This window comes from Pseudophryne corroboree, chromosome 4 (genome assembly GCF_028390025.1).
Source record: "Pseudophryne corroboree isolate aPseCor3 chromosome 4, aPseCor3.hap2, whole genome shotgun sequence".
NCBI classification, from domain to species: domain Eukaryota; kingdom Metazoa; phylum Chordata; class Amphibia; order Anura; family Myobatrachidae; genus Pseudophryne; species Pseudophryne corroboree.
The window spans coordinates 222,008,039-222,080,127 of NC_086447.1; positions in this window are offsets into that span (position 1 = coordinate 222,008,039).

Here is a 72,089-nt window from a genome sequence, read left to right on the forward strand (position 1 = left end):
GGAACAGGGCAGACTAAGGAATATATGACTGTAACAACCCACTGGGTAAATGTATGGCCTTCCGCAGCGGCGCCAGTAGCAGCATCTTGCAAACGCCAACTCGTTCCTAGGCAGGCTATGCTATGTATCACCGCTTTCCATAAGAGGCACACAGCTGACAACCTCTTACGGAAACTGAAGAACATCATCACAGAATGGCTTACCCCAGTTGGACTCTCCTGGGGATTTGTGATATCGGACAACGCCACCAATATTGTGTGTGCATTACAACTGGGCAAATTCCAGCATGTCCCATGTTTTGCACATACAATTAATTTGGTGGTGCAGAATTTTTTAAAAAATGACAGGGGTGTGCAGGAGATGCTGTTGGTGGGCCGAAAAATTTTGGGCCACTTTCGGCATTCTGCCACTGCGTGCCGAAGACTGGAGTGCCAGCAAATGCTCCTGAACCTGCCCCACCATCAACTGAAGCAAGAGGTGGTAACGAGGTGGAATTCAACACTCTATATGCTTCAGAGGATGGAGGAGCAGCAAAAGGCAATTCAAGCCTATACATTCACCTCGATATAGGCAAAGGAGGGGTAATGCACATGACTCAAGCGCAGTGGAGAATTATTTCTGTCTTGTGCAAGGTTCTCCAACCCTTCGAACTTGCCACACGTGAAGTCAGTTCAGACACTGCCAGCTTGAGTCAGGTCATTCCCCTCATCAGGCTTTTGCAGAAGCAGCTGGATAAATTGAAGGATTAGCTAATACGGAGCGATTCCACAAAGCATGTGGGACTTATGGATGGAGCCCTTCATTCGCTTTGCCAGGATTCAAGGGTGGTCAATCTGTTGAAATCAGAGCACTACATTTTGGCCACCGTGCTCGATCCTAGGTTTAAAGCCTACGTTGTATCTCTCTTTCCAGCAGACACAAGTGTGCAGAGGTGCAAAGACCTGCTGGTTAGTAAATTGTCAACTCAAGCGGAACGTGACCGATCAACAGCTCCTCCTTCAATTTCTCCCGCCACTGGGGCTGCAATGAAAAGGATAAGATTTCCTAGCCCACCCGCTGGCAGTGACGCAGGGCAGTCAGGAGTGAAAGCTGACATCTGGTCTGGACTGAAGGACCTGCCAACGATTACTGACATATCTACTGTCACTGCATATGATTCTATCACCATTGAAAGAATAGTGGAGGATTATATGAGTGACAGCATCCAAGTAGGCATGTCAGACAGTCCGTACGTATACTGGCAGGAAAAAGAGGCAATTTGGAGGCCCTTGCACAAACTGGCTTAATTTTACCTAAGTTGCACCCCCTCCAGTGTGTATTCCGAAAGAGTGTTTAGTGCAGCCGGTCACCTTGTCAGCGATCGGCATAGGAGGTTACTTCCACTAAATGTGGAGAAGATGATGTTCATCAAAATTAATTATAAAGTCCTCCGGGAACACCTTTACCAGCAATTGACTCCAGAAAGTACACAGGATCCTGTGACGGTGGATTCCAGTGGGGACTAATTAATACTCAGTGAGGAGGATGTACACGGTGAAAGAGGTGAGGAATCGGAGGATGATGATGAGGTGGACATCTTGCCTCTGTATATCCAGTCTGTGCAAGGAGAGATTGATTGCTTCTTTTTTGGTGGGGGCCCAAACAAACCAGTCATTTCAGCCACGGTCGTGTGGCAGACCCTGTCGCTGAAATGATTGGTTTGTTAAAGTGTGCATGTCCTGTTTATACAACATAAGGGTGGGTGGAAGGGCCCAAGGACAATTCCATCTTGCACCTCTTTTTCTTTTTTTGCATCATGTGATGTTTGGGGACTATTTTTTTAAGTGCCACCCTGTCTGTAACTGCAGTGCCACTCCTAGATGGGCCAGGTGTTTGTTACGCACACTTGTGTTGCTTAGCTTGGCCATCCAGCTACCTCACTGCACCTCTTTTTCTTCTTTGCATCATGTGCTGTTTGAGGCCTATTTTTTAAATCTGCCATCCTGTCTGCCACTGCAGTGCCACTCCTAGATGGGCCAGGTGTTTGTGCCGCACACTTGTGTCGCTTAGCTTAGTCATACAGCTACCTCATTGCACCTCTTTTCTTCTTAGCATCATGTGCTGTTTGGGGCCTAGTTTTTAAATCTGACATCCTATCTGTAACTGCAGTTCCACTCCTAGATGGGCCAGGTGTTTGTGCAGCACACTTGTGTCGCTTAGCTTGGCCATCCAGCTACCTAATTGCACCTCTTTTTCTTCTTTGCATCATGTGCTGTTTGGGGACTAGTTTTTGAATAGTGCCATCTTGTCTGCAACTGCAGTGCCACTCTTAGATGGGCCAGTTGTTTGTGCCGCACACTTGTGTCGCTTACCTTAGTCATACAGCCACCTCGGTGCAACTTTTAGGCCTAAAAACATTATTGTGAGGTGTGAGGTGTTCAGAATAGACTGGAAATGAGTGGAAATGATTGCTATTGAGGTTAATAATACTGTAAGAGCAAAATTACCCCCAAATTCTGTGATTTTAGCTGTTTATGTTTTTTTCCCAAAAATCACCCAAAACCAAAACCAAAACACGAAAGGGTGGTTTTGGCAAAACCAAGCCAAAACCAAAACATGAAAATGGAATTAGAACCAAAACACAAAACACGAAAAGTGCCCGCCGCACATCTCTACCAAAAACTACAGCCATCCTACTTGCCATTGGATGCCAAGCCGCCCAAAAATTAGAAGAGTGGCCAACAAGCTACACGTGCTCCATTGTGTTGATAGCAGCTGCAAAAGAAAAGATCCCTATCTTTGACTGAAATAGACAATAAAAACACACAATAAACAGTACTAGAAAAAACCCAAGTGAAGGAGAAAACTCAAAAAACCTCCTGTGGACCTTTGATATGCCAAGTGTAATTAGGCCCCCTTGAAGGAAAATTTAAAAATACACTTCACACCCTCAATTCCTGAACGCTATCCATTCAAAAACTGACAGGTAAACATAGTTTTTGGGTTCGCGCAACAGGCGCAACTAAACCTTATCTAAAAGTACAGAAGACCTATACAGCGCAGATTCCCAGTGGCCCAGCACCTGAATCGCTGCCGCTGAAGAACTTGCCACCACAGCATGTGTAGCTGTCCCAATCCACAAGGAATGGGTACCATAGTCTTCCCACTGCAAACCCACGGCAACCACACATTGCTGCAACACTGCAGAAAACCAAAACTTGGTAACAGAGGACCCCTGATGGCATGCAAAAGAAAATGGCCACCCCCTAACGGCCACACTTGAAACGCCCCCATGCCAAGTGCAATGGGCAACAAGCCATATTCACCCGCGCTCTAAGGGACAACCAATGACCCCGGCCAGCCAGACCCATTTTAGAAGGTGCAATGTTGCACATCAACTGGTCTTCCTGCCACAAAACATCACAGAAAAGCATGCCAGGGCCTGAGGATGACCTGCTACTGGCTACCAACCCACTGACCCTGAACGCCCCAAAGAAAGCCAGCACAAAATCTATCCTGAACAGTGCAACCTCAGAACCAGACACCGCCACATTGGGCAGGACACCGAACAAGTCCATCAATAGCTTCAAATCGATGGGCCTACTCTAAACCACCGTCGCAGAGTGCTACTCCGCCCCCCATTAAGGACCGTGGATAACACAAAAGACTAGGTGGGGTCCGCCTGCTGTAGCAGTTTGGAGTGAAAGGAAATGCCCGCAAGGGCAGACGACATGTCTGCCCGAGACCTTCCTTCCCGAGAAAGGCCCCAGACAGAGGCCATCAAACATTCCTAAGGGAACCTACCAGAGAGACCATACCTACTCAAGAAAGCCATCCAATCACGCCAAGCCGAGTCATTGCCCTGAGTGTGAAAGGAACCTGCGCTCTCCTATCCAATGCAGCTAGACTAGCTCGACAATCTGCTAGAGGCAAGTCAGGCACGGTAAACCATCATCAGCCACCCCCGGCACCAGCACACGGAATGTAGCAAATTTAAAGCGTGAAAACTCATCCGCCACCCTATCGTCTATGCCTGGGACGTGTTGAAACAAAGCGGCAATGACCACAATACGGCAAGGTTGAAAGAATTAAAAAATGAATACCAGACCCGTAAATCATCTCTTATCTCGCGTGAGAGGTGGATGATGTGATGCCACCCGACCGTCCCAACCGTAGTCCTTCAAGTTTCCAGCAAAAACACCCCCCACATGGGGATGATCCTGCACGCAAAATTGAAAGAGCCCAGAAAGTACTCCACCTGTAGGAGCTGCCCATGTGCTTACCCAAGCATTCACCAATAAGCCCTAGCCAACTCTGGACCTTGTCCTTGGGAAGGCGACAACCACCAGTGGCCAATAGAAAGGTACAGATGGATTAGAACCAGTGAACCAACCTTCATTACCAGTACACAGAGCAGCTACCAGCCCACTGAGCTACACAGGATATACAGATATCTCGATCCCTAAATAACTAAGGAAGCACTCCAGGCCCTGAGTTTTATCTGAAGCGACGGAAACCCTTAGAACCTAAAACAAAGACTAGCTGCATCTAAAATGTCACCACAAACCGAGCTATCTCCCGGGCCTACAAAAAGAAAGTCACCGAGGGAGTGAGCAACCTTAGGGTGGTCAGGAGCGGCCTGCACGCACCAATGCAAAAAAGGTCAGAATTTCTCAAAATAGGCACAGGAGACAGAACAGCCCATGGGCAAGCACCTATCTATGTAAAAATCCTTACCCAACCGGAAAACCCGAACAACAACGACTCCAGGAGCAAGGGGAGAAGGCGAAAAATGGACACAACATCCAGCTTGGCCAGAAGGGCACCTGGACCGCAATTCCAAACCAAAACGCATGGCTGCATCAAAAGACTAATAACGCACCTTGCAGAACGCTGCCGGAATGGCATGATTAACCGATCACCCATGCGGGTGAGACAAATGAAGTATAAGGCGAAACATAGTCTGGACCCTCCTGAGCACCACCCCGACAGGGGAGAACAGCAAGCCCAGTAGGGGGGGGGGGGGGTGAGTGGCGAAAGGGCCACACACGCGCCCCAAACATATCTCAGCCTCAACCATTTGTCTCACCACCTGAAAGAATTAACAAGCCGATTTCAAATTCCGGCATGCCAGCAAGTGCACAGAATCCGAAATGGGGGGGCGAAAACGAAAGTAACTGTGTGGTACAAAGGAAGCCAGCTACTAAGTTAACCAACACAAACCGGGGAATAGGCCATACTTGTCACCACCACTAGCCTCCACTGGATTGGAAGGGTGTCCATTTGCAACAGAGGTGCAGTCCTTGTCTTGGGGACCGGCCCCGCACACCTTGCAGGAGTAGCAGAAACGACAGTTAACGTCCCTGCTGCCCTTGCAGTATCACAAGGAAAAAACACTTCCCCGTAGCCCTTGGGCGGGAACCTGACCTTGAGACCCATAGGCAAATGGAATTGCCGTCCTGTTTCAAAATGACCAATACTATAAACACAGGTCGAACCCGGGATCCGAACCAGTGATCCTGACAGCATTGCCTGCAAGGTACATCACTGTGGGTAGGACACTTAACCAGTAGGCTACGGAGCCTACCCCTCATTCCAGGCATACCCAGTGGACTGCAAATACATCTCGTGCACCAAGAACAAGAACGCCACCCCGTGAGGATAGTCAGCTGGCCTAGATTCAGCATAACAGCAGAAAAAACGAAAAGGCCCCGCCACCACTGATGGAAATTGTGGAAGGCGGCCTCACCTACCACCATTTTAGCCTTATCAAACTGTGAAGCATGTCATCTGTAAGGGCGACATGTCCACATATTTACCCCTCCAAATCCGTCCCACACACCCTTCCTGACCACTGAAGCAACATCCGAATTGGCGCAAGGAACCAATTTAAAAAACATATATATGTGGGATTTCATCCTATGACAGGCTTACTTTGATAGTGTGAAAACCGCACCCTACCAACTGAGATAACCAGTCTGCACACACAAAAGGTGGTGGATCAGACGGAACTGCTGCCACTGGCACCCTGACTGTCCTACTTACTTTAACTATGTGATGCGCAAGGAGCTGAGCTAACTTATGTGTGCGCCTGGGGGACCCAGAGGGACACTACTAGAAGAAGAAGTGCTAGAGGAACAAGGAGAAATAACGGCATGCTCACCTGTACATGAAGGGCCCAGAACCCTGTCTGCTGCCCCGGCCGACGCCGATCCTGCCCCAATGCCTTCTGACTCCGGAACTGCAGACTCAGGGGGAACAACAACCAGGGTTACAGCATGCGTAACAATGCTACCAACAGCAGGCAAAGGTAGAAGGGGGGCACCACCTCACTGGAAACCGATGGTAACCAGGGGGCAGAGGCAGGGGGGGTAACAGAGATTATGCGGGTGGAACAGCGGTGGCGGGGGCAGCCCTGCCCGCATGGACATTCGCCATGCTATAGGCCAGCAGCCAGGGAGCCTGGTATCCAAAATTGGGTGCCCAGGGGAAGTGATGAGAACCTGGCACAACCTGTCGGGGAACTAGAGGAGACAGCCAATATGACGACTGCTGGGTCAGACTACTCGGGGGAAACTGATAAGACCCCGCAAAAGCATACAGGTGCAATGAAGTTTGAGAAGGGCTGCGCTATAGAATCAATAGTATATAAAGGAATGCTGGTGGATTAATTAAATAACATTTATTTTCCACATATATATCAATCAATAAAAAAGTTTAGATTTAAAAACAATATTAGAAACAAATATCAGTGAAATAAAGAAACATGTAATTGTTCTTTTCAAATAGATCAATCTGTTACTATTAGCTGAAGACCTCATAAAAATACACTTTTGATGTAAATAGACTGCTTCACTCTGTATCTCTGCTAATAAGTCAATTGCAGGCTGCACAGTTCAATAAATTGTATAAAGTTCAAAACCGCACAGTAGGTTAGATTGCTGCTGGGCGCTATTACTCACTATATCCCTGCTGTCCGGGACCCTTTGATGGATGTGAGAAAGGTAATTCCCGAGCGTCCTCGGGAAATTACCTGTGAGAGGTAGCCGTGTATGAATGGCAGCAGTGAACTCCGGCCGATTCGCGGTCACAATAGTGCAGGCGGTGATCTCCGTCTATGAGCGGCAGCCGTGTGCGGTTGACAGCGGTGGGCTCCTAGCCGATTCACGGCTGCACAAGGGGGCGAGCAGTGATATCCGCCTGTGAGCGGTAGCCGGGTATGAATGGCAGCAGTGGACTCCGGCCAATTCGCAGCCACAAACGGAGCGGACGGTGATCTCCGTCTATAAGCGGCAGCCGTGTGCGTTTGACAGCGGTGAGCTCCTAGCCGATTCACGGCTACAGAAGGAGCGGGTAGTGGTATCCGTCTGAAAGAACCAAATACAGAGGCTGTAACACAGTTGGTGTAAGGTCTTAGCTAATGGTTATAGTGTCCAGTTATCCAGCTGACACATGGAGTCCTAGACGCGTTTCGTCACTTCCTGTGACTTTCTCGATAGGCAGTTAAATCCCTGCTCCAGGTAATCCCTTTTTATACGATATATTATGCACAGCTGTAATTGATCTTATATCAAGCACCCAATTTCAACATAAATAGTGCATTAACACATATACAGCTTACATTTATTAAAAAATATAAACTCACTATAACAAAGGGAATAGTTATAAAACACCGGCACTACACATCCAAAATGACTCATATATGTATATATATAAAACATTGGGCCAAAAATATGATTTCTTTAATTAATCAATTAATTAGGCTCAAAAAGGATCATATGGCTGACTTAATAATACACATACCAAGAGAATAGCTCCATATTTAATACTGTACACATTCTAAATGATTGCAAATATTCATATTTAATTCTACTCAAACTAATATATACCAAAAGAGGAGGCTATATATATATGACTATTTTAATCTCAGATAGTCATAAATATTGATCTTAAATAAACAATCTGACATCATTTAAAAATAAAATTACGAATAAAAATTAAAAATAAAAATAAAACCATCCTCTTAATATAGAAAGAAGGAAAGGGCTACATAAACTATAACCGGATTGAGAGAACTCTAAATGAATAAATTAGCTAGGGATCGATCTCAATATATTCATTTAGGCCCTCAGGCACGAGAGTTCTTAATCTGTGGATTCAATAATTTTCTCGTAAACATAATTTTCTATATCTGTCTCCACCTCTTGCCGTCGGATTCACCCATTCTATACCAGTAAGGGTGAGACCATTAAGATCACCAGCATGATATTCAGCAAAATGTTTTGATATTCCATTCACACAGGATTTTTTGAGAATATTCCTCCTGTGTTCAAGGAAACGGACTTTTAAACTCCTTGTCGTTCTACCGACATAGATGAGTCCACAATTGCACCGTAAAGCATAAATTACAAAAGTAGTTTTGCAATTAATATATGCTTTAATCTCAAATTGTTCCTCAACATTTAGAGAACTAAAATGTTGTACATTATTACTAATAAATGAACAAGTGATGCACGATTTAGACCCACAGTTGTAGCAACCCTTAATCCTACAGGGTAGCCAATTGGAAGGCGCATCATTTTGAACTTCATTTTTTGTTGTTGTTCTTTTATCCGAAAAAAAACTTGGAGTTAACCAATGTTTAAGATTTTCCGATCTTTTAAATACTATCATGGGTTCACTGGGTATATTAGTATTGAGGAGGGGGTCAGTTTGCAGAATTGGATAATTGTTCTTAATAATCTTCTTAATTTCCCTAGATGAAGTATTACATTTGGAAATAAAGGGAAATAGTTCCAAATTATCCTTTGTCTTTCTTTCCCTTTTTTCCTTGTACACTAGGAGGTCACATCTATTGAGTTGTTTAGTTTTCATTAGAGCTGATGTTAATAAATCTTCAGGATAATCTTTATTCCTCAATGCTGTAAGCATCTCAGCTGCTTGTTCATCAAAAGTGATGGAATTAGAGCAATTCCTCCGAAGCCGTCTTAATTGACCTCTGGGAATATTGTGTACCCAGGGTCGATAATGGGAACTACTAAAATGCAAAAAGTTATAATCATCAACTTCCTTCCAATATGTTCGTGTGATAATTTGATTCTCTTCTATTAAGAGAGATACATTCAGAAAGGAGACCTGGCTCCTCTCCATATTACAAGTGAAGGACAAGTTAAATTCATTAGTGTTTAAAAGAGTGCGAAAATGGGGTAAAAAAGAGTAAACATCACCATCACCATCAAAAATAAATATTAAATCATCTATATAACGGCCATAGAAGACAAGGTCCGCACCCAAGTCCCGCCACCATATGTGCGCATTCTCGAACACGCCCATATATATATTAGCAAAACTAGGGGCGAACCTCGTCCCCATGGCCATCCCAAGTGTCTGTAAATAATATACGTGATCAAATAAAAAATAATTATGTGATAAAATAAAAGAAATTGAATCAATAATAAACCCACGCAGGTTCACAGGCATGGTATCCGTATTGTTCAGGCACTTCTCTATTGCCATCACCCCCTTATCATGGGGGATGTTTGAATAGAGCGCCTGAACATCACATGTAACAAACCAATATGATTCCTTCCATTTAATTTTAGAAATTTCACTCAGAAATGTAGTGGTATCTTTGATATGCGAGCGTTGAGAAGCTGCATAGGGTTGTAAAAAGAAATCAACAAAATGTGAAAGATTAGCTGTAAGAGAACCAACACCAGAAATAATAGGTCTCCCAGGAGGTGCAGTAAGTGATTTATGGATCTTGGGGAGGTGATAATAAGTGGGTGTGATGGGATGTGAAGGTATAAGATAAGCAGACTCCTCTCTGGATAATATACCCTCCTTTTGGGCTTTCCCCACAAGTATCCTTAACTCATGTGTGTAAATTCTGGTAGGATTACTATCTAGTTTATAATATACTGTGGTATCCATTAATTGTCGATATGCCTCTTTCAAGTTATCATCTGTATTCTGCAGAACAATCCCCCCCCCCTTATAAGCAGGCTTAATGACCACAGTGTGGTCATCAGCCAGAAGTTTAAGGTCTAGCCTTTCCTGCAAGGAAAGGTTATTCTTATACCTAAACTTTTTATTTTCCTTTGTACATAACCGGTTAAACTGATCTAAAGTTTTCTTATAAAATATGTCAATGGGAGCACTCCTAAAATTAGTGGGGGAAAAATTGGACTTATTTTTAAAGAGGCGTCTTTTACCTTCTGATCTCTCTACATTGAATAGTTGGACAGGACCTGATGTCAGGTCACTTTCTATAGCGAGGGATTCTAAAATATCTATTCCCCGTCTATTAGTATCATCCAACACAATAGGCTGGTCAATTTCATCATTCTTTTTAAGGGATTTAGAAACAAAATATCTCTTTCTGGCCAGACCTCTAGTAAATCTATTCAACTCAACAAAAAGATTGAAAAAGTCAGGCGGCTTTGCAGGTGAAACTTTAAGCCCTTTATCTAAAAAACTAATTTCATCCTGGCTTAGGGCTCTTGAGGAGAGGTTGTGAATGTTCCGTCCCTTTAATTCTTTATATAAGGCCTTTTTCTGTATTCTATGTCCTCCCCTACACCCTCTATGCTTGGTTCTCGTCCTCTTTTTGGGGTTTGTATTCTCAATACCTCGTATCTGTTCTTTCTGTTCTGATACGGGTGTGTCTGTATATGTTGATCCTCTTCTAAAAAAGAGGATGACCTATTCCTATTTCTCCCCATATAAACATGCTGGGATCCAGTTTTCGGTCTAACAGACCGGTCCATATTTGTAGCCTTAGTCCTCAAATCCTCCCTACTAGGATTTCCATAGTGTGATTCTTGTGAATTATGTTGTCTGGGAGATGGGTTAGTCTTGGACGCTTGTATATTGCTTCTACTAAATTGTCGTCCAACTGTCTTATTGTTTGAATGACTCCTATACTGTGTATTACATGATCTGTCCCTCGGGTTACCCCTATTGCGGTATGTTCTTACTTTATTATGCTGATAGTCATCCAAATCCCTGTAAAATTTCTTGTTTTTTCCCTCTATAATCTCCCTCTCAAATGCTTCAATCTTTTGATTGAGTCCAGTATCTTTCTGTTTATATAGAGGATAATTACAAAATTCACTTAGGGCCTTTTGAGTAGTTTCAATATCTCTCCCTATTTGATTTATCTTGTCATTCCTATATGAAATTAATAGTTCCATGAGTGCGAAGGAGCACTTACCTAGCAGTTTTTCCCAATTTTCTTTTAGTATCTCATCATCCACAAAGGACAAAGCTTTGAAAATCTTTAACCCTCGGGATATTCTTTTGTTTTTAATATATTTCTGTAATGTTATCATATCCCACCAATGGCGGGTCTCTGCTTTAATAAGATCTTCTAATCTAAAAAAAGGGTCTCAAATTCTCTCTCTTTATCATTCACTTCTATAGGGATAGTGAAAGAATTAGTTTCATCATTCAAATCTGCTACATATTTTTGTCTCTTTCTCACTCTTTGGGTAAAACAAGTTAAGGGGGTCATTCCGAGTTGTTAGCTCGTTATTTTTTTATCGCAACGGAGCGATTAGTCGCGAATGCGCATGCACAATGTCCGCAGTGCGACTGCGCCAAGTAAATTTGCTATGCAGTTAGTTTTTTTACTCACGGCATTACAAGGTTTTTTCTTCGTTCTGGTGATCGTAATGTGATTGACAGGAAGTGGGTGTTTCTGGTCGGAAACTGGCCGTTTTATGGGAGTGTGTGAAAAAACGCAACCGTTTCTGGGAAAAAAGCGGGAGTGGCTGGAGAAACGGAGGAGTGTCTGGGCGAACGCTGGGTGTGTTTGTGACGTCAAACCAGGAACGACAAGCACTGAACTGATCGCACTGGCAGAGTAAGTCTCGAGCTACTCAGAAACTGCACAGAGAAGTATTTTCGCAATATTGCGAATCTTTCGTTCGCAATTTTGATAAGCTAAGATTCACTCCCAGTAGGCGGCGGCTTAGCGTGTGCAAAGCTGCTAAAAGCATCTTGCGAGCGAACAACTCGGCATGACCCCCTAAGTCAGCCATATTAATATCCAAAAATTAATAGATTAGTATAAAATTAATATAAAGAAAATAAAAAATTGAGATATGAATTAATTTATATATATATATACCTCTATACATATACCAATTCAAAGCAGCCCAGGGAAACAGAAAATAGATACAACCACAATACAAATACCTATGGCGCGAACGAGCAGTGGTATATACGTAAAGAAGAGGAATTTTAATAATAATATTGATTCAATTGCAGCAGCCCGAAAGACCTATCTGGACAAGTCTTAATGTATGGCATGTGATATAAACGAAGAGAAGGGCTTCGCTATAGAATCAATAGTATATAAAGGAATGCCGGTGGATTAATTAAATAACATTTATTTTCCACATATATATCAATCAATAAAAAAGTTTAGATTTAAAAACAATATTAGAAACCAATATCAGTGAATAAATTGTTGCAACGATAACTGGATATTTAGTAACATCGAATAAAGAAACATGTATTTGTTCCTTTCAAATAGATCAATCTGTTACTATTAGCTGAAGACCTCATAAAAATACACTTTTGATGTAAATAGACTGCTTCACTCTGTATCTCTGCTAATAAGTCAATTGCAGGCTGCACAGTTCGATAAATTGTATAAAGTTCAAAACTGCACAGTAGGTTAGATTGCTGCTGGGCGCTATTACTTACTATATCGCTGCTGTCCGGGACCCTTTGATGGATGTGAGAAAGGTAATTCCCGAGCGTCCTCGGGAAATTACCTGTGAGAGGTAGCCGTGTATGAATGGCAGCAGTGAACTCCGGCCGATTCGCGGTCACAAAAGTGCAGGCGGTGATCTCCGTCTATGAGCGGCAGCCGTGTGCGGTTGACAGCGGTGGGCTCCTAGCTGATTCACGGCTGCACAAGGAGCGAGCAGTGATATCCGCCTGTGAGCGGTAGCCGGGTATGAATGGCAGCAGTGGACTCCGGCCAATTCGCGGCCACAAACGGAGCGGACGGTGATCTCCGTCTATAAGCGACAGCCGTGTGCATTTGACAGCGGTGAGCTCCTAGCCGTTTCACGGCTACAGAAGGAGCGGGTAGTGGTATCCGTCTGAAAGAACCAATTACTTTTGTAATTTATGCTTTACGGTGCAATTGTGGACTCATCTATGTCGGTAGAACGACAAGGAGTTTAAAAGTCCGTTTCCTTGAACACAGGAGGAATATTCTCAAAAAATCCTGCGTGAATGGAATATCAAAACATTTTGCTGAATATCATGCTGGTGATCTTAATGGTCTCACCATTACTGGTATAGAATGGGTGAATCCGATGGCAAGAGGTGGAGATAGATATAGAAAATTATGTTTACGAGAAAATTATTGGATCCACAGATTAAGAACTCTCGTGCCTGAGGGCCTAAATGAATATATTGAGATCGATCCCTAGCTAATTTATTCATTTAGAGTTCTCTCAATCCGGTTATAGTTTATGTAGCCCTTTCCTTCTTTCTATATTAAGAGGATGGTTTTATTTTTATTTTTTATTTTTATTCGTAATTTTATTTTTAAATGATGTCAGTTGTTTATTTAAGATCAATATTTATGACTATCTGAGATAAAAAATAGTCATATATATATAGCCTCCTCTTTTGGTATATATTAGTTTGAGTAGAATTAAATATGAATATTTGCAATCATTTAGAATGTGTATAGTATTAAATATTGAGCTATTCTCTTGGTATGTTTATTATTAAGTCAGCCATATGATCCTTTTTGAGCCTAATTAATTGATTAATTAAAGAAATCATATTGTTGGCCCAATGTTTTATATATATACATATATGAGTCATTTTGGATGTGTAGTGCCGGTGTTTTATAACTATTCCCTTTGTTATAATGAGTTTATATTTTTTAATAAATGTAAGCTGTATATGTGTTAATGCACTATTTATGTTGAAATTGGGTGCTTGATATAAGATCAATTACAGCTGTGCATAATATATCGTATAAAAAGGGATTACCTGGAGCAGGGAGTTAACTGCCTATCGAGAAAGTCACAGGAAGTGACGAAACGCGTCTAGGACTCCCTGTGTCAGCTGGATAACTGGACACTATAACCATTAGCTGAGACCTTACACCAACTGTGTTACAGCCTCTGTATTTGGTTCTTTCAGACGGATACCACAACCCGCTCCTGCTGTAGCCGTGAATCGGCTAGGAGCTCACCGCTGTCAAACGCACACGGCTGCCGCTTATAGACGGAGATCACCGTCTGCTCCGTTTGTGGCCGCAAATTGGCCGGAGTCCACTGTTGCCATTCATACCCGGCTACCGCTCACAGGCGGATATCACTGCTCGCTCCTTGTGCAGCCGTGAATCGGCTAGGAGCCCACCGCTGTCAACTGCACACGGCTGCCGCTCATAGACGGAGATCACCGCCTGCACTTTTGTGACCGCGAATCGGCCGGAGTTCACTGCTGCCATTCATACACGGCTACCTCTCACAGGTAATTTCCCGAGGACACTCGGGAATTACCTTTCTCACATCCATCAAAGGGTCCCGGACAGCAGGGATATAGTGAGTAATAGCGCCCAGCAGCAATCTAACCTACTGTGCGGTTTTGAACTTTATACAATTTATTGAACTGTGCAGCCTGCAATTGACTTATTAGCAGAGATACAGAGTGAAGCAGTCTATTTACATCAAAAGTGTATTTTTATGAGGTCTTCAGCTAATAGTAACAGATTGATCTATTTGAAAGGAACAAATACATGTTTCTTTATTCGATGTTACTAAATATCCAGTTATCGTTGCAACAATTTATTCACTGATATTTGTTTCTAATATTGTTTTTAAATCTAAACTTTTTTACTGATTGATATATATGTGGAAAATAAATGTTATTTAATTAATCCACCGGCATTCCTTTATATACTATTGATTCTATAGCGCGCCCTTCTCTTCGTTTATATCACATGCCATACATTAAGACTTGTGCAGATAGGTGTTTCGGGCTGCTGCAATTGAATCAATATTATTATTAAAATTCCTCTTCTTTACGTATATACCACTGCTCGTTCGCGCCATAGGTATTTGTATTGTGGTTGTATCTATTTTCTGTTTCCCTGGGCTGCGTTGAATTGGTATATGTATAGAGGTATATATATATATAAATTAATTCATATCTCAATTTTTTATTTTCTTTATATTAATTTTATACTAATCTATTGATTTTTGGATATTAATATGGCTGACTTAACTTGTTTTACGGAAAGAGTGAGAAGGAGACAAAAATATGTAGCAGATTTGAATGATGAAACTAATTCTTTCACTATCCCTATAGAAGTGAATGATAAAGAGAGAGAATTTGAGACCCTTTTTTTAGATTAGAAGATCTTATTAAAGCAGAGACCCGCCATTGGTGGGATATGATAAAATTACAGAAATATATTAAAAACAAAAGAATACCCCGAGGGTTAAAGATTTTCAAAGCTTTGTCCTTTGTGGATGATGAGATACTAAAAGAAAATTGGGAAAAACTGCTAGATAAGTGCTCCTTCGCACTCATGGAACTATTAATTTCATATAGGAATGACAAGATAAATCAAATAGGGAGAGATATTGAAACTACTCAAAAGGCCCTAAGTGAATTTTGTAATCATCCTCTATATAAACAGAAAGATACTGGACTCAATCAAAAGATTGAAGCATTTGAGAGGGAGATTATAGAGGGAAAAAACAAGAAATTTTACAGGGATTTGGATGACTATCAGCATAATAAAGTAAGAACATACCGCAATAGGGGTAACCCGAGGGACAGATCATGTAATACACAGTATAGGAGTCATTCAAACAATAAGACAGTTGGACGACAATTTAGTAGAAGCAATATACAAGCGTCCAAGACTAACCCATCTCCCAGACAACATAATTCACAAGAATCACACTATGGAAATCCTAGTAGGGAGGATTTGAGGAATAAGGCTACAAATATGGACTGGTCTGTTAGACCGAAAACTGGATCCCAGCATGTTTATGTGGGGAGAAATAGGAATAGGTCATCCTCTTTTTTAGAAGAGGATCAACATATACAGACACACCCGTATCAGAACAGAAAGAACAGATACGAGGTATTGAGAATACAAACCCCAAAAAGAGGACGAGAACCAAGCATAGAGGGTGTAGGGGAGGACATAGAATACAGAAAAAGGCCTTATATAAAGAATTAAAGGGACGGAACATTCACAACCTCTCCTCAAGAGCCCTAAGCCAGGATGAAATTAGTTTTTTAGATAAAGGGCTTAAAGTTTCACCTGCAAAGCCGCCTGACTTTTTCAATCTTTTTGTTGAGTTGAATAGATTTACTAGAGGTCTGGCCAGAAAGAGATATTTTGTTTCTAAATCCCTTAAAAAGAATGATGAAATTGACCAGCCTATTGTGTTGGATGATACTGATAGACGGGGAATAGATATTTTAGAATCCCTCGCTATAGAAAGTGACCTGACATCAGGTCCTGTCCAACTATTCAATGTAGAGAGATCAGAAGGTAAAAGACGCCTCTTTAAAAATAAGTCCAATTTTTCCCCCACTAATTTTAGGAGTGCTCCCATTGACATATTTTATAAGAAAACTTTAGATCAGTTTAACCGGTTATGTACAAAGGAAAATAAAAAGTTTAGGTATAAGAATAACCTTTCCTTGCAGGAAAGGCTAGACCTTAAACTTCTGGCTGATGACCACACTGTGGTCATTAAGCCTGCTTATAAGGGGGGGGGGGATTGTTCTGCAGAATACAGATGATAACTTGAAAGAGGCATATCGACAATCAATGGATACCACAGTATATTGTAAACTAGATAGTAATCCTACCAGAATTTACACACATGAGTTAAGGATACTTGTGGGGAAAGCCCAAAAGGAGGGTATATTATCCAGAGAGGAGTCTGCTTATCTTATACCTTCACATCCCATCACACCCACTTATTATCACCTCGCCAAGATCCATAAATCACTTACTGCACCTCCTGGGAGACCTATTATTTCTGGTGTTGGTTCTCTTACAGCTAATCTTTCACATTTTGTTGATTTCTTTTTACAACCCTATGCAGCTTCTCAACGCTCGCATATCAAAGATACCACTACATTTCTGAGTGAAATTTCTAAAATTAAATGGAAGGAATCATATTGGTTTGTTACATGTGATGTTCAGGCGCTCTATTCAAACATCCCCCATGATAAGGGGGTGATGGCAATAGAGAAGTGCCTGAACAATACGGATACCATGCCTGTGAACCTGCGTGGGTTTATTATTGATTCAATTTCTTTTATTTTATCACATAATTATTTTTTATTTGATCACGTATATTATTTACAGACACTTGGGATGGCCATGGGGACGAGGTTCGCCCCTAGTTTCGCTAATATATATATGGGCGTGTTCGAGAATGCGCACATATGGTGGCGGGACTTGGGTGCGGACCTCGTCTTCTATGGCCGTTATATAGATGATTTAATATTTATTTTTGATGGTGATGGTGATGTTTACTCTTTTTTACCCCATTTTCGCACTCTTTTAAACACTAATGAATTTAACTTGTCCTTCACTTGTAATATGGAGAGGAGCCAGGTCTCCTTTCTGAATGTATCTCTCTTAATAGAAGAGAATCAAATTATCACACGAACATATAGGAAGGAAGTTGATGATTATAACTTTTTGCATTTTAGTAGTTCCCATTATCGACCCTGGGTACACAATATTCCCAGAGGTCAATTAAGACGGCTTCGGAGGAATTGCTCTAATTCCATCACTTTTGATGAACAAGCAGCTGAGATGCTTACAGCATTGAGGAATAAAGATTATCCTGAAGATTTATTAACATCAGCTCTAATGAAAACTAAACAACTCAATTGATGTGACCTCCTAGTGTACAAGGAAAAAAGGGAAAGAAAGACAAAGGATAATTTGGAACTATTTCCCTTTATTTCCAAATGTAATACTTCATCTAGGGAAATTAAGAAGATAATTAAGAACAATTATCCAATTCTGCAAACTGACCCCCTCCTCAATACTAATATACCCAGTGAACCCATGATAGTATTTAAAAGATCGGAAAATCTTAAACATTGGTTAACTCCAAGTTTTTTTTCGGATAAAAGAACAACAACAAAAAATGAAGTTCAAAATGATGCGCCTTCCAATTGGCTACCCTGTAGGATTAAGGGTTGCTACAACTGTGGGTCTAAATCGTGCATCACTTGTTCATTTATTAGTAATAATGTACAACATTTTAGTTCTCTAAATGTTGAGGAACAATTTGAGATTAAAGCATATATTAATTGCAAAACTACTTTTGTAATTTATGCTTTACGGTGCAATTGTGGACTCATCTATGTCGGTAGAACGACAAGGAGTTTAAAAGTCCGTTTCCTTGAACACAGGAGGAATATTCTCAAAAAATCCTGTGTGAATGGAATATCAAAACATTTTGCTGAATATCATGCTGGTGATCTTAATGGTCTCACCCTTACTGGTATAGAATGGGTGAATCCGACGGCAAGAGGTGGAGACATATATAGAAAATTATGTTTACGAGAAAATTATTGGATCCACAGATTAAGAACTCTCGTGCCTGAGGGCCTAAATGAATATATTGAGATCGATCCCTAGCTAATTTATTCATTTAGAGTTCTCTCAATCCGGTTATAGTTTATGTAGCCCTTTCCTTCTTTCTATATTAAGAGGATGGTTTTATTTTTATTTTTAATTTTTATTCGTAATTTTATTTTTAAATGATGTCAGATTGTTTATTTAAGATCAATATTTATGACTATCTGAGATAAAAATAGTCATATATATATATAGCCTCCTCTTTTGGTATATATTAGTTTGCGTAGAATTAAATATGAATATTTGCAATCATTTAGAATGTGTATAGTATTAAATATGGAGCTATTCTCTTGGTATGTGTATTATTAAGTCAGCCATATGATCCTTTTTGAGCCTAATTAATTGATTAATTAAAGAAATCATATTTTTGGCCCAATGTTTTATATATATATACATATATGAGTCATTTTGGATGTGTAGTGCCGGTGTTTTATAACTATTCCCTTTGTTATAGTGAGTTTATATTTTTTAATAAATGTAAGCTGTATATGTGTTAATGCACAATTTATGTTGAAATTTTGTGCTTGATATAAGATCAATTACAGCTGTGCATAATATATCGTATAAAAAGGGATTACCTGGAGCAGGGAGTTAACTGCCTATCGAGAAAGTCACAGGAAGTGACGAAATGCATCTAGGACTCCCTGTGTCAGCTGGATAACAGGACACTATAACCATTAGCTGAGACCTTACACCAACTGTGTTACAGCCTCTGTATTTGGTTCTTTCAGATGGATACCACTACCCGCTCCTTCTGTAGCCGTGAATCGGCTAGGAGCTCACCGCTGTCAAACGCACACGGCTGCCGCTTATAGACGGAGATCACTGTCCGCTCCGTTTGTGGCCGCGAATTGGCCGGAGTCCACTGCTGCCATTCATACCCGGCTACCGCTCACAGGCGGATATCACTGCTCGCTTCTTGTGCAGCCGTGAATCGGCTAGGAGCCCACCGCTGTCAACCGCACACGGCTGCCGCTCATAGACGGAGATCACCGCCTGCACTTTTGTGACCGCGAATCGGCCGGAGTTCACTGCTGCCATTCATACACGGCTACCTCTCACAGGTAATTTCCCGAGGACGCTCGGGAATTACCTTTCTCACATCCATCAAAGGCTCCCGGACAGCAGGGATATAGTGAGTAATAGCGCCCCGCAGCAATCTAACCTACTGTGCGGTTTTGAACTTTATACAATTTATTGAACTGTGCAGCCTGCAATTGACTTATTAGCAGAGATACAGAGTGAAGCAGTCTATTTACATCAAAAGTGTATTTTTATGAGGTCTTCAGCTAATAGTAACAGATTGATCTATTTGAAAGGAACAATTACATGTTTCTTTATTCGATGTTACTAAATATCCAGTTATCGTTGCAACAATTTATTCACTGATATTTGTTTCTAATATTGTTTTTAAATCTAAACTTTTTTATTGATTGATATATATGTGGAAAATAAATGTTATTTAATTAATCCACCGGCATTCCTTTATATACTATTGATTCTATAGCGCAGCCTTTCTCTTCGTTTATATCACATGCCATACATTAAGACTTGTGCAGATAGGTCTTTCGGGCTGCTGCAATTGAATCAATATTATTATTAAAATTCCTCTTCTTTACGTATACAGGTTGAGTCTCCCTTATCCAAAATGCTTGGGACCAGAGGTATTTTGGATATGGGATTTTTCCGTATTTTGGAATAATTGCATACCATAATGAGATATCATGGTGATGGGACCTAAATCTAAGCACAGAATGCGTTTATGTTACATATACACCTTATACAGACAGCGTGAAGGTAATTTTAGCCAATATTTTTTATAACTTTGTGCATTAAACAAAGTGTGTGTACATTCACACAATTCATTTATGTTTCATATACACCTTATACACACAGCCTGAAGGTCATTTAATACAATATTTTTAATAACTTTGTGTATTAAACAAAGTTTGTGTACATTGAGCCATCAGAAAACAAAGGTTTCACTATCTCACTCTCACTCAAAAAAGTCCGTATTTCGGAATATTCCGTATTTCGGAATATTTGGATATGGGATACTCAACCTGTATACCACTGCTCGTTCGCGCCATAGGTATTTGTATTGTGGCAATGAAGTTTGAGGCCCGCTAAAGGACCATGGGGGCTGAACCCCAGGACTTGACCTGTAAAATATGGTGAAAAAGCAGGGGCAACCAACACAGGCAGACCGTGGTGCCGCGAGCTGCCGGCAATGGTGAAAGGGTACATCCCGGACAAATTAGCCAGGAAAAAACCCCCTAGGAAAAACCCCTTGGGAAGCTATGAGCGGGGGGAAGCCTGGCAGCGTGAAGGAAGATGACAGGGAACTCTGCGCCGGAACTCAACTGCAACATCCCAGAGTGCAGAGCAGTGAGCGCACCAATGCTCCTACTGGGGGACCCCGTAGCAGGCCCCAGCCCCAGAGACCCCAATTGTGGCCTAATATCACCCCCAGCTGCCGCTGTGCGACAGGCAACCTAAACAATGGGGAAACAGGTGGCTGGGTGGAGCCCCTGGGAGCCAAAGTCAAGCACACCCATCATCTACTGTTGGATGCCTGCCAGAGAGACCCACTACAGCACCGGGAAGCAGGTTGACTTGCTGCAGTGGTGCCAGCACAGCGCTCCCCACATGGAGAATGCCGGGACTCTCGTCATGTGGTGCACCCACCGGAGGTCCCAGCGACAACGGCTGGAGCTCCCCGGACCACGCAAGCCAGCGGCACCGCTCCCCCCCCCTCCGCATGTGACCTGGGACCAGCCGATGCCACTGGTGAGTGGCATCCAGCACCAGGTGCCGCACTGCAGCCGGGGAAAGGTAGCGGGGCACTGAGGGAGACTCCGGGCGGGAGGCATCTAAAGCCACGGGGGTCCCAGCCTCTAAGGCCAAGACACGGACCTGAGGCCACCTATAGCAAGCCTCGGCAAGGGACGAGCCGCATCTGCCTGCCGGCGAGGGGGGGGGAGGGGTTCTCATAGGATGGGGCATGATGGGGCAACGGGGCTGGAAAGTGGAGCAAAATAAAACTCAGAGGGTGGGGGATTGGAGGCTAATGGAGTGGGAATAATAAACTAAGGGGATCAATTAATAAAATATAAGGGAATGTAAATGGAACTAAAGGCACAATAAAGTAAGCAGGCACAGAGACAGTGGTATTTAGCTGTCCAAATGGCAAGAGGAAGTATGAAGCACATGACCCAAGCTTTTATATGCACTGAACCCTACACCCACAAATACTGATGGACAAGGAAAACAACCTATGAAAAAATTTCCAAGGTCCCTTGGAAAAACCACCTAGAAACTGCTTTGTCATAAACAACCAATAACAAAAAATGGGGCTCTTATATGGCCTTGTGCTTAGTCAGCCCTCAGCTAATCTTACTAAATTGAATGAGTAGCTACTGTACCTTTTTATATTGCTGTTCACAGTACTCTGTAATCAGCTTTAATTCAATGCAATACTTTATAAGCAACTTTAATTCTATGCTTTGTGAATGTCGTATTGGTGCCCCTGTGTATGCAGCCTGACTATTTAATTGACAGTTATACCCAGCTTAACGATATTTAGTAAAATATGTATTTTTGTTATTTATTATTTTTAATAAAGTAGCAATACTTTCATACAGTCCGACATCTCCATTAAACTGATTGCCTGAATCTGATTTCCCAGTGATTTTCTCTTGCAGTGAGCTAGGCTGAATTAATTGACTAATGGTAAAAGCAATTGTTTATTTTACTGTTTGCAAGAGGAAAATGTAAAACATTATTAAAACTTTAACATGCTGGAAACCGAACATTTCAGGTTTTAAAAACAGCTAGTTTAATTTCCACCTGCAAAAACAAGCTTTTGCCATTTTCTGTATATGAAGAGCATAGAAAGAAAGGTAAATGTCTTTCTTTAGCACTGGGCCACTGGGTGTATTATTTCCCATAAAATAACCTTTTCCAGCTTTTTCCATGTTTTCAGAGATGGTGAAAAATGCATACCTTCCAACTGTCCCAAATTTGCTGGGACAGTCCCGCTTCTTGGGCACTGTTCTGCTGTCCAACTCATAGTGTCCCACAGGGAAGAGAAAGGTTGGGAGGTCTCCATTTTCCCGCAATGAATGGATGTCTTGCACATGTGCATGGATCCATACACTGGGGAGAGGGTCTAGGGGCACCCAGCAGTTCAGGAAGTGCTGTGCTTGCCCCCATCATGAGGAAAAACAGGGAGCATGGTGTACAGACATGACATGTAACATTAAGCCATGCCCCACATTGTCGTCCAAGGCTTTTTGACTGTGCACAATGATGGTTCTAATTCTTGGCCAAAGTCCATTCCTGCCAGTAAAGACAGGTCTGTTGTCACAGAAATGGATGCGTTTCCGGCCACAGTACTTGTTGCAGTATCTCCATTCCTTAAAAAAGGTGCTTGGTGCAGAGAAACGCATTTCAAGGACCTTTGCTTATTGCTGAATACCGCACCATCAATTGCCTCACCCCGGGATCTATTTACAAAGTGTCGGCTTTTATTGTTGAATATTGTATGTTTTTACCATGTATATACAGTATTTCAAATGATATATTAAATCGAAACGTATTATTTTCAAGTGTGGTGACTGGTGTAATAGTAGCGCTTTATGTTTTTTATTATTTCCAATTGTAATACCTGGTTCAAATAGATTAGCCACCCCGACAGACCATCTTGTGCCTCCCTTGTTGCACTATGCCACTTCACCGGTAGAGAAGTTCATGGGTTCTTTAGAATACTTATCACCAATTTTAGTGTACAGTGCAGATTATTTATAGAAGAAGAAGGAAAGTGAACTCTGGCGCACAAAGGTCTGCCCAATCAAACCCCTATACCTGCCCAAATACAGGTAAAAAAGCAATACAATAAAAAGGGGAAGGGGGTATGATCAAAGGCGCCCAAAAATTAACAAAAAAATTAACAAAAAAATGGAGGTTATGAGGAAATCAACATCAAAAAATACCAACATAAGAGGATAAGTGGTAATAAAATTTAAATGATACTTAAGGATTCTTCAAACGGATCTCGTTTGGTCGTTCGTCTGTGATGAAAATCCTCAATGAATATGTAAAATAAAACAATAAAAAAAAAAAAACAATGTGTAATAAATTAAAGTAAAGAGTCTATTTGGAATGGTGTCCAGAAAATGAAGCCCTGGTGAATGGGGGACTTGATAGCAGAAAGGACAGGTTCTCGGCACCAGTTCTTTTAGGGTTAGGAACGTACCAAAACTCACATGGAGGGAAGATGGGAGAAAGGACATAAAGGTATCTTTTTCTGGTCGTTAAAAGGTACAACGTACCTCACTCACATGTCTAGCAGGTGTATTCCACATATAACGGTATCTTTAAAAATGATCCAGCGAATTCAATTTCAATAGAAGTAAAAAATGTTTTATTTGACAAAAAGCCAATTACGAATAAAATAAAATAAAACAAGCCAAACACAGTGTGCAAAACCTTGCTTGTATGGTAACAACGGGGGTGTGGGGAGAAGCTGTTAATGAACTCCAATACAAGAGGGTAGTCCGGAATCCCCTCTGTAGATAACCCCCCCGTGTACCTCACAAATGGTTAAGATGGTCAGGCTTGTTTAGATAAAAAGAAGAAAATCCTCTCTCAGCATGCACCAACGCCGTTTCAACCATAAAGGTCTTTCTCAAGGTGTGTGTGCTGAGAGATGAAGAGGCTATTTAACCTGTGGAACAGGAAATGAGGGATTTGCAATGCATGATGGGTTCGAAAATGAATGTAATGTATAAAGGATATAATTTCCACATAAGTAAAAGGTGTTCACTAAGTTTAAGCAGTGAGAAGTACTAAAGAATGACTTTGCCGATAGAGAAGGTGGTTTATAATTGACTAAAGTATACATACGCTGGACCGGAAGTGACCGCGGTCTGCGATGCGTTCCACCTATGCCGGAAGTCCGGCAATGCGTTCCACCTAACTCGGAAGTGTTAGAAAGACCTTTATGGTTGAAACGGCGTTGGTGCATGTTGAGAGAGGATTTTCTTCTTTTTATCTAAACAAGCCTGACCATCTTAACCATTTGTGAGGTACACGGGGGGGTTATCTACAGAGGGGATTCCAGACTACCCTCTTGTATTGGAGTTCATTAACAGCTTCTCCCCACACCCCCGTTGTTACCATACAAGCAAGGTTTTGCACACTGTGTTTGGCTTGTTTTATTTTATTTTATTCGTAATTGGCTTTTTGTCAAATAAAACATTTTTTACTTCTATTGAAATTGAATTCGCTGGATCATTTTTAAAGATACCGTTATATGTGGAATACACCTGCTAGACATGTGAGTGAGGTACGTTGTACCTTTTAACGACCAGAAAAAGATACCTTTATGTGCTTTCTCCCATCTTCCCTCCATGTGAGTTTTGGTACGTTCCTAACCCTAAAAGAACTGGTGGCGAGAACCTGTCCTTTCTGCTATCAAGTCCCCCATTCACCAGGGCTTCATTTTCTGGACACCATTCCAAATAGACTCTTTACTTTAATTTACTACACATTGTTTTTTTTTTTTTTATTGTTTTTTTTTACATATTCATTGAGGATTTTCATCACAGACGAACGACCAAACGAGATCCGTTTGAAGAATCCTTAAGTATCATTTAAATTTTATTACCACTTATCCTCTTATGTTGGTATTTTTTGATGTTGATTTCCTCATAACCTCCGTTTTTTTGTTAATTTTTTTGTTAATTTTTGGGCGCCTTTGATCATACCCCCTTCCCCTTTTATTGTATTGCAGATTATTTATAGTTGATAGCAAACCAAAAAGTTAGCAATTACACCAGTATACATATACAACACAGAAACTGTTGCAATGGAAATATAAAATAGTTATTGAGGACCTAATCTTAATACATAACATATGGCGTTAAACAGTGAAGCTGACATTCCATACCAAATACTATCATAATTGTAAAAGATCCTACTAACTGACATGTAAACTAAGTAGTACATATAGAGACAGGATTGGACTGGCCAACAAGGGTACGTGGAAAATGCCTGAGGGTCCATCCCTTCCTCTAGAGATCAGGTTCCAGACTGTGCACTTCAATTATACATTATCTACATGTTACATTATACTACACAGGACTATGGTGTACTTTCTACAGTGCATTGCTATTATTAATCTGGTCCACCATTATTGTGGATTCCCTAGCAGCAAGAGCATAGCTACCATAGGTGCAGGGAGTGCAGCTGCTATGGGGTCCAGAGCTGATAGGGGCCCACAATCCCTGTCAAAGTTACATGTGTTATATACATTTTTCACCAATGGGTGGTACACACGGGCCCTTACAAACTTTTGCCTTGGGGCCAACACTATATCTAATATGAACTGAGGCACTATAAGGTGGCACAATACGAAGTGGTGGAACTAAAGTGTGGCATAATATGAACTGGGGGTACTGTAATGTTGCATAATATGAACTGGAGATACTGTATGTCATACTGTGAACTGGGGGCACTGTGTTGCATAATGTATACTGGCAGTCTTACAATATGACATAATGTAAACTAGAGCACTGCTATGGTTCATATAATAAACTAGGGCACTACTATAGGGCATAACAGTAACATAGGCCAAGATTTATCAAGCCTTGGAGAGTGATAAAGTACCAACCAATCAGCTCATGTCGTTTTTCAAACACATTTTATATATTTATAAAGTCAAGACCCATCACTCTCTAATGGTTAGCCAAGCTTCTGTGGTGGCCAAGCCCTGGACACACCCTTAAGCATTGGCCCTTACCACTGCATTCCCCCAGTGGGCCCTTCATACCCCAGTCCAACTCAGTATAGAGAGTATGGACTCAGATTTCAATTTAATTTTTCAGCTTTAAGCTTAAGGTGAGGGTCATTGATTCCATGACCAATAACCATAGTCCATAGATCACATGTCCCAGTGCCAAACATAACCAGGGTGTAATAACGCATTCCATGGGCTGGGAATCTCCTCAAGGACTAGCACCCATTCCAGGCTCAGTGCCATAAAGTCACTACAATGATTTGAGAAACAACTCCTTTAAAGGGTTTCAATGACCCCCGTGGAGAAAGCAGTCGAAGTTCAAGGTATGCCCTTGCAGGGCTGAAGAGGATGCAATGTTTTTGGATCTGATAAACATACTGCATCATGTGATTGGCTAGCACACTTCCCTCTATGCCCCAGACTGTTCTAGCTCTTCTTTGTCTCTGGCGCCTTGAATAGCTCCTTTACTAAAAGAATGAATTTAAATGGATCAGTTAAAAGTTCTGATCAAATGGTACAATTCACAGCAATATAGCTAAATGATAGAAGGAATTACTTCTGAGCATATATTCTACCATCCATTACAATAATGCTCGAGCACAGAAGTTCACATATGCATTACGTTTATATTTTTAATCCAAAACAACATGTGCCAAATACTCTTTTGTCTTTTCTCACTCATGAAGAATTTTCTGTATTGTTTACTTGTCTGTGAAAAATTGTTGTTGTTTTTTTCAAATGCTTTAATTAACAGATGCTTGCAATTTGTTTTCTGAAAGCCAGGTAGCTGTTTAATTCAAACTTCCACTGAGGTCCTTAAAAACACCAAAGTGAATAATGAGAAATGTCTTAAAGATCTTGGATGGAACATTGAGAAAAATGAAGCTTACAAAAAATGTCTTGTTATTCTTAACAGAGATTTTAGTTAAGAGTAATTGAAAGCATAGCCTGCCTAACAGGAAAAAGCAGCATGATAAGTACATTTGAAATTAATATTGCATAGATTTCTAAATGGCTATCGTGAATAATAGCTGATTTGTTCTTTGGCTTGGTCACTTCTAATTTGACATTTTGCAGAATGCTATACGTGACCTTAATAAACATATAAAGAAAAGTGTATGAGATTGGCTGCTGGACTGAAGCATTAAGAAAGAATAATGAATTAAACTGGGTGAGGGGGTGATAACAAGCACTGTGATGTGGGGATTGCAGCTGCAACATTTGGCTTACCGTACATGACTTACATACCATAATTTTACATTGAATGTTTCTTTGGTTCTCTTGCACCAGGTATAGGGCTGTTGCAAATGCACACTAATAGTGATGATGGATAAGCGCTAATATATGAGGTGCGTAAAAGCATGGACAAGGGGCGATGTGGCCACATGCAGTAGATGCAGGAAACTCTACAAGATCCACATTTTATATCCATGCACACATTTGCAAGCAACTTCAGTGCTATTCTGAAACAGCCCCTCAAACACAGTCATAGGGGGAAATTTACTAAGCTCCCGATTTTGACCGAGATGCCGTTTTTTCATCAAAGTGTCATCTCGGTAATTTACTAAACACTAATCACGGCAGAGATGAGGGCATTCGTAATTTTTTGCAAGTCCAAGTAAAAAATTACGAATGAATACACCATCGGTCAAAACGCGGCTGTTTAAGTATGAATCTCGGTCATTTACTAAGAAGTGCAAAGCAAAAAACAAACAAACACTGCCGTGAAAAATTACAACTCGTAAAAAAGTGCTAAAAAAAAACAGACCTTTTTTTTTTATTCGTGATTGGATAGGCATGCACGGATCCATGAGATCCGTGCATGTATATCAGTGGGAAGGGGTGGGAAAGTGCTTATTTTTTCAAAAAAAATTGCGTGGGGTCCCCCCTCCTAAGCATAACCAGCCTCGGGCTCTTTGAGCCGATCCTGGTTGCAGAAATATGGGAAAAAAAATGACAGGGGTTCCCCCATATTTAAGCAACCAGCATCGGGCTCTGCGCCTGGTCCTGGTCCCAAAAATACGGGGGACAAAAAGAGTAGGGGTCCCCCGTATTTTTAAAACCAGCACCGGGCTCCACTAGCTGGACAGATAATGCCACAGCCGGGGGTCACTTTTATATAGTGCCCTGCGGCCGTGGCATCAAAAATCCAACTAGTCACTCCTGGCCGGGGTACCCTGGGGGAGTGGGGACCCCTTCAATCAAGGGGTCCCCCCCCCAGCCACCCAAGGGCCAGGGGTGAAGCCCGAGGCTGTCCCCCCCCATCCAATGGGCTGCGGATGGGGAGGCTGATAGCCTTTGTTGTAAAAGAAAAGATATTGTTTTTAGTAGCAGTACTACAAGGCCCAGCAAGCCTCCCCCGCATGCTGGTACTTGGAGAACCACAAGTACCAGCATGCGACGGAAAAACGGGCCCGCTGGTACCTGTAGTACTACTACTAAAAAAATACCCAAAAAAAGACAAGACACACACACCGTGAAAGTATAATTTTATTACATACATACACACATACATACATACATACTTACCTTAAGTTCCCACGCAGGTCGGTCCTCTTCTCCAGTAGAATCCAAGGGGTACCTGTTGAAGAAATTATACTCACGAGATCCAGGGGTCCAGGCTCCTCGGGAAATCCAGGGGTAATCCACGTACTTGAAAAAAATAACAAAACGGTGTCCCGACCACGAACTGAAAGGGGACCCATGTTTGCACATGGGTCACCTTTCCACGAATGCCAGAAACCCACTTTGACTTCTGTCTAAGTGGGTTTCTTCAGCCAATCAGGGAGCGCCACGTTGTAGCACTCTCCTGATCAGCTGTGTGCTCCTGTCCTCACTGACAGGCAGCACACGGCAGTGTTACAATGTAGCGCCTATGCGCTACATTGTAACCAATGATGGGAACTTTCTGCCCTGCGGTTGACCTAAAGTGACGTCACCGCTGAGCAGAAAGTTCCCAGCATTGGTTACAATGGAGCGCATAGGCGCTACATTGTAACACTGCCGTGTGCTGCCTGTCAGTTAGGACAGGAGCACACAGCCGATCAGGAGAGTGCTACAACGTGGCACTCCCTGATTGGCTGAAGAAACCCACTTAGACATCAGTCAGAGTGGGTTTCTGGCAGTCGGGAAAAGGGGATCCATGTGCAAACATGGGTCCCCTTTTAGTGCGTGGCTCGAGTGTCCGTTTTGTTATTTTTTTCAAGTACGTGGATTACACCTGGATTCCCCGAGGACCCTGGACCCCTGGATCTCGTGAGTATAATTTCTTCAACAGGTACCCCTTGGATTCTACTGGAGAAGAGGACCGACCTGCGTGGGAACATAAGGTAAGTATGTATGTATGTGTGTATGTATGTAATAAAATTATACTTTCACGGTGTGTGTGTCTTGTGTTTTTTTGGGTATTTTTTTAGTAGTAGTACTACAGGTACCAGCGGGCCCGTTTTTCCGCCGCATGCTGGTACTTGTGGTTCTCCAAGTACCAGCATGCGGGGGATGCTTGCTGGGACTTGTAGTACTGCTACTAAAAACAATATCTTTTCTTTTACAACAAAGGCTATCAGCCCCCCCATCCGCAGCCCATTGGATGGGGGGGGACAGCCTCGGGCTTCACCCCTGGCCCTTGGGTGGCTGGGGGGGGTGGACCCCTTGATTGAAGGGGTCCCCACTCCCCCAGGGTACCCCGGCCAGGGGTGACTAGTTGGATTTTTGATGCCACGGCCGCAGGGCACTATATAAAAGTGACCCCCGGCTGTGGCATTATCTGTCCAGCTAGTGGAGCCCGGTGCTGGTTTTAAAAATACGGGGGACCCCTACTCTTTTTGTCCCCCGTATTTTTGGAACCAGGACCAGGCGCAGAGCCCGATGCTGGTTGCTTAAATATGGGGGAACCCCTGTCAATTTTTTTCCCATATTTCGGCAACCAGGATCGGCTCAAAGAGCCCGAGGCTGGTTATGCTTAGGAGGGGGGACCCCACGCAATTTTTTTTTTAAATTTTACAGTGTTTAATTAAAAAAAAAAAAAAAATAGAACCCCAGCACGGATCACACAGATCCGGCCGAGATTAATTGTAAAAAAGTCGGCAGTGTTTTGCTAATCACTGCCGTAAAAAACACAAAAAAAACACGAATGACATCGACATCGGAAGAAAAGAAAAACCCGAATACGACAGCTTAGTAAATCCATCGTAACAAATTCAAAAAGTTGCAGTTTTACACTTTCGATGTCATTCGTGATTGAACTTTGACCTGAAACGGGAAAATACGAATCTTAGTAAATTTACCCCATAGAGGCTAATCTCAGAGACACAGCAAAGACCCATCCAAAGGATCCCTAGAACATATAAGAAAAAGAAAAACAAAATGATGATTGACGTCAGTTCAACCTAATATGGGTGGTCATTCCGAGTTGTTCGCTCGGTAATTTTCTTCGCATCGCAGCGATTTTCCGCTAATTGCGCATGCGCAATGTTCGCACTGCGACTGCGCCAAGTAAATTTGCTAAGAAGTTTGGTATTTTACTCACGGCATTACAAGGTTTTTTCTTCGTTCTGGTAATCGTAATGTGATTGACAGGAAGTGGGTGTTTCTGGGCGGAAACTGGCCGTTTTATGGGAGTGTGTGAAAAAACGCTACCGTTTCTGGGAAAAACGCGGGAGTGGCTGGAGAAACGGGGGAGTGTCTGGGCGAACGCTGGGTGTGTTTGTGACGTCAAACCAGGAACGAAACTGACTGAACTGATCGCAGTTGCCGAGTAAGTCTGGAGCTACTCAGAAACTGCTAAGAAATTTCTAATCGCAATTTTGCGAATCTTTCGTTCGCAATTTTGCTTAGCTAAGATTCACTCCCAGTAGGCGGCGGCTTAGCGTGTGCAATGCTGCTAAAAGCAGCTTGCGAGCGAACAACTCGGAATGAGGGCCATGGTGTACTCTTCTGGGGGTACATAGTCATTATGTCTACATTCAGAATGTCAAATGGTCGAGGTGTCAACAGTAATAAAATTTAACATTCACAATGTTAACATGGACAAAATGTTGACAAAGTCACTATCCTACTGGGCAGGGGCGGATCCAGAACAAAATGACAGAGGGTCATTATGACAGGGGATAACTCCTGGGAAAAGTGGGTGTGGCCTCACAAGGGGCGTAGTCTCAAAGGGAATGTCGTATCCATGAGCCACAGCCTCATTTACATCACGGTTTCTCACCAATTCTCCTTATGCCATCCTCCTCACCCAGTGCCCAGCTCATGCTAACCTTTGCTTCCTCAGTCCTCACCCACTCCCCTCAGCAGTCACTGCTAGGTTCCTCTTCCTAAGCTCTGGCCTTTCAAGTAACAGCCCTTTCTTCCCCCTCCTGGCACCTGTACCCATCTTCTTTTCTGAAGACAGGGAGAGGCAAAGGGTGATGCCAGGTGAATGGGTGACAGGGGAAGCAGTAGGGGACACAAGGGAATGGGTGACAGGGAGAGGCAGTGGGTGACACCAGATAGTGGGTTACAGCGGAAGGCATTGGGGGACATTGAGGATAACGGGGAAAGAGACAGTGGGTGACAGGAGAGACAGGTGACAGGGAGACATAGAGGGAGGCAGAGAGGCAGTGGGTGACAGGAAAGGGTTATGGGGACAGGAAGTGGGTGAAAGGGAGAAGCAGAGGGTTACAGGGAAAGGGTGATGCCTTGGAAAGGCAAAGGGTGATAAGAGAGAGAGGGAGATGGGGCGATAGTGATGGAGGGGAGAGGCAGCGGGAGAGGCTGGAGAAGGGACAGACACTGGGGTGGTATCACTGAGCTGTCACTGTCCCATTTCTGCCTGACCTCGCACTGCAGCACCGCATGCTCACACAGCACCCTTCTCAGCAGTCCTTCAGCTCCAGATGCTGCTGAGATTTGGGAGACTGGATTTCATCTGCTGTGCATGTGTCTGTTAGAGGTGGCTGCCTTCCCTGCAATGTGGTGCAGCAGAGGTGAAGAGACTGGTGATGTGCAGAAAAGGAGAGGGTGACAGGCAGTGGAGAGGGAGAGGGTGACAGCTACTCTAGTCTAAGGTTCCTGTGTATTAACAAACAAGGCACTGTGATATCTGTATCATGATGGATATTTTAATTTTTTTAGTAACGTTTGTGAAAAAACTCCTCTGGGAAATCTGACGCTAGGCATGCACACAGTATTAGATTCAGGAGCTGGCCAGATGCTGCAGGAGAGGGATCATGTGATCCCTCTCCTGCGCGTAAACTTCCATGGGGTAAAAGTGGTTTATGCCATCTGAGGATGGTGTAAACCTACAGGGCCTATGGCATGGGGACTGTGGTCTACTGCACTAATTAAGCTTTTGCTTTAGGCTGTTAGTACATAGCGGGACTACATAAAATTATACAGAAACGACTAGGAGAGCACAATTTAATATAATTTAATATAACTTTCTAGATATGCACTAGCACTTACAGTAGCTGGGAACTCCACCCGACTATCCTTAGTACATCTATAATTATAATACCACAGAATGGTTCATTGTGATTCCGGGATAGGGGTATGTAGTACACTGTCGGAGCAGCTAGCCACAAGCAGCATTCGGATGGTTGTCAGTCGTACCGGTGAGCAGAGATGAGAACTGCTCTGCTGTCAGTTCAGAAGGAGGCTTCGACATCCTCCTGCCTCATAACCTTTTTTCACTCGTAAACACTGCCTTCTGCCAGCGACAGGTGTGTGCAGTGAGATGTAGGCTTCATCTGCAGCCTTTATTAATGTATCCTGCATCCGACCCTGGCCTGGATTCAGCGCAGAGGCAATTGACTGTTCCCAATTTCCTGACAGGTCATAGTTTGCCCACCCCTGGGTTTGAGGAAATCCAAGAATTTGGAAGCTTACTGTAGCTCAGCACTTCTTTCTGCTGCCACTCCCAGCACCTGTCCACCTGCCCTTAGACCAGACCGGGACTGCGGAGCCCTGCAGCATGTTAGGGAAGGAGGAGGTACCCATTCCTGCAGGGAGGAGGGGGGGAACCATCCTGCTGCCCACCCACTACACACTTCCTGCAGGACAGGGTAGCAGCCAGCTGCATGCTGATATGTGCGATGGTGGCCCCAAATGCCTAAAAGTGCAATGGCCCAGGGGAAAATGCCACCCTTGTCCCCCACCCAAGCCAGGCTGAATACACCTATGCTTCTGGATCTCTATGTAGCATTTGATACCATGGACAACGCAGCATTTGATACCATGGATTAACCCTACAAACTTTCTGTGGACTGGATGGCACATTCCTTAGGTGGTTCAAATAATTTCTCATGGTAGGTCACAGAGAGTTTCTTCTGAAGTATACTCAAGATCACCTTTGCCATTGCCATGCAGTGTTGCACAGGGTTCTATACTATCTCCTATGCTTTTTGCAGTAAGCATGCTACCACTGGGTGAAAAAATCAGATGGCATGACTTGCCACTGCTATGCAGATGATACACAACTGTACATATCCGTTGCTCCATGTACTGAATCCTGATAAAACAGAGGTCCTTATGATAGTATCTTACCATCAAAGGACAAGACTGCAGCAGAGCCAACAACAGGACTTACGCTTGGGGGTTCAGAATTACGAAACACTGAACGTGTGCAGAATCTTGGTATTGTCCTGAGTAGTGGCTTAACACATAGACATCAGCTGCAGCCACAATCAAATTATCTTTCTTTCATCTGAGGAACATAGCCAGAATAAAGCACTTTATTTTTTCAGAAGATCTGTCTAAAGTCATACATGTATTTGTATCGTTTGGCTTAGACCAGTCCCCAAGGATCACTAACAGTCGAAGTTTTAAAAATATCCATGGCTCAGCAGAGATAGCTAAATCATATTGACTGAGGTACTAATTAAGTCACATGTGACCAAGCATGGATATTCCTGGACTGCTAGTGCTCCTTGAGGACCAAGTTTTGGAACCACTGGCTTAGACTGTTGCAATGCCCTCTACCCGGAACTCCCAGCAGAAGAATTATACCACTTGCAGCTGGTAAAAAAAATGCAGCTGTCAGGCTGTTAACTAACCAGCCCCGTTCCAGCCAGGTGGAAAAGCAGTGGAAGATAAGCTACTGTGAGAGTTTGGAAGTAAATGGGTGAGGAAAGATGGAGAGATAATGTAAAAAGGAGTTAGGGTCAGCTATTGTTACTTCATTATTAAACTGTCTTCTCTGAATATATGTGGCGGTATGTAATGGCGTCCGAGATAACCAGAGGTGTGGGATGCAGGTCTATCTCAAATGTTTTTTTAAAGGGGCAATATCTTCCAAAACCAAGCCTTGCTTCCTTAGAAAACTGTCCAAGTTTGGCCGGCATCCCTCAATGCCAGAGAATTTCGGACGCATTTACATCCCACCATTAGTATTATAGAATACTTATATGAAGGGACAGAATATCCATAAGTTTTTTAAGTTACAAATATAATAGAGAAAGAAATTGCCTTAGATAACCAGGTACGCATTGCATGAAAAGTGCAGACGGCACAAGTTCTCCCTCTGCTTTCCAATAGATACACATTCTGAAAGTGTTATTACACAATGCTCTTTCTGCTTTTGTGAACTTGCAAAGAGCTATTCTTGATGTTACTGTTCTGCTTTTCAACATGATCAGTACAATGGAAAAAGATTCATTTTTGATGCCCAAACATGTACTGTATGAGAAAGAGTCAGGTACCGCAAATTGCACTTGCAGAATGATCTTTTTTGGAAAGGATTTTCCTTTTATAAGAATCGTTTAAGTTTTCTCTGCGGATAAGTGCAGAAAGGCTTTTAAGATTACAAGATTTTTCTTTAGGTGACTTTGCAGATTTCATTTTTATTAGGATGGAATATACAGTGTTACTAAACAATCTAGCTTCAAACTATTACTTTTACATTCTTTTTAAATACAAGTGACTGTTCTAAAATAATGAAAATGTGTTGTTTTCATGCCATATGTACCTACAATATATACCTATGCATTCAGTGTTGTTGTTTTTTGTATTATATACTGACATTGAAAATGTTCTACATTGTAAATCAAAGCTCAACTAAATTGTTCTGTTACCACGAAATTCACTTCCTAACAATTTAGATTTTATTGCTGTTGGATTAAACTACAACTTCGTGTCTCAGTACTGAACTGGGAACTTCTACTGTTATGGTAAGGGATGGGACAGTTCAAGAAACTACACCCTGATCAATCCAAACCCTACCCGAACTTCTCAACTACCAATATTTTTATAGGTCCCCTCTCTTTCATGGGTGAAAAATAGGGAATGTTTTGCAGCTATTAGGAGTTATGGGCTAATTATTATCTATCCTGAGTTCCATGATAAATAACAACCTATGTTGAGTTGCTTAGCTTTCATTTATCTGATGCACATTAACAATGCTTGTTCCCTACAACCTTGCTTCCAAAACAATGCTGGAGAGGGTTCTGAGATCCTGCTCCAGCGGTACTATAGCACGTAGGTTATAATGGCTAACACACCATCTGAAAATTTACAGTGTCAAGCTCCAAAACTTTTAGATTTTCAGAGCTTGATAAATTAAACCACAATGCAGACCCTGGGGTAAATTTACTAAGATAGGGGTTCTATTTAAGATGAGATGTTGCCCATAGCAACCAATCAGATTCTACTTCTCATTTATATAGCACTTTCGAGAAGATAATATCTGGAATCTGATTGGTTGCTATAGGCAACATCCCATCTTAAATAGAACTCCCATCTTACTAAAATTACCCCCTATTGGAAAAAAAGGGAACTGTAGTTTGTGACATAGGATATAGCGCTGGTATTTCTGGCTATGTAAAATAGGGTAGTGACTTAAAACTAGAGATGAGCGGGTTCGGTTTTACTCGGTTTTACTCGGTTCTCAAAACGGCATCTAATTGGCTCACGGATGTCACGTGTTTTGGATAGCCAATAAGGGTCGGTTTTGAGAACCGAGTAAAACCGAATAAAACCGAATCCGCTCATCTCTACTTAAAACATGCAGAATTAGGTTCCTATTAAAAAACAAAAAACAAAACCTGTTTTCATACCATGTAATCGTATTCTGCCACACAAAAAAAACACAAATACACAGCTTTTGAAATATGTTTTTTCAGGTTTAACAATTTTGACCATTCAATACGTGAAAACAACTGTATAACTAGGCATAGTCTTTCTCAATATATCAAGTTTATCATATTTAAATGTATCTGTGTGTATAAATGCTTTACATAAAAACTAAAAATGTAAAAACAACTTTAAATTAAAATTCTGATATTTGTGTATGTTGGTACAATAAGATGACTAGATTTATTTTTTATAGTATTAGTTTATGGTTGTTGTTTTTTAAGTTTGGAATATATATGTATCTATTATATGCTATTTAATGTCATTAATTTTATCATTGTTGTGTGATAGCCAAAGTAATTAAATGTTACATTAACTTACTGGAATAAGAATTTATCTGAGATAGATGATTTATCTTAGGAAAATTATATTCTGCAGGATAGTGCCACTAAATCGTGATCTATGAGAGAACTAAGGTTACAGAATGGTCTTTGCAAAAGAAGAGAAGTTAATGCATTAGTGTGGTTTATGCTGACAAACATTATGTACCTAGAGACACTAATTAGTAAACCAATTTATTAATTACTGTATTTATTTATTTATTTATTTATTACCCTTTAGTGATAAAGTGCCAACATGTATAAACCACCATAATAATTACAAACTCTACAAATCATTTACTTATGATATTAAATAATTGTACAATATTTTGGAATTATAAGGTTAAAAATATACTAATGGCTTGCATTGTTTGTTATATTATTTGTCATGATAAGAGGTCACATCATTTTGGTCTATAATAGAATTCTTCCCATATCAATTGCTTTGTGAATGTGACAAGTAAACACCCCAGGTGGGAGGAAAAAAGTCAGTTATTTCCGATAGGGACACAGGGTCAGTTCATTAAAACATGCGGTTTAAAGATCATACAGCCAACAACAATGAATTTAAAATCAATTCCCACTCTTGCATACGTCCAGGGTAATAGATAAATTATGATTTGTCCAGAAAGGAGGATGGTTATCAGCATGTGTCATTCCAGCCAATTAACAGTAGGTGTAACTCAGTAGAATCCCTATGCTGGCTAGATGCATAGACATCAAGAATACAAGAAGCCTACAGTGTATATTGAGGTATATATGAACATTGAAAACACATTTCTAATTCATGTTTTGAGAAATCTGTGTGCCCACTTAAATTAAAAAATTCTGGAAAGGAGCTACAGTATTGCTTATCTTCTGAAATAGGGCTTATAAATGTTATACTAATGTCCTACTTCATATGAAAATGTGTTTAAGGATATTGCCTGTTTATTTTGACCTGTTTATTAAATAGAGAGTCATGTCTGTGTGGCTGTTCATCATCCACAATGGGAACATTAAGCTAGCATTTTCGCATGTTTTATATAACAGGCCAATTCATTATCAGGGGCCGATAGGATCTACTAATATTCAGTAAACTCCGAAAATGTAAAGATTTCGGAGTTTGCTTGTGGGAAATGTATGCGACCCTTGTGTTTTAGTTTTGGTTTTGGATCTGTATTAACTATGTGTTTTGTTTTTTGACAAAACTGCCCTCACTTGTTTTGCTTTTGGATCTGTATTTAAAAAAGAAAAAACGATAAAAACTGCATAATCACATAATTTGGACCGTTTTTTGTCCCTACAGTATTTTATTAACCCCAAAAACATTAATTTCCAGTCACTTCCACTCAATTTTGACCACCTCACAGCTCATAATATTGTTCACTAACATAGACCAAAGGCTGGCTGGCTGAGCTTAGCAACAGAGCAGCGGCACAAACACACGGCAGTTATTTCTGTTTACAAATGTTTTGCAAACTAGTAATAACCAATCGAACCGCATATGCCCATTCTCAGTGACCAATCTGTACCTCCCTCCTAGGGGCCCTGGGCTACTGAAAAATTGGCACTCTGTGTCCATGTAAAGCCCCGATTAATCAACCTTTTGTTGAGCAGCTCCCCCAAATTTCCCCAACCATAAAAAATGCATTTTGTCTTTGCGTGGTACAGTTTGGAATACTTTGGGACACAAAGATAAATATTGAGTGGGCTACAGTGCGGGGTATACAGTGTGGTTTGGATACATTGCTGGTTACATTGCAGGTCGGATACAGTGTGGGTTGTATACAGTGCAGGCTACAGTGCGGGTTGGATACAATGAAAACAAAACCACACAGTTTTGACTGTCTAGCCACTAATGGTTTTAACTGTCAAACCTGTGTAACAATCAAGCGCACTAAAAATAACTCCTTAGATGGGTACCAATTTTAAATAATATATTTGCAGCTTCCAATAGAGTATTCTACCTTACTTCAAACAAAACACTAAAAACATGTACCATATGAAAATATATTACAAGGAAGCGCATATATATATTGATTAAAAATTGTAGATATTTTTTATTTTTTAATATTCAATTTTCTTAATAATGCATAACATAATGTAACTTTAAAACACACCAAATCTGCAGTGCAAAGAAGTCCAGAAACCGTGACTATTACCGTCCAGATAACCATATACCGCTGGAGCTCCAATATGGATATTCTTTAAGCACACAAGGTGCTATTTCTGTAACTCCCCGGTGAAGAGCTGGTTATTTTAAAATGATATATGTTGTTACTTTGTATCCACAAGCCAGAACAATATACTTTTGTAGAAACTGCAGGTGTTCACAATGTGCCTGCCGCACAGCAGCTAGTGTCCCCTTTCTCACCCCACCGCCAATGATTATTGCTCACCACAGCCGTATGTTGAAGCCTCAGTACGGCTAGATCTTAAACGGTTAGTACCGAAGTTCTCCGGCGGGAGCGGCGGTAACGGCAACGTCCACGGGGGAAGGGTACACACTTTCAAAGTTGGTTTCAAGTAATTCTTCCAAAGTGTCCTCTGGCATAGAGGGATCCTGGACAGCCTGCCGGTGTTTTAAATGGATCCTTTTAAAACACCGGCAGGCTGTCCAGAATCCCTCTATGCCAGAGGACACTTTGGAAGAATTACTTGAAACCAACTTTGAAAGTGTGTACCCTTCCCCCGTGGACGTTGCTGTTACCGCCGCTCCCGCCGGAGAACTTCGGTACTAACCGTTTAAGATCTAGCCGTACTGAGGCTTCAACATACGGCTGTGGTGAGCAATAATCATTGGCGGTGGGGTGAGAAAGGGGACACTAGCTGCTGTGCGGCAGGCACATTGTGAACACCTGCAGTTTCTACAAAAGTATATTGTTCTGGCTTGTGGATACAAAGTAACAACATATATCATTTTAAAATAACCAGCTCTTCACCGGGGAGTTACAGAAATAGCACCTTGTGTGCTTAAAGAATATCCATATTGGAGCTCCAGCGGTATATGGTTATCTGGACGGTAATAGTCACGGTTTCTGGACTTCTTTGCACTGCAGATTTGGTGTGTTTTAAAGTTACATTATGTTATGCATTATTAAGAAAATTGAATATTAAAAAATAAAAAATATCTACAATTTTTAATCAAATATATATATGCGCTTCCTTGTAATATATTTTCATATGGTACATGTTTTAGTGGATACAATGAAGGCTGGTTACAGTGCAGGTTACAGTGCGAGTTCAATACAGTGCAGGTTACAGTGCAAGTCAGATACAGTGCAGGTTGGATACAATGAAGGCTGGTTACAGTGCAGGTTACACTGCGAGTTCAATACAGTGTGGGTTACAGTGCAAGTCAGATACAGTGCAGGTTACAGAGCAGGTTGGATACAGTGCTGGATGCAGCGCTGGTTACACTGTATTTCAGATACAGTTTGGGTTGGATATAGTGTGGGTCGGATACAATGCAGAATAGTGCAGGTTGTATACAGCGCAGGTTGGATACAGTGCAGGTCAGATATAGTGCGGGTTACAGTGTGGGTTGGATATAGTGCGGGTTGGATACAGTATGGGTCGGATACAGTGTGGGTTACAGTGCATGTCAGATACAGTGTGGGTTGGATGCACCAATAGTGCAAATACTGTGACAGCAGGCAGAAGGGTCTCCTGATGGTAAATGCACCCGGTGGTGTCTATGAGGATGATGATGGTCTGAGCCAGGGGCGTATCTAGAGAGGAGCAGGCCCATGTGCAGGTTCCATCAGCCCCCCCCCCCCCTCCCCAGCCAGTGGCAGTGCTGTGACTCTGGACACTAGGGTCCCTAGGGAACCCTAGCACTGTCCCAGAGTCTAGAGTGCATGTGCAGATCCAGAAAATGGCACAGTGGCCAGTGATTTTCTAGTGCACATTCATGAAACACCGGGAAAATGGCATGCGCCATTTTACTAGTGATTTCTGCAGCACTGCTGCTTCGCCATGGGACTCTGGAGTGTAAGTACAAAAAATGGGTGCAGAGTGTGCGGTGTGGGCCCCCCTGGTCCCCGGGCGCCCTTGTGCACCACACACACACTGCACCCATTATAAACACACCAGTGGTCTGAGCAGTGCAGTGTACAGTGTGGGTCAGGTACAGTGCAGGTTACAGTGAGGGTTAGTTACAGTGCTGGTTACATTGCCGGTCGGATACAGTCAGGGTTGGGTACAGTGGGAGTCATGCAGGTGCAGATGAAAAGCTATGGTAGGCTTACAGGTTACCACCTCATCAACTAATTACCATATAAATTCACTGACCTTTTTAAAGGAGCCCTGCTCTATCAACCTTATTTAATTTTGCCCTGGATTATTCATCCCTCTGCATCAATTTCAGAGAATACCAAAGCATATCAGAGCCTTCCCCAGTGGAGCTTGCACTCTATATTTCTTATGGCACACACATACATTACGGTAAAATTTTTGTCAGAGGTGTGGAAGAAAAGTGAATCATGTGGTGGAAAACCACACCAACAAAAAGAGAATGTATGGAAAGGAGACATCTGACATTCATAATCACATTTATTATAATTCTTTACTTGTAAATGGGTTAACAAAGTGTTATTTATCTGTTCATAAAATATGCAATTAACAATGATTCCCATGAATATTCCAATACAATAAAAAAAAAATAACATTTGTGCGTAGCTACTTAAATCACTATGCATAGAAAGCTATAAAATATATTTATCCAATAAACTTTAAAAGTCAAATTAGGAAAATGGGCAATTTAATTTTTTTTTCTTGTCCTGCAAAGAATGATGATAAATAATTTTCTTTTCAGAGTTGCTATGGAAAACGTAAAAGGAGATCATTTTATATGTGTTTGGAAATGTGTTCCTCGTCCTACAGAGGATAATATATTTTTAACTACACTAGATTTTGCAGTCATTTTTTTTACCTTTCCATTGCATCAATGCTGCTGTTCCATTAGGGCACATTTTCTATGGCTGTGCAAACTGATTTATGTGGTTGAACAGTGCTAATCATTTCATTGGTATAAACATTTCCCATGAGGACAGTAATTGTCTTCCCTTTGTGTATTTATTGTGTGTTTATGGAAAGAAATTGCACTCAGAATGAAATAGAAGGGCACGCCATAAACAATGCATTTATACCTCATAGATCCCAGTGCACACAATGCACCTTCTGTCACTGGTTACTGTAATTATTTTTTCTTCTTCAATAAAACATTGTAAAGGTTAAAGATTATTTTAACCTTAACAGATCTTCCCATCCATATTGAATAGCCACTACACAATTTATTACAGGTATGTGATTAAGATGCTGCCAGTAAAGACATGAATAATCCTTTAAACCTTTGTTTATCAAAGAAAAGTATTATATGCCTCCAAGTTAACATTTCCCTGAGCTAATTTCTGTAGATTATAGCTAGGCTTTACTGTCTGCTGCCATTACTTAACATTGACTGCACTGCCTGCCGCATCATGCTAGGCATCTGTTAGTAGCCTCTGGTTCAAGTGTTTATAATAAGAATTTACTCACCGGTAATTCAATTTCTCGTAGTCCGTATCCGTAGTGGATGCTGGGAACTCCGTAAGGACCATGGGAATAGACGGGCTCCGCAGAAGACTGGGCACTCTAAAAGAAAGATTAGGTACTATCTGGTGTGCACTGGCTCCTCCCTCTTTGCCCCTCCTCCAGACCTCAGTTAAGGAAACTGTGCCCGGAAGAGCTGACACAACAAGGAAAGGATTTGGAATCCAGGGTAAGACTCATACCAGCCACACCAATCACACCGTACAACTTGTGATAACCATACCCAGTTAACAGTATGAACAACAACTGAGCCTCAGTAACAGATGGCTCATAACAATAACCCTTTAGTTAAGCAATAACTATATACATGTATTGCAGAGAGTCCGCACTTGGGACGGGCGCCCAGCATCCACTACGGACTACGAGAAATAGAATTACCGGTGAGTAAATTCTTATTTTCTCTGACGTCCTAGTGGATGCTGGGAACTCCGTAAGGACCATAGGGATTATACCAAAGTTCCCAAACGGGCGGGAGAGTGCGGATGACTCTGCAGCACCGCATGAGCAAACTCAAGGTCCTCCTCAGCCAGGGTATCAAACTTGTAGAACTTAGCAAACTTGTTTGACCCCGACCAAGTAGCAGCTCGGCAAAGCTGTAAAGCCAAGACCCCTCGGGCAGCCGCCCAAGAAGAGCCCACCTTCCTTGTGGAATGGGCTTTCACCATTTTGGATGCGGCAATCCAGCCGCAGAGTGAACCAGCTGAATCGTGCTATAGATCCAGCGAACAATAGTCTGCTTCGAAGCAGGAACGCCAACCTTGTTGGCTGCATACAGAATAAACAGCGAGTCAGACTTTCTGACTCCCGCCTTTCTGGAAACATAAATTTTCAAAGCCCGGACTACGTCCAGCAACTTGGAATCCTCCAAGTCCCTAGTAGCCGCAGGCACCACAATAGGCTGGTTCAAATGAAACGATGATACCACCCTAGGAAGAAATTGGGGACGAGTCCTCAATTCTGCCCTGTCCATATGGAAGATCAGATAAGGGTTTTTACATGACAAAACCGCCAATACTGACACATGCCTAGCAGAAGCTAAGGCCAATAGCATGACCACTTTCCACGTGAGATATTTTAGCTCCATGGTCTTAAGTGGCTCAAACCAGTGGGATTTCAGGAAATCCAACACAACGTCATGATCCCAAGGTGCCACCGGTGGCACAAAAGCAGGCTGAATATGCAGCAACCCCTGAACAACGTCTGAACTTCAGGCCGTGAAGCCAGTTCATTTTTAGAGAAAATGTATAGGGCCGAAATCTTGACCTTTATGGATCCTAATTTTAGGCCCATAGTCACTCCTGACTGTAGGAAGTGCAGGAATCGACCCCACTGGAATTCCTCTGTAGGGCCTTCCCGGCCTCACACCAAGCAACCTATTTTCGCCATATACAGTGAAAAAGTCTTGCTGTCACGTCTTTCCTAGCCTTTATCAGCGTAGGAATAACTGCATCCGGAATGCCCTTTTCCGCTAGGATCCGGCGTTCAACCGCCATGCCGTCAAATGCAGCCGCGGTAAATTTTGGAACAGACAGGGCCCCTGTTGCAACATGTCCTGTCTGAGAGGCAGAAGCCCTGAGTCCTCTGAGAGCATTTCCCGCAGCTCTGGGTACCGAGTCCTTCTTGGCCAATTCGGAGCAAAGAATATTGTTTACACTCCTCCTTTTATTACAATTCTCAGCCCTTGGGTATGAGAGGAAGAGGAGGGAATACAGAGACCGACTGGAACACCCACGGTGTTACTAGTGCGACCACAGCTATCACCTGAGGGTCCCTTGACCCGGCGTAAAACCTTTTTTAGCTTTTTATTGAGGTGGTCGCCATCTAGTCCACCTTAGGCAGTTCCCATCAATTTGCAAACTGCGTGAAGACTTCCTTATGATGTCCCCACTTTCCCGGGTGGAGGTCGTGCCTGCTGAGGAAGTCTGCTTCCCAGTTGTCCACTCCCGGAATGAACACTGCTGACAGTGCGCTTACTTGATTCTCCGCCCAGCGAAGAATTCTGGTGGCTTCTACTCTCGCCACCCTGCTCCTTGTGCCACCTTGGTGGTTTACATGAACCCCTGCGGTCTGACTGGATCAGAACCGGTTGGTCACGAAGCAGGATCTCCGCTTGACTTAGGGCGTTGTATATGGCCCTTAGTTCCAGGATATGGGTGTGAAGGCAAGTCTATTGACTTGACCACAGACCTTGGAAATTTCTTCCCTGTGTAACTGCCCCCCACCCTCGGAGGCTTGCATCCGTGGTCACCAGGATCCAGTCCTGAATGCCGAATCTGCGGCCCTCGAGAAGGTGAGCACTCTGCAGCCACCACAGGAGAGACACCCTGGCACTGGGGGATAGGGTGATTCACCGATGCCTATGAAGAGGTGATCCGGACCACTTGTCCAGTAAGTCCCATTGGAAAGTCCTCGCATGGAACCTGCCTAATGGGATGGCCTCGTATGATGCCACCATCCTTCCCAGGACTCGAGTGCAGTGATGCACTTACACCTGTTTTGGTTTTAATAGATTCCTGATTAGTGTCATGAGCTCCTGAGCTCTCTCTATCGGGAGATAAACCCTTTTCTGGTCTGTGTCTAGGATCGTGCCTAGGAGAGGCAGATGAGCTGTAGGAACCAACTGCGACTTTGGAATATATAGAATCCAGCCATGTTGCCGTTACACTTCCAGAGAAAGTGATACGCTGTTCAGCAACTGCTCTCTTGATCTCGATTTTATGAGGAGATCGTCCAAGTACGTGATAATAGTGACACCTTGCTTCCGCAAGAGTACAATCATATCCGCCATTACCATGGTGAATATTCTCGGGGCCGTGGAGAGACCAAACGGCAACATCTGAAATTGGTAATGACAATACCGTACCGCAATTCTGAGGTACGCCTAATGAGATGGATAAATGGGGACCTGAAGGTATGCATCCCTTATGTCCCGATTCACAATAAAGTCTCCCCCTTTTTAGGCTTGCACTGACCGCTCTTAGCGATTCCATCGTGAACTTGAACCTTCTCAGGTATATGTTCACGGATTTTTTATTCAATATGGGTCTGACCGAACCGTCTGGTTTCGGGATTACAACATGGTCTAATAATAACACCCTCATGTTGAAGGAGGGGACCCTTGACCACCACTTGTTAAAGATACAATTTGTGAATTGCAGTTAACACTGACTCCCTCTCTTGGGGGGGAAGCTCGCAGGGCCGTCGGTGAGGGGGCATCTTCTCACAGTCCAGCTTGTATCCCTGATACACAATATCTATTGCCCAGGGATCGAACAGGGAGTGAACCCACTTGTGGCTGAACTTACGAAGGCGTGTCCCCACCAGGCCTAGCTCCGCCTGTGGAGCCCCAGCGACATTGGTGGATTTATGTAGGGGCCGGGGAGGACTTCTGTTCCTGGGAACTAGCTGCCCGGCTCTGACAAGAAAGGACTCACCTCAGACTTTCTTGTTTCTTTATTCGAAAGGCTGCATTTAATAATGTCGTGCTTTCTTAGGCTGTGCAGGAATATAAGGCAAACTAGCAGAATTACCAGCTATATTATTATTATTATTACATTTTATTTATAAGGCGCCACATGTGTTTCGCAGCGCCGAACAAAGGACAGTACAGGGGACAAAACATTTCATTACAGTAAATAAATAACAGAAATAGAGTACAGGTAACAGAGCACCACACATTCTCAAGACATAGTACAGCTAAGATGTAAGTATTGAGGTAGTGATCATCGTACTACTAGAGGCTGGTGGTCATAAATGGAGATGAGCCTTTACTAGCAGGATAAAAATGGTCGTTGAGTAGGGGAGAGCTGTGAGTGAAATGTGTTGAGACGAGGGCTTAGATAACAAGAGGAAAGAGGGCCCTGCTCTGAAGAGCTAACAATCTATTGGGGAGGGGCGACAGACAGATGACAAGAGGTGCAGGCAAGCGGGAGGTAGCCTGATGGCAGTATGCAAGCAAAGCTGAGATGTTCACGGCATGAGGCAGGGGGTGGAGGCGCGGCTTCAGCTCTGGGTTATGCATTAGAAGGGTACGCTTTGATGAATAGGTGGGTTTTTAGAGCCCGTTTGAAGCTTTGCAAGGTTGGGGAGAGTCTAATGGAGCGGGGGAGTGCGTTCCACTGAAGGGGTGCAGCACGTGCAAAATCCTGAACTCGTGCATGGGAAGCAGTGACCAGGGCGGTGGAGAGGCGACGGTCATTAGTCGACCGTAGGGGGCGGGAGGGAGTATGAAGGGAAAGGAGGTTGGAGATGTAGGGAGCAGTGGAATTAGAGATGGCCTTGTATGTGAGGGTGAGGAGTTTGAAGAGGATTCTGTAGGGGAATGGGAGCCAGTGTAGATTGTGTTGAAGGTGAGTGGCAGATGTGGTGCGGCGGGAGAGGAAGATAAGCCTAGCTGCGGAGTTCAGGACAGATTGGAGGGGAGCAAGATGGGAGCAAGCGAGGCCAGTGAGGAGGACATTGCAGTAATCAAGTCATGAGATGACCAGTGAGTGGATGATGAGTTTAGTTGCACTCTGGGAGAGATATGGCCTGATACGAGCAATGTTGCGTAGCTGGAAACGACAGGATTGTGCCAGAGCTTGGATGTGGGGTGCAAAGGAGAGGGAGGAGTCAAGAATGATGCCCAGGCAGCGGAGTTGGGGAACGGGGGAGATGGTGGTGTTGTCAACAATGATGGAGATATTGGTCGGGGGTGTTGCTCTGGATGGGGGGAAGATGATGAGTTCCGTTTTGTCCATGTTGAGCTTTAGAGAGCGTTCAGACATCCAGGAGGAGATTGCAGAGAGGCAGCTGGAAACCTGAGAGAGGACAGAGGGGGACAGATCAGGAGATGAGAGGTAGAGTTGTGTGTCATCAGCATAGAGGTGGTATTGAAGGCCAAATGAGTTAATGAGCGCACCCAGGGAAGAGGTATACAGGGAGAACAGAAGGGGTCCAAGGACAGAACCCTGAGGGACACCAACAGGAAGGATGGAAGGGTGTGAGGTGGTGCTTGAGGCAGACACAGAGAAGGAGCGGTTAGTGAGGTAAGAAGAAAACCAGTCAAGGACAGTGCTAGAGAGGCCAGCGTTTTGGAGTGTGCCGAGGAGGAGAGGATGATCTACGGTGTCAAAGGCAGCAGAGAGGTCCAGAAGGATGAGCAGAGAGAAGTGGCCCCTGGATTTGGCTGAAAGCAGGTCATTGGTGACTTTCACCAGGGCAGTCTCAGTTGAGTGGAGTGGGCGAAAGCCAGATTGTAGTGGATCGAGGATGGAGTTGTCAGAGAGGTAGCTTGTGAGACGGCTGTAGACTAGTCGTTCAAGTAATTTGGAGGCGAAAGGGAGAAGAGAGATGGGGCGGTAGTTAGTGGGTGATGAGGGGTCGAGGTTGGGTTTTTTGAGAATAGGTGAGACCAGAGCATGTTTGAATGGTGAGGGGAAGATGCCGGTGGAGAGGGACAGGTTAAAGAGGTGAGCAAGGTGGGAGCAGGCAGTGGGGGAGAGGGAGCGGAGAAGACGGGAGGGGAGGGGGTCCACGGGGCAGGTGGTGGGGGGGAGGATAAGATGAATGAGTGGACTTCCTTTTCTGAAGTCGGATGGAAGGAGGACAGGGTGGGATAGATGGAGGGGAGGGATAGAGGGGGCAGGGGGGTAGCAGAGGGGTGACGGCGGGAGATGTCGTGTCGGATATCCTCAATTTTGGAGATGAAGAAGGAGGCAAAGTCAGTGGCAGTGAGGGAGGATGGGAGGGGAGGAGGAGGGGGGCGAAGGAGAGTGTTGAAAGTTTCAAAGAGACGGCGTGGACAGGAGGACTGAGAAGAGATGAGTGCTTGGAAAAAGGATTGCTTGGCGAGAGAAAGAGCAGAGCTGTAGGAGGAGAGAATAAACTTGAAATGGAGGAAGTCCGGCAGAGAGTGAGATTTCCTCCAGGAGCGTTCAGCGGAGCGTGAGCATTTTTGTAAGAAACGTGTTAGTTTGGTGTGCCAGGGTTGGGGTTTGGAGCGGCGGAGGGGGACAGAGGAGAGGGGGGCCACAGAGTCGAGAGCAGCGGTTAGGGAAGAGTTATAGAAGGTGGCTGCCTGGTTGGGACAAGTCATAGTGGAAAGAGGAGAGAGGAAAGTCTCGAGGGAGGACATGAAAGTGGGGTTGAGAGACCCAAGATTGCGTCTGGTGGTGGTGGGTGTATCTATAGCTGTGGAGACCAGGCCCGAGAACCCTTCTCCACACAATCCTCAGCCTTCCATATGCCTCTTAAGTTGGCATCATCTGTCCAATGCATATTCTACAGGACACGTCAAACAGAGATCGACATAGCTTTGACTCTAGGACCCAGTATACTCATGTCTCTTTGGGCATGCTTTATAACTATATATCTATCACTTAAGACAGCATCTTTAATATATTTATATTGCATACTAGGGTCTCATCTCTGCTGATAAGGTACCTGTCCACGCTGCCACAGCGCTATAAACCCATGCCGACACCATCGCCGGTCTGGGTAGTATACTAGAATGTGCACGCTATCTGCAGGTTCCCTGAGAATAGCAAGTGCTACCATCTGTGCATACAGGACACCCCAGGGGAAGATTCTCAACATATCCTGGCCCTAGTGGGGAAAGGATACAGCCTGAGAATTCTCTTGTGGGAAGCTGCCGTCTCTTGTCTGGAGATTCCCGCTCTTTTTCCTCATGAGAGGAGGGAAATTTACCTCAGCATTCTTCCCCTTAAACATGTGTACTCTCGTGTCAGGGACAGATGAGTCATCAGTGATATGCAAATCATCTTTTATTTCAATAATCATATATTGAATACCTTCTAGCCATCTTGGCTGTAACTTTGCATTATCTTAGTCGACAGTGGAGTTAAACTCCATGTCGATACCAGTGTTTGTTATTATGGATAGTGAGCATTGAGAGACTATGAAAGTCTCTGTGACATAGGGACAGACCTGGATAGATTTCCTGTCTGTTCCCTAACCTTATGTGCAATAAATTCACCTTAGCACTTACACATATCCAAACAGGTGTCGGCGTTGTCGACGGAGACACCCTCTCACACACATATCCGCTCTATCACCTCCTTAGAGGAGCCTTTTACCTCAGACATGTCGACACACGCGTACCGACACACCACACACACAGGGGATGCTCTATTTGAGGACAGTTCCCCCACAAGGCCCTTTGGAGAGACAGAGAGAGAGTATGCCAGCACACACCCCAGCGCCATATAACCCAGGGATTACACTACAACTCAGTGTTTACCCAGTAGCTGCTGTATATACAAATTTTGCGCCTAAATTTATGTGCCCCCCCCCCCTCTCTTTTCACCCTTTGTGTACCAGGATACTGCCGGGGAGAGCCTGGGGAGCTTCCTTCCAGCGGAGCTGTGAAGAGAAAATGGCGCTGGTGTGCTGAGGAAGAAGGCCCGGCCCTCTCAGCGGCGGGCTTCTGTCCTGTTTCTGACTAAAAATGGCGGGGGGTTTACACATATACAGTTTTCCAGACTGTATTATGTGTATATATTGCCAAAAGGTATACTTATTGCTGCCCAGGGCGCCCCCCCCCCCAGCGCCCTGCACCCTACAGTGACCGGAGTGTGTGGTGTGCAGTGGGAGCAATGGCGCACAGCTGCAGTGCTGTGCGCTACCTTAATGAAGACCGGAGTCTTCTGCCGCCGATTTTATCTCCTTCTTCTGTCTTCTGGCTCTGCAAGGGGGACGGCGGCGCGGCTCCGGGAACGGACGATCGAGGTCAGGCCCTGTGTTCGAACCCTCTGGAGCTAATGGTGTCCAGTAGCCTAAGAAGCACAAGCTAGCTGCACGCAGGTAGGTTTGCTTCTCTCCCCTCAGTCCCACGTAGCAGTGAGTCTGTTGCCAGCAGATCTCACTGAAAATAAAAAACCTAACAAATACTTTTTTTCTAGCAAGCTCAGGAGAGCCCACTAGGTGCATCCAGCTCTGGCCGGGCACAGATTCTAACTGAGGTCTGGAGGAGGGGCATAGAGGGAGGAGCCAGTGCACACCAGATAGTACCTAATCTTTCTTTTAGAGTGCCCAGTCTCCTGTTGAGCCCGTCTACATGGTCCTTACGGAGTTCCCAGCATCCACTAGGACGTCAGAGAAATTGTAGTTACTACACCGGATCCCTACACCACTCAGAACTAAATTCAAACTCCTCTTTCACCTATAAAGCTCGGAATGCTTCACCTACAAAGCACTCAATCCCACCTTTCCTCCCTTCATCTCCAGGCTCATTTTGTTTCCTCACATACTCCCTCCTGCCATGTTTTCTCTGCTAGCCATTGCATCTTCTCCCTGGTCACCACTTCCCAGTCTCGCTTTCAGGATATCTCCCATGCTGCTCCTAACCTTCTAATGTTCTTGTTTACTCCATTCAGTTTTCATCTCGCCCTTCAACCTTCAAGCGTGTTCTTAAAACTTACTTTTAAACACCCAAAAGCACCCCTTCCGTCTTCTCCTTACTCTACAATCGCTGGCCTCTCCTCCCCAATGTGTTTTAGAATATTCCTATACAGGGCCGTTTCTAGCCAATTTGGCTCCCAGTGCGAGATTTAAAAATGCGACACCCCCCCATTCACATAAGAAAAAATGTGCCCCCCCCCAATAGATATAAAGAGGAAATGCATGTGCGCGCCTAAGGCGTGCGCGCTCCCGGTAAGGGGCGTGGACTCGTTAAAATGGGAGTGGCTTTGTTAAGATGGGCGTGGCCTCATCTGATCTCATCATCACGGCCACCACAGGATTAAAAAAAAAAGTCCTGATTTTTTACATTACAGCAGGCACGCGACCCCATTTTACACAGCGCGGTAGGCAAGTGTCCCCGTTTTACACATTGCGGCAGGCACTTGCCCCCATTTTACACATTGCGGCAGGAAAGTGTCCCCATTTTACACATTGCGGCAGGCACGTGCCCCCATTTTACACAGTACAACAGGCAAGTTTCCCCATTTTACACATTGCAGCAGGCACGTGCCCCCATTTTACACAGTATGGCAGGCAAGTGTCCCCATTTTACACATTCCGGCAGGCAAGTGTCCCCATTTTACACATTATGCCAGGCAAGTGTCCCCATTTTACACATTACGGCAGACAGGTGTCCCCATTTTACACAATACGCAAGGCAAGAGTCCCCATTTTACATATTACGGCAGGCAAGTGTCCCCATTTTACACATTCCGGCAGACAGGTGTCCCCATTTTACATATTAAGGCAGGCAAGAGTCCCCATTTTACACATTCCGGCAGACTGCGTACCCATTTTACACATTCCGGCAGGCAAGTGTCCCCATTTTACACATTACGGCAGGCAAGTGTCCCCATTTTACACATTACGCAGGAAAGAGTCCCCATTTTACACATTACGGTAGACAGGTGTCCCCATTTTACACAATACGCAAGGCAAGAGTCCCAATTTTACACATTCCGGCAGGCAAGAGTCCCCATTTTACACATTCCGGCAGACTGCGTACCCATTTTACACATTCCGGCAGGCAAGTGTCCCCATTTTACACATTACGGCAGGCAAGTGTCCCCATTTTACACATTACGCAGGAAAGAGTCCCCATTTTACACATTACGGTAGACAGGTGTCCCCATTTTACACAATACGCAAGGCAAGAGTCCCAATTTTACACATTCCGGCAGGCAAGAGTCCCCATTTTACACATTCCGGCAGACTGCGTCCCCATTTTACACATTCCGGCAGGCAAGTGTCCCTATTTTACACATTACGACAGACTGCATCCCCATTTTACACATTCCGGCAGACAGGTGTCCCCATTTTACACATTAAGGCAGGCAAGAGTTCCCATTTTACACATTCCGGCAGACTGCGTCCCCATTTTACACATTCCGGCAGGCAAGTGTCCCCATATTACACATTACGGCAGGCAAGTGTCCCCATTTTACACCTTACGGCAGGCAAGAGTCCCCATTTTACACATTACGGCAGACAGGTGTCCCCATTTTACACAATACGCAAGGCAAGAGTCCCCATTTTACACATTACGACAGACTGCGTTTCCATTTTACACATTCCGGCAGGCAAGAGTCACCATTTTACATATTACGGCAGACAGGTGTCCCCATGTTACACATTCCGGCAGACAGGTGTCCCCATTTTACACAGTACGGCAGGTGGTGGTGGGGGGAAGGTAGGGAGAGAGAGGGAGAGGGGCTGACTTACATTTGAAGCGGTTCTTCCCGCTCTTCAGCCGCCTCTCCCTCGTCTGCGCGGCACCGGCCGGTTGGCTCCCCCTTCTCCCTCCTCCCGAGTGCCCTGCTCAGGGGGTGGGGTTTCGCGGAATGACGCGATTGCGTTGTGATGTCACGACGCAAACGCGTCATTCCGCGAAACCCCGCCCCCCAAGCTGGGCACTCAGGAGGAGAGTGGAGGTGGGATTCAAAGTGCTCAAGAAGTGCCGCGGCGGGCGCCCCGTGCGGTTGCATGGCTCGCCCGCCGCAAGAAAAGGCACTGTTCCTATAGATTGTAACCTCATATGAACAGGGTCCTCTCCCATTTGTCTTCTCTACATAATTATGCTAAATGCTCACTATTAATTATGTATCACTATCAACATGATTTTATATATTGTCTGTATTAATCTGTATTTATATTTCTTTTTTCCAGTTTTAGCCCCATGTACATCGCTACAGAATGCTCACCACGCTTCAGGTTTGGTGGCTCGGTCCTCTCCGCTTCGCTCACCACAAGGTTGCTAATGGTAATGGTCTGTGACGTAGATAGTAAATTTGATGAAATGCATCCCCTCACAGGCTCGTTTCGCTCGTCGCGCTTTGGGCTCGGTGTCTTGCTCCGCTTGCCACAAGGTGACTAAAGGTAATAGTTTGTGACATGTATAGCGAATGCAGCAAAAGTTATAAAAATGTGGAAAACCATTAAAAAAAGTGTCGCCCATATGTTGACTTTTTGACCCTGTTGTATTTTTGACCCCGATGACCTTTTGACCCTATCGACATTTTCACTGTATACCTTTTGACTGTCTATCAACCACTTCCCCAATTATTGTGGGCTGCAGGATTAAAGGTAAAACAGTTATCACAGGCATAAAATATGTAATATTGGTACCAAATCTAGGAACCAATTTGATTTCCATAAGTGTACTGGGAAAGAAGAGGTACAAGATCCATTTTGCAGATGGACAGTGTGTTGTGTATGATAAAACAGGGACTGAAATTGCAGTGGTAACCCAGTGCAACCCGTACATTCCAGATATTTAGGAGTGTTGTGTGATTGTAGACAGAGGTGTATCTAGGGGTCCGAGTGCCCCTGGCAAAGTAAAGGACTTGCGCCCCCCCATATTTGTAACGGTGAAGGCTGAAAAAAAGCACGTGGCCACTCAATAGTATCCCAAATTCAAATTACACCACACAGTAGTGCCCCTTACTCACATTACACTGCATTACATTCATCTAAGTGTGAAGAAATTATGTATTTTGGAAGGTGAATAGTCAGGAGGTATCTATAGCCATTATAGCGGTTTGTGGCACATACATAGTCACTGCAGGGGCTATGTAGCCTCCAGTTTACGGCAGGGACGTGCGGTGAGCTAAATGGCTCAGGAGGCACTGTTTAACCTCAGAGCCAGAATTCCATGCAATATATGAGCCAAAGGGCACATCTGGGCATTATACACAGGTGCAGCATTATAAACACCTGGAAATCTGGTGAGTTTTGATTAGAGATGTGTGGAAAGGATACACAGGTGAGGCACTGCCTCACCTGCCATAGACTTTTTACTCCAGAGTTTGACCTATAAAAATTATTAGAATAATGCAAAGAAGATATTTCAAACAAATTATTAGTATTTTTATATACTTTATTCAGTCAAAACTCTGGTTTAAACATAAGTATGACAGGAAAGGCTCTGCCTCACCTGCCTCACCCCACCGCACGTCACTGGTTTACGGAATGAGCAAGAAGTTGGTAATTAATGGGTTGATATTCCTAGAACTTGGTATTATTAAAGGCAACAGGTAAAGAGCAACAACTCGCAGCCATAATGTCAACTGATTAGGACAGGAGCTGAGCAGCTGATATACCCAGGGCTGGCACGAGCAAAAAAACTTTGGTAAGTGAATATATATTTTGGTGCCCCTTAGTGAAATATATTAGGGCATGGCTTCATATGGAAGGGGTGTGACAACAGAATAGTATCATACCAATGCACACGGAGGGAGGCGGCAACAGTGGGCAGTGAGACGGGACGTTTATAGTTTACTTTTTATGGCACTGGGCAGCAGGCAACCCCCTCCTCTCAGCCAACAGCTGCCTAATCACCAGCAGCAGGCACATGGCACAAAGTACACAGCAGGCACTCACCTCAGACTGGGTGCAGAAGCACAGTGCCCAGCAGAGCTCCGATGTTCTTTCCAGCCATGTGACCCTCCTCCCTAGCTCCGTCCACTCCGACTCTCTCTGTCGTAGGCACATACTTGTGGGCAAGGTGATAGATGTGTGCGGTCATCCGCTCATTACAGTGCTGACTGCGGTGCTTATTGCGAACATGGATGTTGGGCAGGGACTCTTCTGGCCAGTAGGTCACCGATCCTCCCGGACTCTGCCTACAGGGGTTTCCTGCCGTCTCTCCCCACAGAACCCGCCCAGCACCGACTCACTCTCTTCCCTGCTTCTGCACTCATTCTCCCCCTGCACCTACACTCTCTCCCCAGCACCTGCACTCTCTTCTCTGCACTCTCTCCCTTGCATCTACACTCTCTCCCTGCACCTACAGTCTCTCTCTTGCGCCTACACTCCCTCCCCTGTGCCTGCACCTACATTCGCTCCCCGACACCTACATTCTCTCCCCTATGCCTTCACTCCCTCCCCTGTGCCTGTACCTACACTCCCCTGTGTCTAAGTCCCTCCCCTATGCCTGCACTCTCTCCCCTGTGCTTGCACTCTCTACCCTTCACCTCATCAGACCTGGTGCTCTTTGCAGCCGCATACTCTGCCTAATGGTAGAACCGGCATTTGATACTGTATTGCACTCTGAAAGCAGGGACATAGTAAAGGTGGGTACACACTGGCCGATATATCGGGCGTTCTATTGAACGGCCGATATATCGCGGGTCCGTCGGCCAATGTGTACGGCCGATATGTCTGTGAACTCCGTCGTTCACAGACATATTGCGTCGGCCATGCAGCGCAGCCTACAGCCAATATATCTGCCAATATATTGGCGCATCGCTGTGTGTGTACAGGCGACCAGCCGGCCGCCCGTACACATGCTGCGGTGGCCGGCGGTGATTGACAGCTGAACTGGGCGGGAGTATGTACACGCCCGCCCAGTTCATGACGTCAGTCCCCGACGGATCGGGCAGTGTGTATGCACAGCACACTGCCCGATCCATCCATAGATATATCTGCCGATCAATTGATCAGCAGATATATCTATCAGTGTGTACCCACCTTAAGACATGACTAATAAAGAAGAAGAATATATGATTGCTTAGAAGCAGGTAATACAGAAAGGGGCTTGCCTGGGTTGTGCAATGGTCAGTGTATAAACTGTGTAAAATCAGGTGTCTCAGGCTTGGAACTCCCACCCCACCCATCATTATCCCCCCTCTCCAATTCCCTCCAACCCTCACTTGATGCATTTACCATCACCAGCAACAACATCCTGTCCTGACAGAGCACACTGCACCCGCCACCCGTGACCAGATCATGCACCGGCTAGAACAATAACAGTTTTCTCGTAACCCCTTCTCTACCAGGCAGCACAGACTATGTGCTCGCCTCCTGACAAGTAATAAAGCAGCACAGCATTCACTGCACACTCGCTGCTGCTCGCCCTCACCATCCATCACTCGTGCCTGTGCTGACATGCAGGCTCTGAGAGAAGGGAAGGACTCGGAGGGAACAGCTGCCAGAGGATTAACCCTGCCACTACCCTATTATATTTTACCACCACCGCTGTACTCACAAGTTACAGCAGATAACGTCACTCACTGTCCACAGCTTACTTCCTTGAACATCCCGCTGCTGCTGACAAGTACAGTACACGCCTACTTTGGGCATACAGCCAATAGGCATGCAGCTGTACCAGGCAAGGTGGCTTATGGGAGTTGTAGTTTGTTTAGTTTTTTCACATAGTGTGGCCGCAGGTGGCACCGCTGGGTGGCGCCCCTCCTCTGCTGGCGCCCCTGGTGAGTGCCATCCTGGCCAAAGCATAGATACGCCCCTGATTGTAGATTCAGATTCCAACCAATCTTTGGAACTATTGTAACTATGGAATAGGAGACTGGGTCACCTAGGATACGACAACAGAAGCTTCTAGATGGCATGGTGATGTCAGTAAATATTACAGAGGTATCAGAATGGGACAGTTGTGTAAAGGGAAAGCAAATACGTTGGCCTTTTGCAAAGTCAATATGCAGAGTAAGGGCACCATTGGAATTAGTGCACAAAGATGTATGTGTGTGCCAATGGAGAGGGAGTCAATTAGTGGGAATCACTACTTCCTGACACTCATAGATGATGTTAAAAGCATGATGCATGTATAATTCCTGAAAACAAAAATTAAAGTGACAAGAAAAAAGGCAGAATAGAAGAGTCTAGTGAAAACTCAAACAGTTCTATAAATTAAATGCTGAGACGATAGTGGAGAATATGAGATAGAGCTTTAGCAATCCAGCACAAACTAATGATTGCCTACACACCTGAGCAGAATGGTGTACTGTACATAAAAGAGCAAACAGAACAATCATTTAGAAAGCACAATCTATGGTATGTTAAGTGATGCAGCTCTGGATAAAAGATTCAGAAACAAAGGCAGAAGCAGATCTAATTGCAGAGTGACTCAAGAATTGAAGAATTAAGCACCTACATTGGAAGTTAAAGATAAGAGACCATTGAAGGCTCGTCTAGTAAAAGGCAAGCATCAGTCATCTCTATGAACATATGCCTAATCTATATCCCTAAAGAAAAGAGATGCAAACTAGATTCTAAGTCCATCTCATGTTTTGATATTGTTAGGAAAGCAAAGCCTACAGATTGTGGAACATTGTCAACCAACAACTCAAAAAGTCAAGAGATGTAGTCCTCCAAGAGAGATCTTCAATCAAAGACAATCTGAAATGTTACAACACCACAAAAACTTGTGATTCTAGACATGCCAACAGCTGGCAGCCTGCCAGAAATTGAGACTACACATGCAAGAGATTAATCACAGAGCCGGAGCTCTATGAAAAGCATCACTAGCAAACCACCTAAAAGATAAACTAAGATACGCTAACTATGTCTACTGTGAACCTCAAACTATACAAGAAGCAAAGTCAAGCAGCAATTGGGAAGACTGGGAAGTGTCATTTATTTTAGCCAAGAATCCAGAGAAGATTTAACATTGACTGTTTGAACTCCTGCCTGAAAACAATGTTGGACTATACACCTTAATTTATTTCAATGGTTGTGACATTTTCATTTTGTTATCTATAATAAAACCCTTTTTATGAGTTTTTTTAAAATATGGTGCATGATATTCAATATCCCCAGTGACAGATAACTTTTGTATTACATTCATGTCTCATTAACTAGCTGTATCTGAGACAGAGAGGTGGACAAGTCATCCGCTAGTTGTCTCATTATTATTTTTACCTTCCTATTCAGCATTCTCTTTAAGAGAGTGTCTATTTTTCTCTCTATATTTGATATCAATGTAATTGCTGTTTGCATTTATTTTACATTTCCGGTGTTGCACCACAATTTATTATACTGATGTGATGCTTTCTTCTGCATAGAATGTGTCTTATATTCACATACCATATATGCCTTACTGTGAAAAGCATATTGAGGAAATTGTTAAAGCGACAACTATGGGCTTTACATTTAAGAGGGCGTCTACTACACTGTCAGAGAGACTTTTCATAAAATTGATTTATATTAAAATGTAAATGAGCCTCAAGTCAGTTACATAGTTGGCACATAAAGAACATCTAGAATAGCATAAGATGTTTTACCATCGTTGTGACTGTACAGTATATTCAAAATATGATGCACTCTACTATTTTCTAGCATATTAAATAACCTTTTCTAACTATGGGGCAGATGTATTAACCTGGAGAAGGCATAAGGAAGTGATAAGCCAGTGATATGTGCAAGGTGATAAAGTCACCAGCCAATCAGCTCCTAACTGTTAATTTACATATTAGAGCTGATTGGCTGGTGCCTTTATCACCTTGCACATATCACTGGTTTATCACTTCCTTATGCCTTCTCCAGGTTAATACATCTGCCCCTATCTCCCTTCAACCAGGTACATGCTATTCATAACACATCCCCGATAATTCATCATACATTCTGGGGCAAGGATACATACTTTTCAGTCAACAGTAACTACATTATGTCGATAGTGAAATATGCCAACCGTAGAATGCAGATGGCATAATATGTTATTTAAACCATTTTGCTGTATCAGCATTAAAAGTTTAAGCATAATGTTTTACAATCTGCAGTACTCCCCCATGGCACACTGCTATTTATGTAACCATCAGTGTGCTAGAAAGAGATTACACTGTGGACATTTATCAGTTCGAGTCCAGTCTTGTTCTCCTCCCCACGTCTCCATCATCATACTTTTGGTGTCCTATGTCCTTATTTCTAAATTCATAAAAATTCAATAAATTAAAAATGATTATTTTTTTTTTCCCCATTATCTGAGATGAGCAACAGAAGGCATTGTATGTGCCGCTCATGAATTAAAAACCTAGTATGTGTCTGGCTATATAGGGGTTACAAAATTGTTGGGTTGTTTTGTTATATGAACAGTCAACTGTTTAAGGATGTTTTGTGGGAGTAGTTTGTATAGTTATTGTAGTTGTTTTAGTGTAGGAGTAGACACTTGGGTTCAGGACATATGTTACCCACCCATCCTGTTACTTTGTCTTGGTTGGGAAAGAATAGGCTACAGTATCTCATTATAAGATCTTGAAATGCTCTCCCCACCAATACATGGTTTAGGCTGATTCTACCCTACTGGGATCAGCAGCACCACCAGTCCCAGTGGACCTTTTTGTGTCATGGGGGAGCGTTTGGATACTTTAAGCAGAGCCGGATTAACGGGGGGGCTCCGGGGTTAAGTACCCCGGGCCCCCTTGTCAGAAAAGGGCCCCCCTCCACTCACCGGAGATCAGATCTCTAATCCGATCTGATCAGCGGCACTGCACTGCGGGGCATTGCGCTCCCCTCCCCACTGCAGAGCTTACTGAGCGATGGCTCAGCACAGCGCACGCAGGGGCCTGGCCACCGATCCATCCTCACTGATGATTCTTTAGGAGAAGGAGAGGGACGAGACAGTGTGGAGCGCAGGCAGCTGTGTCAGTAACGTGCAGCTGCCTGCTCATCACACTGACAAAGAGGCTGGCTGGCTGACTGTAGGGGGAGCTGCAGCGTCAGCCCCTCCTAGGCAGTTCCATGTGAGACCTGCTGACCCGGGGTTGCTGAGTTGTGTCTTCCGGAGCCGCTCTGCCTTGGGGAGACAGGTGTGTGTTGTCTCGTGGGGGAAGAGGAATGGGGGAAAGGGGGTGGGGCGATCTTTAATAAATTATGACAGCTTAATTTATTTTGTATGTGTGCTGTATGGTTAATGTGTATGTGGTGTACTGTAGTATGTATGCATGTGTGCAATGCGTATGGTGAGAATATGTGTATATGCTGTGCTATGTATTTGTGTGCACTGTATGTGTGGTGTGCTGTGTGTGCAATGTGTATGGTGTACTATGTAAGTGTATAGTGTAATATGTGTATGTGCAATGTGTAGGAGTATGGTGTGCTATGTTTGTTTGTGGTATGCAGTGGGCGGGATGTACTAAGGGAACAGTGCGGTAAAACCCCCGTTTTCGGGGGTTTTAAGTTAACGCGTTTTGAAATGTACCCTAGACCCAGCCGCCCACATATCAGTGCGGAGGGTATCGCCATCTTTTTATGGCGATACCCTATAGAAGCTTATGGGCTTCTGTCCGCAATCCTCCGTACTTGCCGCCAAACGCTGACCCCTCTCTCACCAGTGTCCTGGCAGCCTGCTCCAGGATCCTCACCCGCCTCCGAGCTCCTGCAGCAGCTGGTGGGGGTCCTCCTATTCCTCCTCCCCATCCTCCGGAAGCCGGTGCACTCCGTGCTTCCTGCAGCTGCCCCGCACCCTGCCCCGGCCACACAGCTGCTTGTAGTGCCGGGGTTCTGGGTGCTGATGGTGGTAGCGACCGGACGCAGGAGCATATGACGGGAGATGGGCGGGTGTCGGCAGGGGGTCTCAGACCGTACTCCATGCTGCAGGAGGTCAGGGTGCGGTGGGCACTGAGCTGCAGGGCTTCCCCTCGGGACTACCACTGACCGCAGGGCAACCCTGGCATCGCATTGCGATACTAATCGCATATGTTAGTACATATGCTATTAGCATCATTGCGATGACCGTCAATGACCCGCGATCAGTGATAGTACATCCCGCCCTGTGTGTGCAATATGTGTGTGTGTGTTTGTGTGTGGTGTGCTATGTATGTGTGTGCAGTGTTTATCTGTGTGGTGTGCTGTGTGTACAATGTGTATATATGTGGTGTACTACATATGTGTGTCTGGCAGCTAGAAAGTCAGTAAGTATGGTGTGCTATGTATGCGTGTACAATGAGTGTGTGTGTGTGTGTGTGTGTGTGTGTGTGTGTGTGTGTGTGTGTGTGCAATGTATGTGTCTGCAATATGCATATGTGTGCAACATGGAACCCTACCCCCCCAGTAAAACCTGCGTTTGCCCCTGCAGCCGCCCAATAGGAGGAAGTCAAGCTGCAGCCTCAGGCTGAAAGGAGGAAGTTACCTGGCAGCGTGTGGGGATTAGTGCTGGCGGGGTGCACTACAGAGAAGGAGAGGAACATTCAAGCTTCCACTCTCCTGTTATGTTTGTAAGTCAGGATTTTTTTTTTTTAAGTTAGGCTTTAAATTTGAAGTTAGGCTCTGAGTTCTATCTATCTATCTATCTATCTATCTATCTATCTATCAATCTATCTAAAACTTCTAAATGACAGGGAACGGCACTCACAGGTCTCGCAGGACCTGTGAGTGGCGTTACCTGTCCTTTAGAAGTTCTATTATTGTTGGATGGCACCTGGGCAATTAACCTATGGAAAGGGAGTGTCGGTCAACTTTCAACTGTGTGTGTGTGTGTATATATATATATATATATATATATATATATATGTGTTTGTTAGTATGTATATAAGTGTGTGTGTGTGTATATATATATGTATGGGATCAGGTCAGGATCCCGGCAGTGCTAGGAACCCCGACCACTGGAAACCCGAACGAGTGTTTGCTGGGCCACCGGAGAAGTAATCCATGGTGGTGGGGGGGAGGAGTTAGGGTCAGGCTGTGGAGAGGTGGCTAGGTTTAGGCTACAGGGAAGGGAGATTAGGTTTAGTTTAGGCACCCCTGGGGAGGGTTATGGTTAGGCTGCGGGTGGGGTGTGTGTGTGTGTGGGGGTGTTTAGGTTTAGGCTGCGTGAAGGGAAGGTTAGGTTTAGGCACACCCGGGGAGGGTTATGGTTAGGCTGCAGAGGTGGGGGAGGGTTAGCAGGGCATTGTGGAAAGGTAAGTATACTTACCTTGCCCCTGTCAGGATTTTCATAATTGGGATACCGCCGGCATATCAGACCAACCCATGTGTGTGTGTGTGTGTGTGTGTGTGTGTGTGTGTGTGTGTGTGTGTGTGTGTGTGTGTGTGTGTATGGGAATATATGTGTGTGTATGTATATATATGAAATAGCTAATTAACCCAAACTACCCATTACTCCCCTTAGTTCAAATGATACAGCGTATATATATATATATATATATATATATATATATATATTATAATTTTACATTTACACCTAATGGCCCTCCTGTCTTTAGTACCCCGGGCCCCCTGATGCCTTAATCCAGCTCTGACTTTAATTGATTGTATAATGGGCTGGCAGAAGCTAATCCACCACCCCCCAACCCTTCCCCCCCTTTCCCCATATATGTCTGATCATAGTGGCACTATTTCTTTCCTTTAAACCTTATTATTACATAAGAATGTATTTCTTCATATGCACATTGCTGGGAATGATTTTGACGCTTTACGAATAAATAGTATTATTTTATGCAAAGCTTAACACTGGATTAGATTATTTTTTTTTATCACTGTCTCGATATCTCATAACCATCAAACAAAACTTCCCAGCTGTATTGATAATGTCATATAGCACAATCTGCTTTGTTATATAAGAAAATCTTTGTTCAGTTATCGTTTACATATAAGTGCATGACTTTGCCTGAGGCTAGATTCCGTGTGTGTATTATGTACATAAACTATTCATTGGAACAGTGCATTAAAAATGTATATACATTAAATGCTGTGATATAAATTTCTAAGATCATTATTTAAATGTCATGAAATGATGAAGTGAACTCATGATATATTCATGGGGGCTGCAATTCTATCAAACACAGATATTCTAATTGTCCATGGTTTGATAACTAGTATAAAGTAACTTCACTTTTTTGAGAGAAACGTGAAAACATTCATCTATTGTGGTTTGCGGTTTACATTAACAACACAAAAAAGTTATTTAAAAGAGAACTGAAGTTATTCAAGAAATGGGTAGCTAACAGAGAGCACATACAGTACATACATACAATAATGCACTAAATCAATATGGTATCAAATGAAACCTGAAGTTGGGAAGAACATCAAGATTTAAAATGGACTAAATAGAAGCTACGCATTTTGGAGGGTTCTTATTGGAGTGGCCACCTTTAAATGTGTTCAGTTTGGAAGTGTACAGCAGTGAGATTAAACAACATTACCACACAACATTAACAGCTTATATAATAGTTAAATAAACTTAACTAAGAAATATATGGAGACGAGAATTGGGAGTTAAAAAGGTTAGCTATTTATTATTAATAAATCAAGAGATGTGTGGTGGCATTAAAAGGATGGCTCCCAATCAGTGCAGTCCAACAATGCATACCCAACAACAATTGCATTGAGGGCAGTGTCCACCCTATGGGTGCCCTTATAACCAAACCTATGGTATCCAACTCAACCATTCACCATAACTATTCCACCCAGCAAGTTGGATTTGCTGAACCCAGGAGATTGGTCCTTCCTTGGACATCCCAAACGATTTCCAAGAAGGTGAGTACACCCACCAAGCCAACTGTACCAGAGCAGATTAATAGTCTGCACTTTACCACCAAAATAGCCAACAACTACTAACACCAAAAAATGATGAGGGAGTTTGAGGAAAAAATGCCTGCTTCCTGAAGCAGAGTCTTAAAGAACATTAATAAACCATATCCCTAATGGCTAATGCACATAAGATGTGACCACCCCTTGAACCAGCCCACAGGGTCATGGTTTAAGATACTCAAACCTTTTGATAGCCTTCAGTAATTCATATTTGAGCAACATCCAGTATAAGTAGGTTTGCCATACCATCCCTTCAAACTGGGACGCTTATGGATTACACAGGTTCTGTGACTAAAACCAGGTTAAATGCTATCTTAAAATCAACCAGCCACAGAACCTGTGTAATTAATTAGTGTCCCACTTTAAAGTGATAGTATGATAAGCAAAAGTATAAAGGACTGGACAGAGGTACTGTGCATGCCCAGTGTCAAAAGTTACCGTTTGTCACTTTTCTGGCACAAACAAGCCCCATTAGCGTTCCGCGTCCCCTTGCATGGCTCACATCACTCTACATGCTTTATACAAGGAGCCTCACTCCGCTACCTCTGTGCTTGTCACAGGTTTCTATTACCAATCATAGTCCATGTGGATGGTAACGTATGAACAAATTGAAAAAAAAACCTTATGTGGACCATATGTGTGTCGTCCATTGTCATGTCAACCTGTTGACCCTGCCAACCTCTTGAACCTGTCGACCTTTTGAACTGACCACTTTTTGCATGTCGACCTTTTGAACCTGTCGACCTAAAACATGTCGACCATTAGTGGCCAACATATTGACTGTAGACCTTTTTAGTGTAGATCTATAGACCATATATCCTGTGCATCTAATGGTTTACTGTGATCATGGCACTATTGGGGGTATTCAATAAACCCTACGGTCTATTGAACGGATGGCGCCGTTAATTATAAGCAGAATACGGTTACAGTGGCACCATATTTACTTTTAGAAGTTCCCAGCTTTACTGACTGTGGAACAACAGGTGCTTGCTTTCACTTATCATAAGAGATTCCTGACTTAATATTTGCTGCTAAGCTGCCAAACAGGCTTGGATTGACTTTTAAAGCACAAAGCCCATCATTACCCCTGGATGCAGGGACTGCTAATTACTATGCGGTGAGGTGAGATTTTAAACAATTGCTGGTACTACTTTGTTTATTTCTTCTAGATGCTGATTGAATTATCACTCAAAATCTTTACATATATTGGTTGGGTTGATACTCATTGGTATAAATTTTATGCTGAGATTTATATGCTTTTATTTAGTGTTCTACAACAGGAGCAGTTGTTCTACTTTTACATTTTTTGTCATAATTTAACCAAATTTTAATTTTTGGTCATTTATTGCTGCTAGTACAATTTAATTATTAACTAAAGAACTGATTCTAAGCGCCTAAACCAAGAGGGGTTAATACCCCTGTTCTCTTATAATATTGGTATAATACCACATTCAGATTGAATCCATCAGAAGTAATTATTAAATCGCCTCTTTATGTAACGTCACATGTATTTTGCATAACATTTCCAAGAGTAGCTGAAAATGTGGATATAATTCTATTGCACTTTGAAGTAACCACAAATAATGTTTAATATATTTGCCGCACATACCGTATGTATGGGATACACAGAGAATATATTCTAAAGACGAGAAATAAACTTATAAGTTGGTCTATCAATCCTACTGTACCTTTACTGATAGCAAATGCAACCACTGACAGTTCAATGTCATAAGATAAGATTACTATACAGCACGACTGTATGTGGATTTTCTGCTGTAAGAGATAACATGAATTCATTACAAAGCATATAACAGAGATTTCTGAGTCCCTTTGTTTTGTGACATTTAACTACAGGAATTTGTGCTGTACTGTTACAAAGTACACAGATATTTTAATAATTTGAATTACAATCATATCTAATAACACAGTCATCGTGTAACATGTATCCATTCACAAAGCCCTGACATGTACTCTAGTTCTAAATTCAACTATTCTCTCATACTGTATTGCTATGGACTAAAGTGTGTACGTACAGTTAATTAAAACAATAGCTCATTTGAGCTGATTATAAGAAGAGAGAGAAAAGTAAAAAGAGAAAGTGATTTTGCCCCAGACAATCCATGTTGCATTGCAAGGGGTGCAGAACTGCAGATTCATTTATTGTTTGGGAACACACATCTAAAGCAGGGTGATCTTAAGGGGGGTACTCACGGAGCGATATTCTAAGCAATCTGACTAGATTGCTTAGAATATCGGCAGGATCGCTCCGTGTGTAGCCCCCTCGGCGATAGCGATGCGCGGCCCCGCACATCGCTATCGCCGCTGCTAGATTGGCCTGCATGCAGGCCAATCTAGCGGGTCGCTCACTTCACCCGCTGGGTGAAGTGAGCGGCCCCCCCGTCTCCCCCCGCACGCTCAGCACAGATCGCGCTGTGCTGAGCGGCAGGAGAGATGTGTGCTGAGCGGTTCGCTCAGCACGCATCTCTCCTTGATCGGCCCGTGAGTACTGGGCTTTACTTCTACTCAAAGGGGGTAATTCCAAGTTGATCGCAGCAGGAATTTTGTTAGCAGTTGGGTCAATCTATGTGCACTACAGGGGAGGAAGATATAACATGTGCAGAGAGAGTTAGATTTGGGTGGGTTATTTTGTTTCTGTGCAGGGTAAATACTGGCTGCTTTATTTTTACACTGCAATGTAGATTGCAGATTGAACACACCACACCCAAATCTAACTCTCTCTGCACATGTTATATCTGCCTCCCCTGCAGTGCACATTGTTTTGCCCAACTGCTAACAAAATTCCTGCTGCGATCAACTTGGAATTACCCCCAAAGACCCCAATATCTGAACTATACACTTCGGGGTTTATTCATGAAGCAGTGAAAAGTGTGGAGAAGTGAGCCAGTGGAGAAGTTGTTACATTGTGCCTTACTCTCAACTCTTAATCAGGCCCATAATGATGTTATAGTCAGTTTAAATAAGTTCAAGTAATATTGCTGGTCATGATATTATACCATGCCAGGAATAATTTAAAGGAAACACCAACTTGTATTTTAGTACATGCTACCTATAGATTGAAAATATACATATTGGAAAAAAAAATCTGTTTTTTATATGTATTGGGAACCTACAGCAGCACACAGTCCCACAGATAAATATTGTAGTCATACAGGGGGTCATTCCGAGTTGTGCGCTAGCAGATTTCGGTTGCAGCGCAGCGATCAGGCAAAAAAATCGGCACTTCTGCGCATGCGTATGCAGCGCAATGTGCACGCGCGTCGTACTATTACAACGAACGATGTAGTTTCACACAAGGTCTAGCAAAGCTTTTCAGTCGCACTGCTGGCCGCAGAGTGATTGACAGGAAGTGGGCGTTTCTGGGTGTCAACTGACCGTTTTCAGGGAGTGTGTGGAAAAACGCAGGCGTGGCTGGGGGAACTCAGGCGTGGCTGTCCGAACGCAGGGCTTGTTCGTGACGTCAAAACAGGAACTGATAAGTCTGAAGTGATCGCAAACTAGGAGTAGGTCTGGAGCTACTCTGACACTGCACAAAATTATTATGTAGCCGCTCTGCAGTCTTTTCGTTCGCACTTCTGCTAAGCTAAGATATACTCCAAGAGGGCGGCGGCTTAGATCTTGCACGGCTGCTAAAAGCAGCTAGCGATTGAACAACTCGGAATGACCACCACAGATGTGTCCTCATACAACCATTCTTTTTACGCTATATGATGCAACTTAGACACTTCACCACAGATAGCAATTCACAGGCTTTCGTTTTCCAACTTTTTTGCGTCATAGGCATAGGCATACAAAGTCATAGGCATACAAAGTCACTTATATTGTACTAGGCACCAGGAGTGGTGTTTTTTTTGCAGGGGAATCTGTGCAAAGTCTCAAGCACATTAATGCGTGGCGTGGAGTATTGTCACTCGCATCCCTCCATCTTAGGCCTTTTTACACAGGTGAGGTCGCACACAGCAGCTGCACGGCTGGCATTCAATATGCCGCCTGTTGGAATCCCGGCGCTCAGTTTTCCCGTGCCGGAATCCCAACACCCGGCATACCGACAACTATTCTCCTCTTGAAGGTCCATGACACCCCTGGAGGGAGAATAAATAGTGTGGCGCGTGTAGAGTGCCACCGTACCCGAAGCGTGGTGAGCGCAGCGAGCCAGCAAGGGGCTCATTTGCGCGCGCCCAGCTGTCGGTATGCCGGAGATCGGGATCCCGGCGCCGGTATACTGGCCCCCGGGATTCCGCTCACCGGCCACTCATACTACACCCCAGCTGCACACAGTGCCAGTGCCACTGTTCAGAGTACTGTGATATTGTTGCATTAGCAATGCAGTTAGGATGCATATTTTGGGAAGACGTGAGGCGCATGGAGGGGCTTAATCACAAAGCCCAGGGCTCTTTGGAGGAATTGTGGGTAGGTGTATGTGGACACATCTGTCATATTGCATATTACACATACTGTATTTAAGTATCTAGTAGAGCAGTGTTTCACAACCTCGGTCTTCAAGGCACACTTACAGAGTCCAGGTTTTTGGGATATCCATGTTTGAGCACAGATTGTTAAATCAAAATAACAGAGGAACTAATTAAATCACATGTGCTCTCGTATGGCTATCCTTAAAATCTGGTCTGTTATTGTGACTTGTGGTTGGGACTCCCTGATCTAGAGACTGCACATGATACACTAGACTGCTAGACTAAATAATGATTTAGGGAAGACAAATAAAACCCCACAATTGGGATACGGATCTACTGATCTACTGATCTAATCTTGCATGGCGTGGAGCTAATTCAGAGACACTGTAAATGAGAATATTTTGAGGTTCATGTGTTCTGATTCTTAGTGCTGCACTGCTCATGTACTGTAGCTACACATATTTACCCATAGGCAACTATTGGCAATACAGACTTGTATAGATCTTATTCATATTTCCACGTGCCCACTAAATAGACATAACAGGGGGCAATGGGGTGTTCGCACATACAATAAGTGTTCCTAGGGCACCTTGTGGGCATTAAGATGGCATTGTTGTATGTGTGGAATTGTCCTTATCTAATCTTAATTTCAAATGGTTCTCTTCTCTTGCACCAGGTGTATTACATTGTGCTGATATGGCTACTGCGACAGATGGCTGAATAGGTGTGGTACGGCTGCATCGATGCATGTAAATCTGTACAGGGGTAATAGCTGCATATATTTCTGTACTAGCAATGCGGCAGCATCTTTTGTGTTTCAATGATAGCCATAGCGATGAATGTAGAGACTTGGAGAAATAATGATATTATTTTTGAATAAGATGCATATACTCTGTGCAAACGAGATTAGTGATATAAGGGGGTCCCCCTGTTAAGTGATTTTGTGTTAGAAACGGATTAGCTTGTGTATAGGCAGGTACAGCCAATAGTAATGCTGACTGGACATTTTTTGCTATATAAGGCAGGAACTGGGAAAACACACTCACTTACCTGTCTTTGCCTTGAAAAAGACACAGGAATTGGGTAGAAATGCGTCTGTTTGCTTCTGGATTGACTAAAGGAGTGGAGAGGAGCCTTTGGACCTTGGAAACAGTGCTGCAGAACCCGGTGTGCCAGGGAGTCCATAGGACATCAGTGGCAAACGCAGGATTTCTAGAGGGGGGTTTCCAAACATAATCCACAGTCTACCACTCTGCAGAACATGGAAGACAGTATTAAATTAACATGTAACACTATAGACGGTCTATAGTATAGATTGTATCAAACATTTAAATAATATAAATAAGATAAGTGGTCATGAAAAAGGTTAAACATACTATAATAAATAAATACGCAAACACAATGGAACCAGTACTACACTTTCTAAGCACACATTCTTCCACCTCATGATAAGGCTCCTGTCTCTTCTTCCTGGTAGCTACTCTCTGGTCCAGTGCACTGATTGAGTGCTCAGATCCACACACCGCAAACTTGATAGAAGAAGCTACTACCACTGGGCATGTGTAGCAGCTCTGCTCTGTCTCTTAACTTGCATGATGTGGCAGCAGCTCTAGTAATCGTATTATATACCGTTGATATTGTCAAAATTTGAGCCAAGAGAAGGGGGGTTTCCAAGCAACCAGAAACCCCCCCTGCGTTTGCCTATGGACATTAAGCAACACGCTTGTCAGAATTGCTGTCTAACCATTCTGAAAGCAATTCTGGTAATTGCGTTTTACTCTCCTCCCTGAAGTTTCTCAACATTTGCACTTTGTGTCACATTTTGTATTTTATCTGTATTTACTCGTGTTTTTATCATCTGTACATTGCATTTGTTTTATTAAAAAATAATTACACTACAGTATGTATGCACCGTTATGCTTTGTTTGAGATAAACACAAAAAGGATACAGTTTGGAAAGGATTGAATGAGAGGATTATACTCTGAATTTCTGACCGTCTGCTTGAGGATATGCCCCATATTGATTTATATTCCTTACCATTTTTTATTATTGTGGCACCTGTGGTTATCATTACCATTGTCTTTTGTTATCATTGTTTGTATTTGAGGAGTGGAGGGAACTCCTATAAAGGGTTTTTGTTCCATTGGCTGACTATAAGTGCACGAAGTGCCTTTAATCTATAATCTATAAGTGCCTTTAATCTATTTTTATAACGAGATAATTGGGAATTTTTATTCAAAATAAGAAATTAGATATACTGTATATTGTTAATGATAGTGTCCAAAGTATAAGAAAATAATAACATTGAATTGAAAATTAAAAATACCATAGAAACATCTTGATTCAGAGAAAGTATTGAATATAAAGTACTGTATGAATTATTAAATGGTAGGTGTCAGCTTCATATTTATATAATAGTACAAAGCTAGAAGATTTCAAAGTTCACATACTTCGCTCAAATAAAACATGTGGAGAGCTGTGCAATTATGTCAATTAGAGGCAATTAGTTTAAAGGAAAATCCTTGCTAGTTTTGCCTTTAAACTAATTGCTGCTTTAAATCTAGTGACTATCTCACTGGAATAGCTACATCACCAGCAAATCCCAAGCTTTTAGTTTGGGCCTTTAAATGCATTGTAGACTGCACAATCAAGTTGCATTACTCTAGTTCTGCACAATAAAGTAATGTACAGCAGTGGCGGCAATGGGGTCCATGACACCCGGCAAGCCAATAGCCTCCTTCTGTATGAAAAAGGGGTGTGGCTTCACCAGTGCTGAAAGTAGGGTGGTATGGGGTGGTACGAAGTACCATTAAGAAATATGGTGGTGGTACGTATACCACCAGCCCCGCATTGGGGCATAATTTATAAGGGGCATTTTTGTGTGTGGGACATAAAATTGTGTCAGTGGCATAACTGTGTGTGGCATAATATGTAATAGGCATTACGGTGTGGCATAATTTGTAATAGGCATTGCGGTGTGTAGTATAATATGTAAGGCATTACGGTGTGTGGCATAATGTGTAATGGGCATTTAATGGATGTTACGGTGTCTGGCATAATGTGTAATGGGCATTATGGTGTGTGGCATAATGTAAAATGGGTGTTACAGTGTCTGGAATAATGTGTAATGGGTATTACCGTGTGTGGCATATTGTGACCATGCCCCTATTGTCATGTAGCCACTCCCCTAGTTTCATGTGACCATGCCCCCTCATGACACGTGACCATGCCCATTTTTACTATGAGTACCACTAAGAAAGAATTTCTATTTGCACCACTGGGCTTCACAGAGAAACCTCTGTTTGCATCACTATGGGGTGTGGCCTTGAGGGAAGTCTCCCTGGTTACATCACAGCCTGGAGATGCTGGGTTGCCCCAAGAGACTCTGACTGCACTGCCGGCTCCTCCACCAAGACAGGAGCCGTGCACTGCAGGACAATGTCATGGTACCTGGCTCCTGTCACTGCGCAGGAGTCAGCATGGTCATGATTTGCATGTCCTCGGGAGGGTTGGGGCTACATATGGCACTGAGATTCCAGTGATTATCTTCCCATCCTTCACTAGGAAGCAGATGGTATGCGGGAGATCTGCCTACTATTTGGGGGATGCAAGGGACTACCCAACAAAATCTTGAGTCTCCCTCAACTTATGGGAGAGTAGCCAAGTACAGTGTTGGACTGGGGCATGAAGGGCCCACCGAGGGGATGCTGTTGTAGGGGCCCATTCTTAAGGGTGTGGCCAGGCTCCACTTAGGTGTGGATAGCCACCACAAAGGTTTGGCTAACCATTACAGAGTACATGTTCTGTTCCCCTTGGTAAATATATAATTAACCATATTCTTGTGAAGTATAATGTAAAATAAGTATAATATATAATTCAAGTGCACTAGGATAGAGTCTGGAACCTGATCTCTAGAGGAGGAGTAGGGCCCACAGGCAGTGGGGCCCACCAGTGGTTTCCCCTGTTCCCCTGTGGGCTAGTC